The sequence below is a fragment of the Sander lucioperca genome, chromosome 16 (genome assembly GCF_008315115.2).
Source record: "Sander lucioperca isolate FBNREF2018 chromosome 16, SLUC_FBN_1.2, whole genome shotgun sequence".
NCBI classification, from domain to species: Eukaryota; Metazoa; Chordata; class Actinopteri; order Perciformes; family Percidae; genus Sander; species Sander lucioperca.
The window spans coordinates 2652844-2717588 of NC_050188.1; the positions used below are offsets into that span (position 1 = coordinate 2652844).

The following is a 64745-nucleotide window of genomic DNA, read 5'->3' on the forward strand; positions in this document are numbered from 1 at the left end:
ATTCTGCAGCTAACCCACAAAAAACTAACTCTCAGACAGAGCTACTGGGCAAGCTATTTCCCTCTGTTTCAAGTCTTTATACCAAGCTACGCTAACTATCTCCTGGCTGTAGCTTCATATTTAACAGATATGAAAGAGATTTCAATCTTCTACTCTAACTTTTCGCAAGAAAGCGAATAGGCCAGTTCCCAAAATGTAAAACTATTAATTTAAGGATACATCATAATGAATAAATTGGTTTTACAGAAGTCGTTTTGTACCTTCTTTCGCTGTCTCCCCATTGGGCTCAATTTTCGATGCACTTGATGTGCACCATCTGTTTCTTTACATACTGCTGAGGGACTGGGAGGTTATTTACAGTTTATCTGAAGCCCCAGCAATTGGACTTTTTTGTCAGCCATAACTGAACCACACATTCCACACTGTGCTTGAGGCATAGTCTGTCCAGTGTTATAAATTGATGCTGCTGCCAGAGTTACACAGCAGATGCAGGGAAAGAACTTCAAAGGACCTTGAATTGACAAGTGTTATCAGCATAAAGGGAGACACTGGTGCAACTGTGCAACAATGTGTTATCACTTCATTTTCAATCCATTGTTTGCGACTCTCAACAATCTCGTAGCAATAATTCAAAAGCGTATCAGCTAACAGACAATGCATGGGTTGCGATGCATATATTCCTTCCAATAGCAGCATTCTGACTGTAACTATGATATAAGTAAGGGATATAGGTGGGAGACAGGCTGATCTGTAAATACATTCGCTTAAATACACCCGCTACTGCCAGCCTGTTTAACTTTAGTTAAAGATACAGCAATAAAAGATGTGCCATAAAGAACTATAGGGATATGTGTAGTCACTTATTGGTTTATGATACAGTAAGTAACTCTTAAACCAGTTCCATAAGCTATAGGCAACTAATTGGAATGTAAGATTCATCTTATAAGCCTCCCCTAAGTTGCCAAGTGAAAGGAAAATGGAGGCTTTATCAATAATTGATGGTAAAAGCGAGACAGTTTACAAACAATTAACTTAATAATCCCCGCTGTGGCTTTTGTCCTTGATATTTTTCTGCAGCAAAAATAGCTCTGGGTCTCCACAAAAAAGGTACATTAGTAACCATTTCCCACCAGGTCATTTAGTAAATTGTGGCTTTCAAAAACAGTCAGGAGGCTAATGTTCCCTCAAAGCTTAGTTAGGTAACAACGTAGGCCTACATCTAAATGCGTCACACTGGTATAATAAAATGATACAACATTATTACATATAACAACTTTGTTTAGAGGACACTGGTATTATTAGGCCTAGTCCATATAGAAAGGCATTTGAGTTAGTTGACATAACTCTTCGAAACGAAATACCATGTTTAGCACCTTGAAACTCTAAAGTACACGCAAAAGAAAGAGCTTGTGAACGTAGCACGTTTGACACCAGTTGAAACTATCAGTATCCTAGCAACCACAAACGCCAGCCAGCGTTCTGCGTAGTCAAGCTTGGGTTTTCAGTTTTTGTGAGATTTTATCAAACTTTTAATGTAACTTAGCTTTTACCTTACCTTTACTGAGTGGTTTTAGCCAAGAAGATGGACGTATTACTCGAGGCACAAACCAAACCGCTTTCTATACTGTCTGCGTTTAGTTACGTCCCACCACGACGGAAGGAAGAAATGTCGTACTTTAACAAAGGCTCAAAGGTAAATAACGTGTTGCTATTTGATACTTTGTTGCCACTGCCAGCTGTGCTAAAATAATATCACTACTAAAGCTAGGCAGCTAGTTAGAAATACTTATTTAGATTAATCATACTGTGACAGTATCACAGCAGAAAATATGTTCAAATAGGAAATCCCACCGGCCACAGAGTCACATTAAAGTCATTGTCATATTTGTCCAACAATGATATTACAGTAATATCACGTGAGTGTTTCTAAATGATTACCTTAAATTCCACTGGTGACTGATCCACTGCTGTGTGTTTTCTTGTGACCACTTTTAAGAAGAGCTTGTTGTGATTATTGCCTTCTACCTCCTGCACCTTCCCCAAAGTGGCATACAATGACCCCCTTCTGTTTAAGGACAGGCTTTGAATGATAAACACTGGTTCGCTGTCTCTCCCTTGGTAGGCCCCAGAAGTGTTCACCTACGACCAAGTGTTCCAACAGGAAGAGGGTTATGACATGAGACTGCACCGAGATGACAGAAAACACTTTAAAGGAAGAGGACTAGACATCAACGAGGAGGTAGCGACCACTCTTTAGTTACTATTTTGGTTCTCATCTTTGGATGAGCTCAAACTTGAGTTGAATGATTCTGACAAGTGTGGCAAGACTAGCCTCAGCAAGATATTAGACTCCTTAGGAATTGTGGGAAATGGTCTCTAAATGTTAGGGCTGGGCGATATGGAGAAAATCAAATATCACGATATTTTTGACCAAATACCTCGATATCGATACCGCAACGATATTGTAGTGTTGACTATTGGTGCTTTCACAAAATATTTACACAATGAGATTTTTGATAAATAATCATCAGTAATGTGTAATGACTAAGTGTGTAAAGGCAAATAATAGAACAGTTACAACAGTCTGGTAAGTTCAGAAAATGACATCACTTTATTGTAATACAGCCTTTAAAACCAGGAAAAGACAACACTTATGTCATATAACAATATTACCATATCCAAAATCTAAGACGATATCTAGTCTCATATCACAATATCGATATAATATTGATATATTGCCCAGCTCTACTAAATATATACTTGTTTTGTAGGTTATGTTAAGAAGTCATGGATCTGACATCATTTACATCCTTTAGTAATCCAAACTCTGTCCTGGATTTTATTTTATTTTTTCTTTCTTTTTTCTTTCGATTATACTGTAGCACCTCAAATCCAAACTAAATGTAATCGTGATCAACATAAAACAAAAAAAAATCGCTGCGTGGCTTTACTCTAATTTTATATATTTGATAAATGTTATTACATCTACATCGCCAATTCACTAAACAAACCAGGTAATGTTATAGTAACAGAAACCATCCAGCCGTAGAGCTGCTACAAATGCTCAATCTGTCACTTACGTACAGACTGATTAATGCAAACTCACAAAAAAGAACTGTGTCCATCACCTTCAGAAATGATAGGCTTGTCATATTAAGTAATACTACTATTTATAATGATTCATCGTTCAAATCTGACACATTGAAATTCACGGACACAGACATGTAACCCACACACTTTGATTAAAAAACCTGCCTTCCTTTTGACTTGACCCACCATTGACTCAATGGTACCATGCTATCAGGGATAACTTGGAAATTGTGTTCCCCACTGGAGGTAAAATGTTGAAAATGGCTACATGATTTATTATATATTCTTATATATATATTTTTTGGCCATTTTAGCCTTTAATAGACAGGACAACTGTAGACAGGTAAGGGGGCGGGGGAGAGAGAGGGGGAAGAAATGCAGCAAATGGCTGCAGGTCGGACTCAAACCCTGAGCCACTGCGTCGAGGACTGAGACTCTGCATATGGGTGCCCGCTCTACCAGGTGAGCTACCCAGGCACCCATGATTTATTTTATTCTAAACTTATGAATTACATAAGTTACAGTTAGCATTCCTTCTTATCCAGTAATGACGTCAGTGGCCAGTGTGCCTATAAAACTGACCACCTACACACTTGGCACACAGACCAGTAGCCTACATTATAAGCATTTGCAACTTGCAAACAGAAGCTTTAGATGATGTTGGCAATATGGCCTTTGGAGTAGATGGAAATGTCAGGATATTATGGGAATTCGTTCTAAAAGAGCATACATTTAAAAATGTTCCATATTTATAAGTCTGTTCGGTTCTGTTTTTTTTAACCACGTGGTAACTGGCATATATTGACATCTTAGTTTTATGACATTGTTTTGTGGCTCCTTTTGAAGCCATTTCATCTCCATGGAGGAATTATTCATGTTGAGAAAACTAGCTCACTGAGTGAGTTTCTGGGTCGCTGAAAGCAGAGAGGGTGGTGAACAAGGCAGCTCCACACACTGCTGAGCTTGTAATTACAGCGAGTTGAGAGGTTGGCTGTCAGCATTTGTGACAGCTCTTGCTGAATTACAACGTTTCTGGGCCAAGATTCACATTCGAATGTGAATTAAAAACATTTTATTGTACAAACCATTCAGAGGATAATGGCAGTGGGGTTTTTTTGTGTGTGTGTGTGTGTTCCGGTTTTCACTAAGGCTTATGCAAATAGAAAAGCTACCAGTGAATCTGCCGCGGCCAGAAGCAGTTACTGTCTGCTCTGCAGATAGTTAGCCTGACCTCCCTAAAGTCAGAGGCTGCCAGAGTTTAAAAGTGGGTTGGAAATGCTCTCACTGAAACACACTGCTGCCCTGGGCCACATTGAGATACGTGTACTTTTCCTAATAAAATATTATGGTTTAAGCTATTCATTTAATTTGGTAATTTTCACACAGAAATCCATACCAAATCACAAATTACATGGCAGAGAGGGGGTAACAATCATCTTTTTACCTCAGTTCTGCATTGATGGTATGGTTCCATGTACAGTGGGGCAAAAAAGTATTTAGTCAGCCACCAATTGTGCAAGTTCTCCCACTTAAAAAGATGAGAGAGGCCTGTAATTTTCATCATAGGTACACTTCAACTATGAGAGACAAAATGAGAAAATAAATCCAGAAAAATCACATTGTAGGATTTTTTATGAATTTATTGGTAAATTATGGTGGAAAATAAGTATTTGGTCATTAACAAAAGTTCATCTCAATACTTTGTTATATACCCTTTGTTGACAATGACAGAGGTCAAATGTTTTCTGTAAGTCTTCACAAGGTTTTCACACACTGTTGCTGGTATTTTGGCCCATTCCTCCATGCAGATCTCCTCTAGAGCAGTGATGTTTTGGGGCTGTCGCTGGGCAACACGGACTTTCAACTCCCTCCAAAGATTTTCTATGGGGTTGAGATCTGGAGACTGGCTAGGCCACTCCAGGACCTTGAAATGCTTCTTATGAAGCCACTCCTTCATTGCCCGGGTGGTGTGTTTGGGATCATTGTCATGCTGAAAGACCCAGCCACGTTTCATCTTCAATGCCCTTGCTGATGGAAGGAGGTTTTCACTCAAAATCTCACGATACATGGCCCCATTCATTCTTTCCTTTACACGGATCAGTCGTCCTGGTCCCTTTGCAGAAAAACAGCCCCAAAGTATGATGTTTCCACCCCCATGCTTCACAGTAGGTATGGTGTTCTTGGGATGCAACTCAGCATTCTTTCTCCTCCAAACACGACAAGTTGAGTTTTTACCAAAAAGTTCTATTTTGGTTTCATCTGACCATATGACATTCTCCCAATCCTCTTCTGGATCATCCAAATGCTCTGTAGCAAACCTCAGACGGGCCTGGACATGTACTGGCTTAAGCAGGGGGACACGTCTGGCACTGCAGGATTTAAGTCCCTGGCGGCGTAGTGTGTTACTGATGGTAGCCTTTGTTACTTTGGTCCCAGCTCTCTGTAGGTCATTCACTAGGTCCCCCTGTGTGGTTCTGGGATTTTTGCTCACCGTTCTTGTGATCATTTTGACCCCACGGGGTGAGATCTTGCATGGAGCCCCGGATCGAGGGAGATTATCAGTGGTCTTGTATGTCTTCCATTTTCTTATAATTGCTCCCACAGTTGATTTCTTCACACCAAGCTGCTTATCTATTGCAGATTCAGTCTTCCCAGCCTGGTGCAGGTCTACAATTTTGTTTCTGGTGTCCTTTGACAGCTCTTTGGTCTTGGCCATAGTGGAGTGTGACTGTTTGAGGTTGTGGACAGGTGTCTTTTATACAAATTCAGGTGCCATTCATACAGGTAACGAGTGGAGGACAGAGGAGCCTCTTAAAGAAGAAGTTACAGGTCTGTGAGAGCCAGAAATCTTGCTTGTTTGTAGGTGACCAAATACTTATTTTACCGAGGAATTTACCAATAAATTCATTAAAAATCCTACAATGTGATTTTCTGGATTTTTTTTCTCATTTTGTCTCTCATAGTTGAAGTGTACCTATGATGAAAATTACAGGCCTCTCTCATCTTTTTAAGTGGGAGAACTTGCACAATTGGTGGCTGACTAAATACTTTTTTGCCCCACTGTAGGTGTTGTAAGTTACATGTAGTCAGCGATCGTGCACAATACCTTGACTCCAGAACTGACGCACCTACTGTAACAGGAATGCAACCATTATCAATGTTATTGAATTGTTATGCATGTCAAAATGTCTTCTGTGAAAAAAAATAATCTATTGGCTATTTCCCCCAAATCGTTCAACCCAAACACAGGATAATGGCTAGTCTTGATTTATTCATTTACTTATTCTGTATCTCTTTGCCTTTGTTGTCCTACTCAACCCCAGGAGAAGTCCAGAGCCATACCGGTTCGCACCTCTGCAGAATACGGCCGCCGTCCCGTTCCCCTCACCTACCAAACAAGCCAGCAGCACTCACGCGTGGCTTGCATAAAAGCAGAATTTTTCATGAAAAATGGAATCGTCTGGAATGTGGCAGAAGGATACGGATCAGTGGTCCCTGTTTGAGTGTTTGTTCTCACTGTGAAAAGAATAAACTAGTGTTGTAGTGTGTAGATTGTACTTGGGTCCAGAGTAAAAAAACAACATTTCAACCATCATCATTTAATCAGATGGCGTTTGATTATGGTATATTATTGTATTCTAGGTAGTCATTATTATCATGACAAATTGTTACTTTAAGTGAAATATTATCTGTCAAAAGACCTTAAAGAATACATCAAAATATGAAGACGGTGACATTTTCCAGGAAGCTCAGCTACATTTTCTATGGCTGAAATCACTCCATCAGTATGAGCGTTATTTAAAGGTGCAGGTGATACAGACAGTCCAACAATGTGTTCCAGTTATTACAGCTGGATATTGCACATTTTATCAAAGATCAGTCTTGGTGTTCATATTTCTGCCTTCAGTATAATGGTTGCTTTTATTAAGAGAATGCATGTTCTGGATGACAGGCCTAATGTGAAATCTTAAACTGACTTCCATACTGACTTCTCTATTGAGCCTACCACTTACTACTGAAAGCGGGACTAAGGTTAATTTACATAAACTGCAGAAGTTACAGTTGCTTCAACCAAACCCACAATCATTCATATACACGGTCTGTACTTGATCTCCCTTGGCAGTTGATTTTTGTTACCTGTGCTTCATGTAAATACACTTCTTTCTCTGCATCACTTACCTCTTTGATTTGCAAGTTCTTGGATTCTTTTTGTGTATAAATTCTGAACCCACGCAACTGAGACTCCTACATAATAGGATTTGTTTTTAGCACAGACATCTCTCATTTGCTTCTGCCTTTGTACTCTGGCAGAAATAGACCATTTATTCTTGGAAATTATACAGTATTTGAATGTGTTTTGGTGTTTAGACTGCAGTGTTTATTTAAGAGGATTAGGAGCTAATACAGAAGGTGAAAGGAAAAAAAAGAAAAATAGCTGAGTAAAATGCAAAAGTCTTATAAATTAGTATGTGGTCACAAAAGCCTGTCTAAAACAATGGTTTCACACCTCAAACAGCAGATTCATCCTCAGAGATTTCAGAAGTGTTAACAGTGACAATTGGTATTTGTAAGCCAGAGGGTATACCATCATGTTATATATTTAAGGGAATAGTTCGACATTTTGAGAAATATGCTTAGAGAAATTTGCTTTCTCACAAATGTTCTCTCTATTGCTTTAAAAAAGATCATATACTGTTAAATATGCTGTTATTAGAGCTACTGTAAAGAATAGTGACCAGTATTACTAATGTATTCTGGCATGTTTGCTACAATAAATACATATTCCAGATGAAAACCTGTATTGTCTCTAATCATTCAAACCAATGTCCTTACGATCTTTTGCCTGTATTGTGAGCACATCCGGTGAATGTTTGTACTGTGATGAGTCTTTCTTGCTGCACTTGTGTTTAAAGCATTAAAACAGACACTGGATGTCAATTTATGTACAAATGTTTAATGAATAACAAAAGGATTGCAGTAGACATTTACACACATTGCTGATGGTTTGGTTTCAGATGAAATTATAAAAAAAATCCTTGAGCCCCCCGAGTCCACCGACTCTTCAGTGAGATACAGACGCAGCTCTAAAGCTATAAATACAATTCACAGGTTTTGGCAAACTACCCATCATACTGGCGATTTGCTGGCACATAATGCTCTCTATATGACAGTAAACTATTGTGACATTCATGTGGAATAAAATGGAACAAATCGGTTCACAGTGCCAACCAGGCACATAAAAAAACAAAAAAACACAGCTTGGCAGGCAGCTCAGTTTGCTCATTTATAAGGCTCTGAAGCACTGCAACACCAGCACGGGTAATTAGCTCCACACCACTACTATTGTACAGATGGGTGACTGCGGTCCTCGAGAGGAGAGCTGCACTATTTTGGCAAACCTCTCTTTAGTCAGGCACTCCTTTAGACAGTGAAGAGACTCCTCGGAGCAGAGTCCTTGTTAGACTTGAGATGTGAAAACCACCCAAAGTGCAGCGTTGAAGGACTGTGGCGGTGCACCTCGATGTGTTGCTAAGGACAAAACTGCTTCTTAACAATTGTCTATCCATTGTGCTGCAGACTGCTGGTAATGGGTTTTAGTTATGGAGCATGAAAAATCACTTTGACGGCCACTTTGTGTGTGTGAGACTGTGTTCACAAGTCTTATTTGTTCCGTTAGCGTGGCATTCTCAAGGCATCACAGTCCCTTGTGACAGAGATCGGGTCATCTCTGTGTGAACAAAGTAGGTCTTCAGCTCTCCTTTGCCCTTCACGTTAATGATGCCACGACATGAACACATGTACCCTAGTGTTGATAAGATATGACGCGTCTCCTCTGTCACCTGTACAAGAGAAAGAAACACGACTAGAATAAGAAGTTCACTAGCACGCTGGAAGACATGCACCTGTATTTTGTAAGACATCCCACCTGTATTTTTCCCAGTACCCCAGTGGTCTCCATCCTACTGGCCACATTCACACTGTTTCCCCAGATGTCATACTGAGGTTTCTGGGCCCCGATAACCCCTGCAATCACTGGTCCATGGTTAATACCTATAGAAAAAAATACCAAATCACAAATTACATGGTTTCGATCTCCTCACACTCCCTCTTGAACTTGTCCCTCCACAGGAAGTCCAACCTACAGTAATATCCATTCTGTTACAGGAGGACACAGAGTAAAGAGAAACCTGTGTCATTCACACTTAGCACTCTGCTCCAAAGCTACAGGCCACAGAGAAGAAAACCTTCATCAAGTTTAAGGAACGAGACTGAAAAGTTGTCAGTTTTAACTGACAGTTAAATTCTGATATTTGTCTCTTATACAGTAGTCCTCCAGCTACACAAATGTGTCCATGATATCAGAGCACTTCTCACAGATAGGCCACCTGAATTCTGTTCTGATCATTTGCCACTAAGTGGAAAATGTACAGGATTTCAGGGCAAACCTAACCAACTGAAACTAAAGGGCTCGCTTGGTATTCATAGAAAATGAACATCCCAATAAAGACGATGATGAAAAAGAAAGCCATACCAAATCACAAATGGCATGGCTGATTATTCTGCATAATCACATCTCATTAGGTTTAACCTTTGCTCTCAAACAGGAGGAGAAAAAAACCCACATTCATGCTGTTCTCACCAATTCTGAGTCGGAAGTCGTTGAAGGAGTGTTTGTTGATGACATCTAGCTTCCCCACAAGAGCAAAGGCAAACTCCACCATGGTGCCAATGTGCATGTACTGTCTGTCATGTTCCTGAGGGAAATGCAGAGGGGAGAAAACAAGTGAAAGGTGCTATCTGAACCATGTGTCGTGATGGACTGGAAAGTATGACAGGCATAGCAACAGTAACTAAGGAGGGGTGGGGTTTCGCAGTCGTGGAGATTTTTATTTTTTCATTTTTTAAACAATATGTTGCTACATTTCCGTGTGATGATCTCATTTGCTTCCAGCGACTACAGAGATGTATTCAAATGAGTGTAGTAATGAATCACTGATGCTTGAATGTTATGTGTAGCATATTTTAAGGGGCAACCCACACAAAGCTTCCAAATGTATTTGGACAGCAATAAATACTTTGATGCTTACGCTTTATCCTGTTTGGTTGCCATAAATGAAAAAGGACAGGTTTATTGAATGTGAGCTCAGGCTGCCAAAATGGTTTTGGCACTCTGAAATGAGGTGACCATGTGCAAAAAGCTCCTCTTGTTCTTTGCCTGGTCTTATATTACAAATATGAGCTCAACTGAAAGCTGGACAGCAGGAGCATTAACCTCAAAGTCAGTGTGTCACATTGTGTCCATATGTGTCCACTCACTGCGTCGAGGCCATGCAATGTCAGTGTGTGCGTGTGACTATAAGTGCATGGGCCCTATTTTAATGATCTAAGCGCACGGCGTGAAGCGCCTGGTGCAGGTGCGTTTAGGTCGTGTACGAATCCACTTTTGCTAGTTTGACGGCGTAAAAAAGGGTCCGTGCGCCGGGCGCATGGTTCAGAAGGGCTGTACTTAGTGTCTTCATTAATTCATAGGTGTGTTTTGGGCGTAACATGTAATACACCAATCAGAGTGTCATCTCCCATTCCCTTTAAAAGCCAGGCATGTTTGTACCTTGGCGCACTGCTATTATGATGGCGGATTTGCACCGTAATATTTTTATTTGTAATCTTTTGCATGTTTGTGTGCTGCTGCGCTTCCCTGTGTGTGTGTAACAAGCATAGTGTGCGCACGCTGTGCATAAGCCTAGGCACATTTTACTAATGCGCTGTTACGTAGGAAAGCTTTTTTGCACACCTCTTTTGTCGGGCAGGTGCGTAGGATATGATCAAAAGTAACAGATCAGAAGCTTAGAGAAAGTCCCGCACACTGACCATTATAATATAATAATTTATTTAGAAAAATACAACGTTTCGGTCTTAGACCTTCTTCAGGTAAATGTTAAACTAACAATGAAATGCTGTGCTATTGACTTTAGATCAGGTTTTTGTTGGTCAATGGTGCCATCACTTCCCACTGCCTCAAGATAGCAATATGCCAAGAATGCACCTGAACACACCTCCCTGTAAGACCAGCACCTCCATGGGCGCAAAGATGGGCTCAGGTGCATTTGCTATTTAAATGACGTGGGCGCTGGACGGGAAACTGACAACTGCGTCGGTCTTAAGGCCCGGACACACAGAGCCGTTAATCGGCCGTTGGACAGTCTGGCGAGGTCAGTGACTCGAGTCTGTTCGGTGTGTTCTGTCGTCCGTCCGAGGGGCCGTTGGCCTTCAATTTGGCCAATTGGACATGTATGATTGGCGGGGCGGGCACTGCCGGCAGTCGGACTCAAATGACCCATCTGATTGGTAGAGTGCTAACCCAGAAACGGGGAGCGGAATGAGCGTGACTAGAGTCTCTCAAAATCTGACGAAAATCTTTTAAACTGACCTTTGTCGATCAAAAAATGTTTTCAGAAACACGTTTCGGTGAACTATTTTAGTACAATATGAGATCGTATTCTGAACAAGCCGCCATGACAGTCTTTGAATTTCCGGAGAAACAAGACCCACGTGACGTGTTCGTCCAATCAGCTGCCGGTTTTCATTTTTGGGCGACAATACAGATTAGCGCCGCCTGCTGTTATGGAGACGTATTACGTCTCGTCTCTTTGGTGTGTGTTCTGAGGCATTTTTTTTGACCAACTCAGGGAGACTGATCAGTCCAACTGCCTTTTCTGCCGACGGTTGGCCGTCTGGCTGGTGTGTAAGCAGCTTTTAACTAGCAAAGACACTTGTGTTGGGCTCTGCACCGCGCTGCACCGGGTGCAAGATAGGGCCCCATGTGTGTAATGCATGCCTGTGCACACTCTGGTCCTGGTGTCACATTGAGTCCCGTTGCAGCCATGTAGGTGCTACCAATGGTCTTTATCTTCTCCACCCCACTGAACTTAGGTTTGGACAGCAGCTGGAGACACAAAAAAGAATACAGTACATATCATGACATACACAGGAGTAGGAAATAACGCTAGCTTCCTGGTACACTGCTGGTACATTTGCCTGCTTCTTCTACTACTTTAGAGCGTAATCACCCAGTGTGGCTGCTTTTCTAAAAAGTAGGATGATCAGCGTGAGTGGAGTTTACCTCATCAAAGTCCGCTATGATCTCGTTGAGAAGACGGAGGCACTCCAGTCCTTCCTTATTGACATCAGACTCAGTATAAAACTCTTTGAAGTCTGGGATGGAGGCGAACATCACACACACCGACTCGTACGACTGATGATAAAGGTCCTGATAACAAGCAAGAAGAAGATAACAGCTGGATGTGTTGTATTGATCGAGCAACAGTGAAAGATAGTTAAAGACAAATAGTCCGTGGTTTCAATGAGTCCCAACCACAGAAAGAAGATTTATGAGCTGAATACCTAACACAGATCAATGACACGGACTCTTTGAATAAATAAAATGAAACTAATCATCTCTGTTGGGACACTGGGTCCCTGCAGCAGCACGATAGTAACAAGCATTCATCACAGGAAAGACAGAAGTAAGAACAGACTAAATGAGGGTACCAAGTGAACCAAAAATGTAAGAGTAAAGGAGAAATATAGGTATGGAAAGTATGTTATACATCAATTACAGTATGTATGCAGGGACAGCATGCAACAGCAGCAAAGCATGAAGAGGGAAACTAAGAAAATGAAAAGAAAATATGAAACTATACTGGGAAAGTGAATGACACATACAACGGGTAACAAAATAATATGCTGATAAAAAACATGTGACAGCACATTCAGATACTGTAAATCCAATCTCATATATTCAAAGGAATAGTTTGACAGTTTGGGAAATACACACACCCCTACACCTAAATACCAACATGAATATAGTAAGACTGTCATTTTTCTCGGAAATTCACCTCATTTTTCCAGTTGCGCCCCAGGAAGTGTTCGGCAACGTGGGCAGGTAAAACGTTCTCCAGCAGAACCCGGTTGAGGTTCTCCATGGTTTCGATCTCCTCACACTCCCTCTTGAACTTGTCCCTCCACAGGAAGTCCAACCTACAGTAATATTCATTCTGTTACAGGAGGACACAGAGTAAAGAGAAACCTGTGTCATTCACACTTAGCACTCTGCTCCAAAGCTACAGGCCACAGAGAAGAAAACCTTCATCAAGTTTAAGGAACGAGACTGAAAAGTTGTCAGTTTTAACTGACAGTTAAATTCTGATATTTGTCTCTTACACAGTAGTCCTCCAGCTACACAAATGTGTCCATGATATCAGAGCACTTCTCACAGATAGGCCACCTGAATTCTGTTCTGATCATTTGCCACTAAGTGGAAAATGTACAGGATTTCAGGGCAAACCTAACCAACTGAAACTAAAGGGCTCGCTTGGTATTCATAGAAAATGAACATCCCAATAAAGACGATGAAGATGATGAAACAGTGTGAGATGCTCTGCTCTCATTGCTCAAGGAAATAGGAAGCTGACAGAATTGATTTGCATAAAAGGTAGCCACCGCTTTTTATTTTTTATGTTTGGATTATTCATGCTTGAGGGAGTTTTCTTTCTATCAGGGTCAAAACATCCCAGGAGTGTGTGTTTGTGCTGATCAGATGGGGTCCCCTGAACACACCATCATTATGCTGGTGTATATCTGAAAGCTCCAGGCTACCTGTGGGCTGGCCCCTACAGCGTGTGTATGGATGTATGTGGGAGCGCTTTCTGTCTCCTGTGAGATATATTTCATAAGTGTAGTTAGCCGTTTGGATGCTGTATGTGTGCACTCAGTGTTTTTCCCTTGAGATAAAAGTGGTGCCAATTTAGTAGGCCCATACTGCTCTGTGCTGAGATCTTGTGCTAAAGTGTTGACAGCCTGAGGCTGAAATAGAAATACAGTATGATAGAAAGAATAGTTAGTCTGAAGCATTTGTGTATTTATAATTATGTGTATGCACAGTTTGAGCACTTGCTTCTGTCGTGGAGAGAGTACAACTTCAGTACAACCCGGATTCTAGAAAGTAGGCTGTTTAGAAACCAGCCAACAAGCCTGTAAATGAGCTTTGCTCCATCGTGCATCTGTTCTTCAGGGATGAATTACAGATGCATTCGTTCTCCTAACCTGCTTTCTCCTCCCTCTGACTAAATGGCTAGAAATGGGCTCATTAGATTTGACGATAAAAATTTTGCAAGGCAAATTTGTTAATAGCAGGATAAAAGCATGTAAAAATGGATGCCCCTTGGCCCTGTGCCCTCATATCTGGCACCGGCTTACGTACTTCTGCGTCGAGGGCTTTGGGTGACGCCACTTCTAACACCTCTTGACCTGTTATTTTGAGGATAATTGATGAAGCATTTTGCTGCAGCAATTTATCCTCAAAAAGCATCTGGAAAGACGAACCCAATTACCCCTAAAAGACCTTGATAAGAGCGCAGCCCGGAATAAGACATGACAGCAATAAAGAGTTTACCCCAGCAAAGTTATGTTTCCAAAACACTTCCTTCCCTTCTGGTGACAGTGACCCAGAATGAGAACAACATATGGAGCTGTTTGGACCAACTGTGGCTCTCAGGGGAGCCCCAGTTTTGGGTACAGAAGCTCTTGGGGGAGTCTTTCTGTACAGAACATCTGTTTTGGGGTCAGAGATGATAGATGGTACCCCAAGAAAAGATAAAACACACACACACCAAATCTGTGTCAGCTGAGTTAAGCTCTCATATGAAGGGACAGGCTGGCTACTCCACTGCTACAAAATGTCAGTCTGAACAAGTATTTTGATCTTTGAGCATTTTGAGCCAAATCCTTGTTCACTTGCTTCCAAATTTTGTTCAGGAAAGTAGTGCAGGTCATTTCAATTCCATTGGTATTAAGTGTCTTGATCAAAAGCCACTCCTCATGCAGAGAATTTCAGTAAAACAACATTCTGTGACAGCGCTGAATGGCTTAAACTTAAACTTACATAGACATGTCTAGTTATGTCACTGCGGTGGCCAGTTTAAGAAGACTACTGACCTGTCTGGCTAATACCAGTAGGGTGATGAAGAAGATGAACAGAGACACAGAGCCCATCGTCTTTAGATCTTTCAGCACTCCTGGTCTGGACACACACACACACACACAGAGAGAGAGAGAGAGAGAGAGAGAGAGAGATAGAGAGAGAGAGAGAGAGAGAGAGAGAGAGAGAGAGAGAGAGAGAGAGAGAGAGAGAGAGAGAGAGAGAGAGAGAGAGAGAGAGAGAGAGAGAGAGAGAGAGAGAGAGAGAGAGAGAGAGAGAGAGAGAGAGAGAGAGAGAGGAGAGAGAGCAGAGGAGAGAGAGAGAGGAGAGAGAGAGAGAGAGAGAGAGAGAGAGAGAGAGAGAGAGAGAGAGAGAGAGAGAGAGAGAATACAATTATCAATTATTACGTCAGCAAATCGCCTGAAAAAAAACTAAACTGACAATGACTTGATCCTACTAAAATGTATTGTCTGTGTAGCCAATGCCTGACTAAACATATTCCTCTGTGCTGTGCTCCATTGTTGTCCAAACTATTAAAACACATACAGTGCATTCAGAAAGTATTCAGACCTCTTCACTTTTTTTCACATGTTATGTTGCAGCCTCATACTAAAATCGCTTCAATTAATTTGTTTTGCTTTTACTTATGACAGAATATTTCTACACTGTATTATTGCTACTTGTACTGAAGTAAAAGGTCTGAATTCTTCTGCCACCACTGGTGAACCGCCTACTCATTTTGAAGGCAGAGCGTCATTAACCCTAACATTGAAGCAGACATTAATTTCACTAGGATAGATTGCTAAACTCTGCTACTCTGTACCGTATTTTAATGAACAGAAGGAAATGTCTCCCCAGATTTTTAGGAAAAACATGTTTAAAAATGATGAAAATTGATCACCAATAATGTGTAGTAATTATGATTTGTAAATCCCTGGTACAGTATGGCCTTTTAAATCTTTTCATAGTTACCTGTGTCTGTTTATTGATGTAGATGTGAAGTAAATGAAAAAAGCATGGTGAAAAGAAGTCTCCTTTAACACCTGTACGATTCTACTTACAAGATCATTTGTTTTCATTCATTTTGCTCAAGTAGAACATATGGTTGGCATGTATCAACTTGCTTTTACTGGTGTACATTAGAGGATGAATTTATATGACGTCAGTTCACCAAACTGTAGTGAGACACACAGCTTAATGCCATGCAAACCTATCTTTTAAGGTATTGCATTGTAAATTGATGCTTGTTAAGTTTTATTTGGCGCTGGCTTACAATTCTATTTATACTTCCCAGTGCTTTGGCAACAGCAGTACACTCTTCATGCTAATACAGCCACGGTGAGGAAGAGAAACAGAAGCGAGTTGGAAAAAAAGTATTTCTTCCCCAGTCTTTTTTCTTACTGCTCTGAAAACTTTTTGCATAATGGGATTTCTTCAGCAGTGAGACTCCAGCCGTCACTCAAATGTGCGAAATGAATTCAGCTCCATCAACACAAACTGCTGTATCTCATTCTGCCACTCATCATCCTCCTCTCCAGGGGTTACACTTGATCAACATTCATATGGGATATTGCTACCTCAGTGGACCTGTCCCTGGGTCCAGTCTCATTAGGCGTTTTAATAGGCTCTGCTCAACTGATGCGGGCAGGTTGCAGGGTCAGAGGGGGGGCTAGAGTGTGTGTGTGTGTGTGTGTGTGTGTGTGTGTGTGTGTGTGTGAGCGTGCATGCGTGCATGCATGCATGTACAGTTCGCAGGTACCTATCCAGTGTATTGGTGGGGTACGGCGCTTTGCTAAATCCATCCAGCAGGGAGGCGTGTGTCTGGAGGATGATGATGTTGTAGATCACCACGGCAACCAGCATCACCACCATCTTCAGCTCGTAGTTGATCCTCAGGAACACTGAGCACGACACCAGCCCCAGTATACAGCAGTAGATGAAGTACTGGAGACCGAGAAAGAAAGAACCATGGTGACCAAACAACTTTTCTGCAGAGGTGAAGCACTGTGTGCCCTCAGCAACACAAGAACAGAACTAGAGTTTGAATACTATCATGAAAATATGTCAATATTCTTATACAACCAGCACATTTATTTTGTGTGTCTAAATGTGTGTATAATCTGGCGCCACTCATGATTATAATAAACATCTAGGTTTGTCTGGGGTGATTTTTTCTTCTAGCTTGGTGTGAAATGATGTCATCAGCATTACAGTTTTGAAACGGTTATGCAGAAGTTTCCTCGTGCAACTGGAAAACATAGTCATGGCTGCCTCTTACTGTAATAATGCATATCGAAGTCCCGCCCATACACCCACCCGACCAATCGCGAGTCAATCACAGCTGTCAATCATGACTTTTCACCCCATTTTTGTTGGATCAAATAACTAAAAATAAAACACACATTAGCGTGGTAAGAACTACCTAAAATTACAGAGACCATCTTTGGGAAAAATGGATTTGACATTTATTTTTTTGTTTGGCCCATATCACATCTGCTAACGTAGAGGGGGCGGGACTTAAGACCTCTACTGCAGCCAGCCACCAGGGGGAGATTGTGTATGTCAGTATGAACTAGCAAGAATTGATTAATTAAGCGTTATTACTTAGGCTACACTTAGCCTACTGTATAGGCTTCTCACAAGTCAGTTTAACTCAGCATTTTATATATATATATATATATATATATATATATATATATATATATATATATATATATATATATATTATATATATATATATATATATATATATATATATATATATATATATATATATATATAAAATATATAAAGATGGACAGCTACACAGCTTCCCAAAAGTGAAGCTGAAATATATCAGTCTATGGTTCACACCAAAATGTGAGCACAAATATGTGTATTTAAAGTTAAAGAGGAAAGTTTTCCTGAATGTTACGGTGAATGCTGTAATGAAAGCTAGATTACTTTAAATACAAATTTCAAAGTTTGCATTTTAAGATATGATGTTTTAGATACCTATCAACTCATTTAAGATGTTTTTTTGGATACTGGAGGCCAGTAATTAGACTTTTACACTTTCCAGCCCATGCTAGTGACCTCTCCCTATTGTACTTACTGGCAGATAAAACTTGTTTTCTCCTGTGTTCTCTTCCTGGTAGTCCAGGAGGCTGTCATTAGTCAGATTCACAGGTGTAGTTATCAGGACTTCAGGTGAAGTAGTTGTCAGGACGTCCTCCGTGGATCCTCCAGGGTCCTCCACGAAGAACTAGGCAAGGCAAGGCAACTTTATTTGTATAGCATATTTCAATTTGCTTTACAGGGTAGTAAAAATGCAGCAAAGGTACGTAAATATATTTACAACTTATAAAGTGAAAACGTACAGGCTAGTGATATGAATACAACATTTAAAAAAGTAAGCAAGTGCAAATGAAAATAAAACATAAAAGTACAAATACTCCCACATTAAGATGCACAATTCAATTATATTAAAAACATAAAAAAAAAAAATTAAAATTAAGGCTAATTAAAAGCTAAGCTAATAAGATACATTTGAAGCCATTACTGGGTAGAGTAGGCAGTGTAAAATAGGACAGACAGAAGTGGTCAGAGTCAGGCTTGTCTAATAGCCAGTAGGCCAGCCCCAGATGTCCTGAACTAACACAATTGCTTAACTGTCGCAGCAGCCAGAACGGATTCACATTACGGTTGTGTTGTAAAGATTTGCCCTTAAGACAAGTTACCAGAGTTTACTGTTCTGACTAAAAATATTGTTAAATATTATATATATATATATAATGTGGGGAGATAAGCAGAGCTAGACGAAGCTGAGTGCAGTTTCACTTCATATAAAGCCTCTATCTTCCATATTAGGCAATATATTTCATTAAATTGATGGTCTATAATCATTTTATCCTTCCAATCTTCACAGGGTGGAGTTATAGAACGCAAATATTTAGAACACTACATTTAAATCTCTCTACTCAGTACATGTTACCATTTGAAACACTTTTCTTTATTTTTTTATGAGGCAATAATTAGCTATTTTCAAACAAGCATGCACACACATTTCCTGTGTGAATCACTAGCAACTTTTATAATTAATGCATCAGCACTGTATAATGCAGCTATGAACGCCATTGAAAGTGTTATATTTGGCGTCATACCGTAATTATTAAACAGCAATGAATTAAAGAGATGTTTAACCATGCAGTGGCCCAGACTGTTCCACATCAGTGGACCAAACACATCCACAACATCTTAACCTGTAACTGGCTTCTCACCATATTGAAGACGGCCATCACAAGTATGAGAGCAGTGGTCGTCATGGTGAGGACCAATCGTAACCAGGGATTATTGGTGACGATGATGCGGGAGGAAGTGGGGAACCAGGTTAGAGAGCAGAAGGACCCCTTCCTTCCCTGCTAAGGACGCAAAGAATCAGAGGGAATAATTACAACAGGAAGAAAGACGGAGAAGCAGTGGATAGACCCACTCCCCTCTGCTGAACAAACTGCCTCCACCAACCAGCCAAGTTGCAGTTTACATCCATGTCTGTCCAGACTCATATAATATATGAAGTAAAGACCTTGAAAGAATTTGATACAGGTATTAAGTGTAAGTTTTGGCAACAAACTTGGATGATTCACATACATCTTCAACCCGGCAGCACACAAGATCTGTACAATCACCTCAGTTTCAAGATTAGTGTCACCAATTCAGTATCCGACCAAATGTCTCCCCTTTTGATCCTGAGTTACGGAGTAGAATAATGGCCTGAAAAGCATTTTTTATTTTATTTATTATGATGTCACAAAGGTGACCTTTAGGGTATAAAATGTCATCACTTCATCATTCTATCCTATTAGACATTTGTGTGACATTTTGTCATAATTAGCATATGAATTCTTGAGTTATGGCCAAAAATATGTTATGTTATGTGAGGTCAAAGTGACTGTGTCTACCAAGTCCTAATCCTCATCCTTGAGTCCAGGTGGAAGTCTGTGCCAAATGTGAAGAAATTCCCTCCAGGGGTTCCTGAGATATCACGTTCACGAGAATGGGACGGACGGATTGGAAGGACAGCCCGAAAAAAGATAATGTCTCCAGGCGACGGCTATCCTGATAATATACCTATACAACTCATAGTGTAACCTCTTATTCTTCCTCTTCATACTTTACATGTAAAATGTGGACGAGCTTCATTTGCAATCAACTAGAGAAGTGACATATCTGTTTATCAGTGTTATCTAATGCACACAGCTGCATAGGGAAATGAATTCATGTGAAAGAAAAGGAGAGGCTGAATTCATGTCAACTGGAGAAGTGAAATTATGTTTAGTTGAAAAAACCTAAAACGTTGTTTTTACTGAAGAGTTTTGACTGAAACACATCTTTCTTTTATTAGAGTCTAATCCTTGATACCGTGTCCCTTCCTGTTTCTCTTTTAAATTATTAGCAACTATATATTAGTGTGACAGTTTTCTCTTCTTTCTTACCTTTCAGGACAGTATGTTCATACTTCAATATGAGCTCTAACAGGGCTCTCACACTTGGATTGAGTCTTTGGTTATGTGACACTAGAGTAGTCTCCTGAGAACAAAAATGAACACTGAACACGTGTTTGCCAAATTGAGCGATTATTCATGAGGACATAAAATGATGTTTCATTCCCTACTGTCGTTAAACAGTGACTGTGTGTTCTTTTTCTTTCTTTCTTTAGGTGTAACAGATTTGTCCAGTGGTTACGATTTTGCTTTCTTCTTAGCAACAGCTTAGCTCATTTTACTTAAAGAGACATTTCCCAAGAAACGTGTTTGATCACAATAACCGTGTAATGCTCTTTCACAAATGAACAGAGCATGTTGTTTAACTAATATGCCGCTTTAAAAAATAATGGATGGATGTTAGGCGCGCACACACACACAAGTTTGTGGCGCTACCTTTGAGGGGACCTGTCATTGACATAATGCATTCCCTAGCCCCTTACCCTAACCTTAACCATCACAACTAAATGCCTAACCTTAACCCTTACCCTCACCCTAACCATAACTTAATTCTAACCCTAATCCTAAAACCAAGTCTTAACCCTCAAACAGCCCTTTAAACTTGTGGGGTCCAACATTTTGGCCCCACAAAGCTGTCGGGACCCCACAAGTATACTGGACTCCCCGTTTTTGAACTCCACGAATATAGTTAAACAAGCACACACACACACACACACACACACACACACACACACACACACACACACACACACACATTATGTTAGACATGCCCTCTCATTAGTCAACTGTGGGCTCGTTCACCGATGAACCACAACAGCTTTTACTGAGAACACGTTGAGTGTTAAATTGATGGTCTGTTCTTGTTGAAGCAGTGTCTGGGTCAGGGCAGACCCAACGTTATTGATAACCCCCCCATTAATTATTATTTATATTATATTAATTAAGTGACCCACTTACTGCATGATCATACTCTCTTGAGAAGCAAGAGGAAGGGAAATAGATAAAATAGGCTCTTAGGGTTGACATCATTTATGGATTGTCCATAAAATACTTGTGACAGGTAGCTGCAGCAGCTTGTAAATAACACCCATTCCTGCACTTATGCTTGATAACAAACAACAGCAGAGACTTGATGAATTAACTATTGTATGAAGGAGAACAAAGGGTAGATCAGCTCATATACACCTTGTATAGAATGGCTGCATGCAACTGATACAAGTTCCAACAGTTGCAGCATAATGCTGTTGGAAACATCTGGTCAGCAAAACACAGGAGATAACTGGGCCCCTATAGGACATGTCACTGTTGAATTGTGTAGCTGTTATAGAAGAATCAGTTACATCTTTATATTTCAAATGGTTCTTGGATTAAAAAGTTTTGTTTTTAAAGAGTGTGTAGAAGGGAAGTACTGACTCTGACATGAAGAAACGTTTTTACGTCAAACAGCTTAAGCAATTACCACATCACTAATTGATTAAAATGAGACAAACAATATATGTGTAAATCCAGAGAATCCAAACAAAAAGAAAGAAATAAAAGATTAGATATGCAATGTAAAATTAGGGAATTCAACCGTTTCTTTGTTTTCACAGTAGCTTTAAAGTTGAAAGTAAAACTTTCATTAATGACTGAATCAGTTATGAATAGTCAATGTTGTACAACACCAGAGCTTATCTTGTGAGCTGCTTACTGGTGGTGATTGCCACATTCATTCTCGATGAAATAGACGAAATTGGGAGATTTGTAGAGAATGCATAAAATCATTTACTAGAAGATTGAAAGTCAGACATTTTGCATGGCAATTGTCTTCAGAAACAAATATTCTGGTGCATAAGTAATTAAGTTGCAGGCAATTCTACAAAAAACATTTTAAAGTGTTAAGGTTAATGATGTCAACCTGTAGGAAATTGATTAGCATATAGAAAACAACAGGACTTTGTGCAAATAGGATTTCCATACGAAAGAAAAAATGAAGGTACTTTCCAAATTGTTGTTTGTTTATGTATAGTGTGTGTGTGTATGTAGCGTATGTGTGCATATGTGTGTTTGTGTGTGTGTGTGTGTGTGTGTGTGTGTGTGTGTGTGTGTGTGTGTGTGTGTGTGTTAACTAATAAATCCATACAAACCCACCAGAATGTGACCAGCGAAGCATAGAAGCAGGATCAAAGCCAACAGCAGGAATGCCAGACCAAAGGAGATCCCCAGCACAGCAGTTCTGCAGCACACACACACACACACACACACACACACACACACACATTACTCTAAACCCTCTTGGCACCTCTCGGCCCTCTGCAGTGCTGTCCAGGGCAATAAATGTAGTGCAGGTTCTAATGTATTCTATGTCAGAGCTGCAATCCATTTACACTGAGTAAGCAGAACTGTGGATGGTACAGTAGCATACCGTATGTGCTTCGTAATGCAGTTATGCTTGTGTATCACATTTTCTCTGGAGGAACACAATATGGCTGATTTAGGGCTCCCTGCCATAAAACAGATGATGTCACGTATAAATGTGCGGAGCGATGCTGAGACACACGGAGCCAAGATAAAGAGAGTGAGGGAAAGGTGAATTGGACAACCAGTGGCCACTTAGATGCTGAATTACACCTTTGGCTCTCAGAGGCAGTAAATTAGCATGGCTGTGAATTTCTCTTCTCCCATTAAAAGATACAACAGACTTTGATTTCACCTGATCTATAATAACTACCAGACATGTTGCCCTCTCATTTGATCTTCTTTTTAGCATTCTGCCTCTTGGCCTACTGCCTCTTTTAATTTCAGTGTGGTCCTGTTGATGAGACAGCTGGTGCCAAATGGCTTTTTTCACATCAACCAGCTGCCACAGCTGGAGTTGGCTGATGCCAAGGGGACTGTGCATTGTAAAATCCTGTGAAGGGGTGCATACTTACTTGGGTAAGACGAGGACCTGCACTATAAATATACAGCAGAATATGAGGCAGGCGCAGGTGATGTAATACTTGAAGGCTGGCAGTGTTGTAGATCTGTACTGTTGAGACAAGGCAAAGAAATAAAAAAATAAAAAACTGGGTACAACGTTATGAGGATGTGCAACGTAGCAGCAGTAAAACATGCCAAGGCAAAGTCAAAATAAACATACTGTACAAGTACACAATATGAAAATATACCAGACTTCTATGTGGAATGAACCAAAAAACAATACATAAATGATGAAAAGAATATAGGAATGTGAGGACAAAGTTGTCGTGTGGACAATCTGTGTCCTATAAGGGTTGTACAGCCTCCTACAGACTTGTGTTTCACTGACAACTGAACACCACTGAACAATACTGGCAGGTGTTTTGTATGCACTTCGCCTACCTCTTTCTCCAGAGCTTTGTTGTGGAAAAACAATGAGATCCTCTGGATGTCCTCAGACTTCAGCCACTGTCTGGAGACACAAGCAAATCAGACGGATTCAGACAGTGCAGAGGGACCAGGCTCTGGGTGGCGTTATGTGCTATCTGAAAACTATTCTGTAACTCTTCATGGTGCTGCAATGAGCCAAATACTAAAGTATGAGTTGAACATGAGCAGTACCGTTTTTAGTCTTTATTACTTATATTTATTACAATTTTAAAATAGCTATGATTCTATGACACTTCCAAAGACATAATTTTTTTCAGTGAATAAAGCCAACCCAAACGCTTTTTCTTCTTTCATGAATAACAAAATAAAGGATAATACATATAAACATATGTTCTTAGACTGACTTTTTATATTTATTACAGTTCAGTATATAATAACTTCAGTACCATAATCAGATAACTCCTAAATATTCTTCTTCTCAGTGTAGATTCTGATTTAATGTTTCCACTACTTAGTACTGGGAGGACCTTTATCTGAAGTGACTGTGCATGACCTGCGATTGTGAAGAGCGATGTACACATGAGCTGTGCAGCAGACAGGATGCTTACTTCTGTGAGTTGATGCCATCGATGGTGCGTATCATTCGCTCATTGAGTTCCTCCTCAAACCTCCTCCTTTGAGATTTGGACCTGGGGTAGAAGGGAAGGAAGGACAGATTCAAACATGGAGACAGAATAAAGGTGCTCCCATATGTGTGATGAAATGTAAAGACAGAGCGTATTGCTCCTAGCTCACCTTTCTCGTCTCTGGAAGTGGTACTGCCCCATTGGAACGTCCTGAAACAGGAATCAGACCATTAATCTATTAATGACTGATATCTGCAGCTGTGTGGGAAGTTGTGTGTGTATGTATGAAAGACAGAGAGCACTGCGTTGTACTACTTACAGTTGTGTTGATCTTGCCATTGTCTGTGGTCATGCTGTCTCGATGGTGGAGGTTGGCGAAGGGCTTGGCAGCGCCCCAGGACTCCAGGTATCGGGTCATTCTGACAGACGCCCTCATCTTCCCACCGTCCAGAGAGGGACGAGAGCGCACAGCCAACAGGGGGCTGTGCCTCTCAGTCTGGGAAAACCAACAGGGAAGGACACAGATGATGACTGACATTAGTGACTTTGTTGTGAGTTGAATGACACGGAACCAACAGAGTCAGATTATGTAACGTTTGCTGAAACAGTGGCCCCTGTGGTCACATTTGACAATTATGTAATAAGGTAGCATAGGTAGCGGACTTGCTACATAAAGTCTGATTTACCTAAATCCAGAGATATGGACATGAGACTTGATGACGTCGACTCGAGGCGACTCGAGCCACCATTTTGATGACTTGCGACTTGACTTGACAAAAAATGAATGACTTGAGAGGCGGCTTGCGCTTGAGGCATGATGACTCGGACAGACTTGCATGTATTCATAAGTTTTAATGTTTTTTATGTTTTAAAAGTATTTTCAGTTCATTCAATGGTGGAGTGTGTTTAAGTATGTTAGATTTCCATGGATGGTTATTTGAAGGTGCTGTTAGGTGCAGTATCAAAAAAATAAAAAATTTCTTTCAAAATAAATGTTGAAAAGCTCTACCAAACACTATCAGTGATGAAAAAAAGTGACTTGAGTTGTGACTTGACTTGCCTTAACTAAGGACTGAACTTGACTTGACATAACCTGCGACTTGCCCAAAAATAAATAACTCGAGACTTGCTTGAGACTTAGACCAAATGACTTGAGACTTATTGGGACTCAAGCTAAGATGACTTGGTCACAACAAGAAGTTGGCTGAGTGTACTAAACTGAGCAAGGGTGTGTTTTGCTGCTTATAAATTCCAATTTAGACTTGTAAGTGGAAGACAATTTTATGTTCAAAAGTTGCATAACCTCGCTTTAACACTTGTGTAACCCATGGTGATACCTGAACAATTTAACACTGCGATCATTTCCTCTCATTGTGAACCCTTTTAAAACATGTTTGGTTAATTCATGTCATGCAAATAATGATCATTGTGATTAATGTACAGTAGGTAAACTGAGGTGCATTCAACTGAATTAAAGTTAACAATGCACAATGTCAATGTCATACAACTGGAATACCCTACCAAAAGCTACAAGACATGGCTCTGTTAACATTTTTTATTTTCAATTGCTTTGACATTCAATTGATGTCATTCTTTTTATTTTCTACTAATTCTTTCCTTTTTACTGTTATTCTTAATAGTCTCAGTTTTTACTTTTACTTAAATTTTTTTATCATCTACTAAATCTACTTTAGTGTCTAACTTTATTGTCTATCTGCCCTTGTTTTAATGTGTTGCATATTTTTTTTATTGCAAAGCACTTTGAGCTACATCTCTTGTATGAACAGTGCTTCATAAAGTGTATCATTATTATCGATATTATTATACAATCTGAGTTTGCATTTATCTTCAAAATACTATGTCCTGCAATGTACTCTACCAAAAAGTATAGTTTTCCAAAAAGTCAACCTCACAGAAGTTGAAAAACACTAGCTGTTAACATTTTTAAAATGATCTTTTGGAGTAAAACATACATTGTGTTTCTGGGACCACATGCACAAACCTTCATTTCTGACCAAGCTGATGTTCTAAGAGTAGAAATAAATAAATATTGCAACAGCAGTCCATGCTAAAGTAAAAAGCACTAGGTACTTTGGGAACAGTGTTACATTGGCAGCTCTTGACTTATGTGACCTGCCTGTCAATGTTTTGAGCTACTTCAAACAATTTTAGAGAATGATGCAGCTCTCCTCTTATTTTGGCACAAAGTGTGTGTCTCTCTTACCAACACCACACCATTTTACTGTTGACAGAATCATTGCCCAGCATAGAGCCATACAGCAGTGAAAGTACACGTGTTTTTGCCAAAATGGAATAGGTAAAATCTAGGAGGATTAGTCAGATGATGTTCCTTTATTCATTTTAAATTGCTCATAGAGACAGGCATTGTGACTGACCAAGCATGACACATCGGTCTATAAGAAATGAAAAAAAGACGCTGTCCATAATGGCAGTATTCATTTCCTGCGGGTGTACTGAACAGATCTGACAGTGACAATGACAATGACAGTGGGGATGACACCTCCTGTGATCCATACTCCATATTTGACTTTAATCCATTCAGGGCTTCTTGAAATTGTCACGGAGCACCCACAGCCTTTTTTTAATATCTGATATTGATATACTGATATTTGAAAGCTATCTCCATTACAGTAAAGGATAGAGAGTAGCATATTGTCTGCGTTGTAGAGGCATCCTGTAAGGTTAAACTGTTATGTTGTAAGAAGACAATTTAAATACCCAGAGACTCAGGTTAGGCCTAAAACTGCTGGTTTACTTGATTACTGTAGGGCTGCATGAAGCAAAAGTAAATTAGGTCCCTCTATTCCAGTGTTGCTACACTGCATTCTTTAATGTGATACCAGAAAAAAAGCTGAACACATGCAAACAGGGTGAGTGCCAATCTCCCATGAGATGCACTAATATACTGCATAGAACAGAGAGTACTTTTAAAAAGGCAGCTAACAACATGCAGCTTGTATGATTGCCAAAATAACCTCTTGTTAAAACGGAAACACAGCTGATGGAATTACAACAACTGTGTTAAAATATGTTTATGTTTGTTGGACACACAGAAAGATGACTTCTTCTTCATCCAACCTTGTTATAGATAATATTCACAACATCCATGAAGGCTATGGGAACAGTGAACATCTGATACTCCTGCGTGATAAAATAACACATTTCTTACACAGAAACTGCAATATTCTTCACTTTAAGAACTGGGAGGGTGTTTAAAGTGATGTGATGACTTTAAGGGAAAGCTACCAATGCTTGGTCAAGCTCTTTGTGAGAGGAATCAGAAGATGAAAAGAACAAGATTTGGAGGAATCAATGCTGAAAAGACACCAATGCTTTTTGTGTCACTGGTGGCATTTCCAAAAGATGCACTAGAAAGCATAAAGTCCTTAATTCTTCAGAAAAGAGCTGCCACTCAGAAGAACCTTGAGGTCTATGAAGCAAGCAGACAATGAACACCGGATGCCTGAAGGAGAAAAAAGGAAGGCCTTAGTGCACATATTTAAGGGGGTGGGTGCATCTTGGCCGAGTTATGGAGGGATTAGAAAGGCAGAGGACTGTTAAGCGCGGTTTTTTTTTTTTTGTTTTGTTTTCGTTTGCCAAGCCAAAAACATTGAGCACAGACTGGATGCCAACAACATATTCTATATAGAGATATTCTCAGCAGGAAGTTCACAGAAGAGGCAGATCTTAAATGTCCTTAGCCAGCCCTTTATGTCCTGGTTTGACAGGAGGAGCTGCACTATGTCTCAGCCCACCCACAATGCCTTAAGCAGCGAAAAGGGACTTCACTTCAAACATCATCTCCTCTCAGTAAAGCGACTGACTGAACACTTGCAGAGATGTTGTTCATTTGATAATAGTGTCTTTGGTTCACTGCACACTAGTATTATTTTCCTATATTGTCATATTGTTTAGCTGCTTGCTGTCCTCTTGGCTGGATGAGATGGTGGCGTGGGATTTTATGTGTAACCTGGCCTGCACTTCCAAATGTTTGTAAAGCAGTGTTGCAGTATTTTTGCATTCTAGCTCATTATATCTACTTTGTACTATAACTGACATGAAAACCCAAGTCATAACTCAAAACACACATACTATAAGTAGTATGCAAACTGACAACTACTGTATGTAAATATTCAAACTGGATCATAAATGATGACATATACAGGATACTGTATATGTCATAGTGATATGTCAGAGTGAATATATCTTCAAACCATGCATCTCCAAAACATCAACTTTTCATGAACTAAGATAAATATCTTGCTTTCAGCTTTGTGACCACACTTTTTTCAGCTAAGCCACTGGGTTTTTGAACAGTTTATTTAGCTCAAAAAGTTCACTTCAAGAACCTATAGTTAATCTGAAACATTCAAAAGCAGCAAATTTGGAGATACATGGTTTTCTATGGACAGCATTAAAGCAGCCATATTATGCTCATTTTCAGGTTCATAATTGTATTTTAAGGTTGTACCAGAATAGGTTTACATGGTTTAATTTTCAAAAAACACCATATTTTTGTTGTACTGCACCGCTCTCTCTCACTGCTGCAGCTCCTCTTTTCACCTGGTCTCTGTTTTAGCTACAGAGTGAGACCTCTTTTCTTCTTCTGTACTATCTTTGATTGCACTCATATGCCCAGTAGCTCAGATGTAGATCATGTAAGCTAGCTAGCTCCATAGACCGTAAAAGAAAGGCTGTTTCTATAACTTTGGTCAGTTACAAGGCAGGATTAGCTGGGAGACTTCTAAATGAGGGCGCACATGTAAGTAGTTCTTTTGTAGATTATGGTGACCTTGTGTGTGTTGTAGCAGTGCTTTGCTATTGAGAACGAGGTAGCATGCTAGCGTTAGCATGCTAGCGTTAGCATGCTAGCATTAGCATTAGCGTTAGCATGCTAACGCTACGAGCTAATGGTTGCAGATAGCCTGCTCGTTTAGGCTTGTGACGTCACAAGCCGTGCCGATTTTGAACAGCTCACCCAGAGACTGAAGGCAGGACACATTCAGAAACTGTATCTCACTCTAAACAGCATGGATGGATTTTTTTCAAAGTTTGTATATGTGTGGAAGCACCAGAGACACAACATAACACCCCAAATCCCAGAAAAAGTGATTTTTTCATAATATGGGCACTTTAATATGTAGTATATTGTCTGTAAAGTAATTGCTTTTTGCCAGGGTTAGGGACAGTGGTTGGGCATTTTAACAGGAAGACTTTATCACCATCAATCACCAGAATCCCCACAGAGTTGAATAAACAGCTTTTCAACAATGCTGGAACAAAAACTGAACGTCATATAAAGTTAGGACTTATTGTAGCGCTATTACGCTAATGTGTATGAATATAATAATAGCAATAACATTTTACAGTATACAGTACATTAAACTGGAAACTTTAAAATGGAAAGAATAAAATAAAAACACAAAATGAATAAAACAGTGATGTAATACATGCTAACAATAGAGTCTACAGACATGCTAGCAGCTCTCTTTCCTGCAACAACAAAGCACAGTCCCTCTGTCTCTTTTTTCTTTCTCTCTTTCTCTGTAAAATGAAGCTGCTCTCAAGTGGGGTCGGAAATGTCGGGATTTATAAAAGATCGTACGAAAAACTGTAATTGTGAAATATAAAGTGCTACATTGGGGGGTTAAAAAACACAATAGGGCCATCTGAGTGACACTCCCACCACCGCACAACCCTGCAGAAAATCGCCGGATCCCCATTTGCTGGTGTGAACGCACCCTGAGTAAATAGCATTGCCATTCATAGAGCAACACCGCTAACATGGCTGAAAAACGGAGTCACCTTAGGTATACAGTAGGATTTATATTTACTCTCCAAGTAATAATTGGCTACATCCTCTGCTCTTTCTTGTGTTAGAGTAAACTCTTTGACGGTGCTTTCTGACTTTGTGTGAATGTTTAAAACAATGTTGGTGATAGTATCTAACCTTGGGGTTGATGACCAGGTAGGTGACCACTCCATGTTCTTTCAGGTAGGAGTCTCGGCTCTGTCCGTCTCCAGGCTCCACCTTATATGAGCCCTTTAAATGCTCCAACGTCACTGACGAGATGTGGACCCTTCTGGAGATGAGACAGGAAGGGATAAAAGGATAGATGATGAGAGGTTAAGAGCTTGCGTCATTGTGCCATTAACAGCTTTCTCAAACATATGATTAACTTTCCAGCTTTATAAGTACACTAACCTGCAATACCCCCTTTTCAGCTATGTTTGTTACCCTTGCAAACCGAGAGGGATGGAGAGATGGGAATATGTTTTTCATCTTTCAGCAGGCATAACAGCGGATAAAACCATTAGCAGTCCAGTGAGACAACGTGGTGGCACTGGAGAGCTGATTTTCTGTGTAGCATACACATAACCGCCAGCCAATTTACCCATGCTTGTTACAGTGCTAGGATGGCAGAGTTAATGCCCACATAATAAATGAAGAGCTGATTGGTCAAATGAGGTGGCTATAATTGACTAAAATGTTTATAACAGGGTAGTTAGAACAGACATATATCCAATGTTCCATGTCAGTCTGTAAACATGTGCATTTCCTGATGTAAAACAACTTAGCAATGGGGTAAGAAGGAACATAATTCATACAGTAGAATTAAATAGAAATGCTTTCAGCTGGGTGTTGATTGTGCTTGTTCTTGGTGCTGCTGCAACACATCAATATGTTGTTCCCTCAGGTGTATCTTCATATTTGGATTTGAGGGGGTGGTTTTCTGTGGCTCAGCCAACACTGATTTTAGAACGCTAATAATGATATGAATATTTTTTAGGCTGGCCTGGCCGATCAATGATATTTCATGCTGACGAAAAGAAAAGAGCAAAAAAGCAAGCATTGAGTGTTATTCTTTCCAGAGTGAAAAGCCTCTAAAACAGCCTCTTTGAAACACTAGCTCTGCTCTGAAACTCAAGATAATAGTACCTGTGCACTGGTGGCCTCTGGGACTAGCTCACTTTAGGCCACATGGAATGCTAAGTGCAACTCAACGTTAATCACTGAGAGAGCAGGAAGTGTTAGTCAAATCCCAAGGCATAGCTCCCTGTCTGCTTTACAAACTGAAACGGGCAACTTTGCAGGTACATGCCTATAGTAGTAATATATATTCCAATCACACTCTAATTTGTGGTTGTGGATTTGCAAAGCAGCACAGCAGAACCAGCGAGTGAAACATATATCGCTCAAGTGAAACATTATTTGAAGTATTGGTTATATCTTACCCTGGCACACCTCCTGCCTCCATATGATTGGCTAGCGTTACGTCATGTGACCACACATCATACTGCCACTTGCGGAGGCCAATCACACCACACAGGACATTCCCAGAATGAACACCAACACGCATGTTGATATCGACTCTAGTGGCATCTCGGACCTTCCTGTGGAGAGTGCAGAGCAGAATTAATCTTTAAAGAAGTAGTTCACTAAAGTGTCAAATGTGCGTATTCGCTTTTTTGAGATGAGGACGTGGTTAGCATAGCATAGCATAAAGACTGGATGCAGGAGGGAACTGCTAGTCTGGATCTGTCCAGAGTTCATAAATACACCTCTGAAGCTCAAACGTATAAAGTGTGAAGTGCTGGGATAAAGCCTGACATCTGGACTGTTTTGCAAGGGCACCGGCGCTGCCTCCGGGGATTAGCACCGCCCAAGCCGATTGTGATTGGTTTAAAGTAGTTGTTAGACTACACCAACAAAAGACACATTTTAGACCAAACATACTCCAGCGCTGACACAGCAATGTGGAGACTAGTCATTTATAGACTACCACTATTACCGCCAATGCTGCCAGTAACCAATATTGTATTTTGTGACATATGTCAACATGAGTCAGTGTTTCCTCTGGAATTTAATTCTAGTCAGGGTAGAAAATCCAGCACTGAAATACAGACTCTGCTTCATCATGTCAGAGGTGGACGACATGGCATCTTTAATATGATTGTGAATAAAGGTCAGTGCTGGCAAGCAAACATATTGCTAATGTATGTGAGTTCAGGCATGAAGGAAAGACATATAGACAGAGAGCAGAAGGGAGGGTGGGGGAGATATTTTTTCATTTGTTTGAAATTTTTATTTTTCCAGTCGTGAGGCTTATCATATTGAATTCATAATGTGTTTACTATATAGTTCAAACAGAGCTGAAATCAAGTCTGGCATTCCTTCTGCTCAATCTGTTTGACAGGCATGTTTGTTTGTGTTTCTGTTTGTGTGCGTGCGAGAGAGAGAGAGAGAGAGAGAGAGAGAGAGAGAGAGAGAGAGAGAGAGAGAGAGAGAGAGAGAGAGAGAGAGAGAGAGAGAGAGAGAGAGAGAGAGAGAGAGAGAGAGAGAGAGAGAGAGAGAGAGAGAGAGAGAGAGAGAGAGAGAGAGAGAGAGAGAGCGATCTGGAAGAGATCTGGTATTTTACTTGATGGCCTCACACATATCCAAGCCCATCTTCACGCAGTTCCTGGCGTGGTGGGGCAGCGACTCAGGCAGACCGGACACACAGTAGTAACAATCTCCCAGGATCTTGATTCGCATACACTCGTTTTCCTTAAAGAGAGGTAAAGAGGGGGTTAAAGTGGTACAGGAAGCAGTGTACATTTATCATCACGCTCCATAATCTGTCCAAAAGTATCAATATCTTTAGTCACAATTAACTATTTCATTTATAAAATTACGCTTGTCGTGCTCTCTCACCTCCACACAACCCTCACACACACACGGTTACATCCATCATGCCCAAAATCATACACCCACACACAACACATTAGCTCTCACTCCACATGTGGGATGTGTAACAGCTCATCGTTGGATCGGGTTTATATAACGGCGAGGACAGAAAGTTGAGAGTGCGTGACTCAACTGTTTAGACCCATATAACAGAGTACCCATGAGACCGCCAGATACACTTTGACCAGCCCACACTGCTGCAACCTACAGCTGTTAACATGCACAGTGCTCTTGGAAGGTACGGTACGGAAGCCGACACTGGCTGCAGGACAGAGAAAACATTAATTTCAAGGCCGTGCTTCTTCGGATTGACAGCACAAGACAAATCCCGCTCTCTCTTCTTGGTTGTTGCGTAATTCACCAATTTGTGCACACTATTCAATTTAGGTCAACTGTTATAGGCAGGTAACCTTAGCAATTTGTGAACCAAAAGCACATTATTTTATGTCTTAAACATCCAAAATAAAATCCAATTAAATCCCAAATTAATTCTTGATCAAAAAAGCCATACTGCAATTTAAGATAGTGTGGGTTGATTGCTATTGGGTTGAGTCATTGAGGCTTTACAAATTAAGGAATTTGTGACGCATGCTTTTCATGGCAATTAGTTGTTTACTTATCATAGTTTAAATGGCATCTTGTCTCCCTCTCTAACACAAATAATTTTTTACAGGATCCTCTTACAGTGTATGCATATGTGTGTTTTAAGAGATATGATACTGTTCTTTTCTACCGTTTCATCCATTTCTGCTATGATTTTTTTTTTCATCTGAAGCACACAGTGTCACTGTGTATGACATGTGACACATAAATGAAGATGGGCTTGTCTTGAATTACCTTTGCAATCTGGTCAAACTTGCCAAAAAGTTCATTCAGCATATGCACAAGTTCACCTGGGGAGCAGTCACTGGCCAGCCTGGTGAAGCCCACAATGTCGGCATACAGTATGCTGCACAAAACCAGAACAACAACAACAAATAACAGGGTTAATATTGCAATACTGAATAACACAACCATCAAATAGCACACAATTCACTGCATACCAAGTTTTTTGTTGTACTGTATGAGGAAAGGGATACCATTTTTCATCTGTGGGGGCCATTTTATTAATAGAGTAACATGGATATAGAGCACTTCAGTATTTGTTGCCCCACAAACCCACTGAGTTTGTGAGCACTTTTATCGTGCTAATCTAACAGGTTTAAATGAAGAAACACATTTGTTTCTGCTCAGGTTTCCAATGCAATAAAAAGAAATAATGCAAGACACATACTGTATTGTGCTGGTTTCTATATCCAGAGTGCAGCTAACTTCTCTGGATTATGCAGCTAAGCTGTTTTTTCCATCATGCTAATATTGTGCACTTCCTTACCTATTAATATTTTACATGTACATTAGATTTTTTTTTTTTTTTTTTTTTTTTAAATATACAAAACAAACAGCACTTACTATACATTATGCCTCCAGCTCCTTGGAAAATATGACAAGTCTGCAAAAGTATTGACGATTTCCCAAAGAGACTGAATGATCTTTCAATAAGCATAAAACACACAATGTAACCAACAAGCAATTATTAAAGCTGTGGACAGGATAGTGGATGCATTGGTTCTCCACTAACTGCCTAGTGTAGGAGGATCCCAGCAGAATCACACGGCCACATGTCCTTGGGTGTCAGTTCTTTGTTCTGGAAGATTGCCCTCTTCACTGAGCCTTACAATGTGAAAATCTGTTATTATTGGAAGGATGATAGGCAGATCAACATGAGCGCACACATGCACCTACACACATACACCCACACACCCTCATGCACGCACACAAGCACGCAGACACGCACACATCCATCTGAGGCCCTCTTGATATTGTTTAATTTACTATTAAGGCTCCAGCATGACGGAAAACTACATTTTATGGAGAGGCTCTTATGGCCAGCCTGGATTTGTTTCTATGAACCTCCACAGTATGGAGGATGGCATCATCAAGAACGGCGTGACCTTAGAGTACAATGGAAGCAGATTAACTCTCAATTGAATTTGGCCATAAGAAGATGGGATGTAGAGAAGATGGCGAAAAAGAAGAGAAGAGAGAAGAATTAAAGGGAGATGATAAAGGATGAGAGAAGCCCATATAGAAGCAATCCAAATGTGAGAGCACGTAGAGCGGGGAGGACAAAAGAAGACGAGGGATGAGCAGTGATGAAGGGGCGGACAGAATGGTATAGGGGAGCAGAAAATAATAACATTTATTATGTGGAGGCACAGATAATGGAGAAGGAATCTTACCTGACATTGGTGTGCCGCTGCACATAGAGGTTATGGAAGTTGTTGGTGCTCTCAGTTCGACCAAAGTTGGGTCCCTGCAGCCTCTGGATGATCTCGGCTTTCATCACTCTGGCTATATGAGCTGGCAGTAGGGATAACAGTAAACGCTCCTGAGGACAGAGAGAGGGGAAGGTAGGGATGGAAGGGTAGGGATGAAAGCCACTTGAGTACATATGTACATATAAATCTAGCGGTTGTCGTCCACAGATAATATTTAACCTCCTAAATAGATTTATACATTTCCTTAATTATGGTTCATTGGGGCTAATTGGTCAGCAATAAGCACAGGAAGCTTAAGTCAAGTACAAAAGTGAGATTGAGGCAGAGACCTTGCGATGAGATGCAAGATCCATCACTCATAGCTCAGCTGTTGTGTAACCATGGCAGTTGTGTGTTTTTGCTTTAATTTAGCACCATCCACATCAGATGGAGGATTGTTTGAGGGTGATTTTGAGCGTGTGAGTGTTTAGGCATGTGTGTGTGTGTGTGTGTGTGTTTATAGCTGCCTGAGGGGGTGTGACTCATAAATGCGGCTCACAGCAGAGAGGGTCATTACATTGTTCACACACCACAGGCTCATTTCCTAAAACACAGCAGCAAATTAAGTAGAGAGAGGGGCTTGGGGGAATGCACTAAAAATAGAAATCCACACCACTTGCACTTATTTATTTATTCAGTACTGAAGCAATATGAACACTTTACTGTGAGCATGCAGAGGGGTTATAATAGCCTGAAGAGATTGTAGCTTCATTAATCATGTGTTTGATTAATAAATTAAGGTGATCTGTATTTAGCTATTGAATAAGATTTGGCATTGTTTAATTTTACACTAGCATTTCACACACACACGTGCAAGCGCACAGAAAGTCTGCTCGGTATTTTCTACTGCATTGATCCAGGTGACGTACTTTACACACACACACACACACACACACACACACACACACACACACGGTTTGAGCTGAGCTCCATTCTTTTGGCCATCAGCGGGGCTAGCTGGTGAATTAGGCTTTTACCAAAGCCGGTCGGTAGTAAGGCAAACACATCCTTCTTTTGTAGGAATTGTTCCAAGTTTGTGTTCCGTTCCGTCAGTCTACACAGAAACATTATGCCAGTGAACATATCCAACACAAAGATTATTGCTAAAGGTATATATTTCCTGTTCAAATACCATCTACAAGCACACATAAATATTCATAAAGTGTGTAACTGACATGTGGTAATACATCTTTTACAACTGAACTCAGATGAAAAATAAAAATGAACTATTTTTTTGTCTGTTTGTACTGCTCACCTGTAGAATAAATTACATATTTAACATGTACATATACATAAATTACTTAAATGATTTTTGATATTTGTAATATTTCTACATAAACATACATTTAAAAATAATATATTAATGATAAATTAACCCTTGTGTTGTCTTCCTTTCAACCTTGAAAAAAACACTTTTTTTCCCAACGTTTTTGACGCTTTTTTTTCACAGTTTGTTTTTGCTTTTTCCAACGCTTATTTCTACGTCCCATATTTTCTGATATAAAACAAAAATGGGTCAATGTGACCCGAAGTCAACACAAGGGTTAAGTATTTTACCATTAGCAAGGAAATACACCAAATGATTCAATTCTAAAAAAAGAAAATCCTAGCTAGTCCCTAATGAGTGGACCACCACTTATTAATGTGTCATTTTATATGTAATTTCCCTGGTCGGAGAAAATGGCTAATGTCAGGGAAAAAACGCTAATGTCAAGCATATGTCACACTGCATAATGCCTCTTTAGACATGACCGACTTATCACAATTAGTTCTGAATGGAACGTGAATGTCTGTACCAAATTTCAAAGCAACACAATATTTGTTGGGACATTTCACTCTCGACCAAAGTGGTGAACCAACGGACCAACACACATTGCCATTCCTAGATCTAAAAAAAAGAAGTAGTTCTACTGAGTATATAGAGATACAGTAATGAGTTGATGTCAAGAATAGTTGTAACTAAACTAAAGTATCAGATAGATTGTTATTTATTAAAATGTTGTAGTCTTGTATTGAAACATTTTAGCACCAGGAGCACCATCTTTAATGTGTCACATGCATTCCCAGAAACCAGAGTTTCATCACACATCCATCTCAAATCTATCTTTGTGTGTGTATGTGTGTGTGTGTGTGTGTGTGTGTGTGTGTGTGTGTGTGTGTGTGTGTGTGTGTGTGTGTGTGTGTACCTGTTGGTGCTTCTCAAACTCTAGCTTAATGGGGGACTTGATGCAGTTGCAGGTGTCTTGGTAGGTCTGTTTGAGAGCCAGGTCCATCAGGTGTTTGTGGTATGCCCCGGCTAGGTTGCCACAGCTGAAGATGATCACATTGGCTAAGATCTGCCACATAAACCACATACACACATACACACACAAAGAATAAAGCATTAAAATAATGTCAGGAGGTGACGCATGTTCCAGATATACCTGTATGTGTAATTTCCCCACTGCCCACCTTCTTCCACTTCAGCCTACATTATTAGCTCGTAAAAACCAGGCCAGAGCCTACACTTTGACAGCGCTTTTCCACCACTATGTCAACCTTAAGCTCTTTAAAATCTGGCCTTGCATGTCAATTGGTTGGTCTTCAGTGCTGTATCCAAGGGCAATGAGCATCTCCGAGCATGTTTTATTGTTGTGCTTTTCCACTGCGTATGTGTGTTTGAGTGAGTGAGTGAGTGAGTGAGTGAGTGAGTGAGTGAGTGAGTGAGTGAGTGAGAGAGAGAGAGAGAGAGAGAGAGAGAGAGACTATCCTGATCGTGTGTTATCAGTGTGTTTACTTTGATGGTTGATTAGAAAGAGTCACAGCCTCATGCATGTAATGTGATCCAAAATCAATTCTATGTTATCTGGCACGTTTCTGAGAGAGATCTTAATTTAAATGTACAGATGTTATACTTGTCTTATTGGTCTGTGATGTTTGGTGTGTTATTAAAAAGCATTATGAGGTTTCTGTTTTGTGGTGAGACTTTTTTTGTGCTACTGTATCAACAGAAGGTTCATTTGGAACCAGTGTTTGAAGAGCTGCTCCCTGAGTTCATTAAAAGGCAGGTCATTTGACTCTGGAGGCTTTGCTGAATGTGCTGTGTCACGATGATACAGGACAGGTTCACACAGGCCTTAATAAAATGTTGTACCCTCACATTTTTAAGCGTGCATAAAACATCTTTACCAATTTCGTTTTCAAAAAACTAACCAGTGTTGCAGCTAATAGTGCAGTGAAGCACTAATTTAGGCCTTCAGAAAACCAAAATAGGAAGCTCACAGAAAAGTTGTCTCGGCCACATCTGCCATAGAAGCTGGAAGTTGTGTAAATTGTAGATTTCAACAGTTACATTTTACATGAACAATTATCTGTCTTACCTGCCAGACTAGAGGCTCCAGTTCTGTGACGGTGGAGGACAGACAGATGCTGAGGGTGACAGTGTGCGAGAAGCAGGTGATGGCGCTGGCGATAATGGCCCCTCTCATGGAGAAGGGCAGCATGGTGTAGACGACAAACACGATGAACAGGAAGAAGGACACCTGGAAACAGGGAAACAGTAGGGAAAGGGGCACATTTGTCTAAACATTCTTTTCTCCAACTGTGTAGCTTTTCCTCGCTCTATAAATATAAGTAAACAGAGTGCATTAAATTATTCAGCTGCTGCTTGAGAGAAATATGTAAGCAAAAAAAAACGTTCAACACCATCATGCCTCAGCTATGATGATCATTGTCTAATTTACAGAACTACTAGCATAGTGGACAGCATTCCCTGAAATTACCGTTAACGTCACAGGTCAACCAATCTTGTGCTGATATGCATGATTATCCAAGTACTGCAGTAATGACCACAGCAATGCTCAAATATAGATCACAAAAAATCCTGAATCCCACCAGAGATTTCTGTTCAGCATCTTCCCTCTTTGTCTGCTTTTTGCCTAAATACAGAATAAACTTATCAGAGTTGAGTGGGCTGCCCAGCCTTCACAAAATTATTAAACGTTAAACTGCTGAACTTATGATAAATTATTTAGAGATGAGTGGGCTGCTCACTCATCGTTACAAATAACAACTGGATACTGAAGTGTAATACAATGACATCTCAAATATTTTCTTTAATATGGGAATGAATGTAAGACTGCAGTACTGCACTGTGGGAAATGTTTAGATGGAGCTTTCTGCTTGTTTACAGTATTTAGTCTTCTCTCTTTCCAGGTTTCCATCAAAGCCTATTACTCTGACCTCCGGAGTGTGTGTGTGTGTGTATATGCATTTTCCTGTGTGATGTGCACACCTACTGTGTTGCTCATCGATACCTCGTGCCATAACCTTCGCCTCGTCCCTGCCCACTTCCCCTGCTGTCAGTCCGTCCCTTCCTGTTATGCTTTGGTGGCAAACCAGCGCAAACGGGTCACAGTTTCAACTGGGACACCAGATGAACTTTGACCTTCCTGCCTGTCTGTTTATTTCCTGTGTCTTTCAGCTTCAGAGAGTCGGTCTACAAACACAAATCCACTAAGAGTGACAGCTTGGAGCTAATCACATTTGCTAAAAAAAAACCTTAAGGAAAGTGCTAGCCGGGAAGAGCTCTTCACATGCTACTCACATTGTTTATGACATCAACATTATGAACATTATTTGCAGTGACAGGTTACCTGGTGAAGCGTTACAAGCAAATTATTACTCCCACCACTGACGTGCGTTTTATCAAGCAAAGACATGACTAGAACATTGGATATAAGTGAATGTTTGGATGACCGAGTTCCTTCTAAAAGAAGACCTGAACACAGAGAGCAGAGAGGTGTTTTGTGTGACTTTCAGTTGCTAGGGGAACCAACAGGGAAGGATGATGACGTCTGAGCAGATGCAGCGTTTTGAAGGTCCTGTATATAACATTGAACTTCCACCTCTACAAAAACCGTAGGACAGAGGGCAGTTGGAGTGCGTGACACACAGTCTGTTTGGGTTGCTGTGGGAATTGATACAAATTGGTCCAAATTCAGGTGCGTCACCTGCTTCTGTCGGCCACACAGACAGCCGACACACATCACCTCCACGGCACACCGGCCTGAATCCTAATAAACCCTTAAACACCTCGATATTGGAGCTGCAACCATCACCTCACTTCAGCTTCTTCAATTACTTTCTTGCACTCTCTTGTTCCGAGTACCCAACCCTCCTCTGTGTTTCAGACAAAAGCAGCACACGCTCACTTGCCTCCGTACAAACACACAGGCGCACAGATATGCATCCTTGAATACCCACATCAAAAATGTTTGCTCTTTGTTCACTTTAGCATTTATGAGTGCAAGCATTTCTGGATGCAAGCACCCTCGTCTTTTGCAAGAATATGTGCCAACATATACTCTTTTACACACACAGCATCATAATTCTGAGGAACCAGGTGTGGCCAGCTATGATCAATCTGCCTTCTGAAAAGAGCCGTTTTTGTTGTGTGGCTCCCCTCCGAGATTTGTGTACTGAACTTACCGCCTCAGCCTGTGGTCTGAGTGGTGGCACGACCGGCGCTGGCTGTCTGTGGCGGGCGCCCCGACTCTCTTTGTGAGTCGGAGCTCTGTCAGGGAGAAGGAGATGCAGGGATGAGACTGAGGACGACAGCAGTAGAGCAGGATGCGAGACGCGTTGCTGAGTAGGAGACGAAGAGAGATGCAGCAGAGATGCGAGCCGCGCGAGGACATCGGCGAGCAGTAGAGCAAGCGGGAGCGTGACGCGAGATGAGAGAGCGTGAGCTAAGCTGCGCGCGAGCCGACGAGCGAGAGCAGATGCGAGCGAGAGGAGAGAAGCGAGAGACGAGAGAGAGGATCGAGCGCGAGTGCATGAGCGAGACGAGATAGTGCGCACGCAGAGATGCGAGATGCGCAGCGCGCCAGCTAGCGCGTCTGCAGAGAGTAAGAGGCGCGCGATGAGCGCGTCTATCGGCGCGTCTCTCTCTCTCTCATCGCATCTCGCTCTCTATCTCTTCTAGCGCTCTCTCTCTCTCTCTCTCTCTCTCTCTCTCTCTCTCTCTCTCTCTCTCTCTAGACATGCTGTTCCCTCAGTAATCACAATCAATCCAACCCACTAAGGGGGCTGCAAATCCAGCTGTTCTCTTTTCACTGGATTTTTGCTCTCCTACAAGTGCATTTTGTTCTTTCTTTTCTTTTTAAAGTCTTTATTTATTTCCTTTTTTTCTTTTCCTGTCTCTTTCTTTCCTTTCCTTTCCTGTCATTCCGTCTTTCCATAGATAGATAGATAGATAGATAGACATTACTTTTACTCCTTACAATTTTAACACAAATATCGGTACTTTCTACTCCTTACATTTTACAAAATTGGCTCGTTACTTTAGTTTCAAATAATTTCAGTGAAGTTACCGTTATTATTTTTCGCGTCTTCAATACCAAATTCAATCTAATTGGATGGGAATATACGTTGCACTTGACGCACCACTACAAGATGACGCGACAGATTCGGCGGCATTGATTCGAGCCAAATCATTGCGGCTTGATGGCGCTAACGTTAGCACATAGTAGTACGGACGGCGACATGATTGAAAATGAAGAAAACAGAGATCCCAGGGATTCGGCAGACAAGCAGCAAGACATTCTAGGCTCCTTTTACTTTTATACTTTAAGTCAATTTCCAAGCCTGTACTTTGTTACTTTTACTTGAGTAAAGAATTTAAATCAGTACTTCTACTTTTACCAGAGTATTTTTTAACACAAGTATCTGTACTTCTACTTGAGTACGGGAAGTGAGTACTTTTGCCATCTCTGTAGAGGGGTATACGTTGGAGAGTCATGGGAGCAGAATAGAGTGATTAATAATGCAGAATGATTATGCTCTCACAGGTGGCTGATGATAAAAATATCTCCCAGAGGAGTGTGGGAAGGAGTGAAGGGAAAGAAAGAGGGGAGAGAGGAAATTTGGGCATGGTGGGTTGGGGGAAGGGGGGTCTTAACAGCAGAGGAGAAGGCAGGTGGAGAAGCAGGGGAGAGAAAATGGGATGTGATGAATAAGGGGGGACAGGGCGCTAGACTGAGAAAATAGGATTCCTGAGACAGAGAAAGAAGGAGTCTGGCACTGAAAACTAATGTGTCTGTCTGCTGATCTGTTCACCTCCAGCTCTCATCAGGCCTCATTAACACCTGTCACATGTGAAATTAATTCTTCACTCTCGAGCACACACACACACACACACACACACACACACACAAGCTGGATATGCCTTTAAGTTAGTACTGCTGTGATTTCTTTTATGCATTGTCTTTGCCGGTACAGTAATTTGGTTAGTTTGTTATTTTTTGACCTTTTCTATTTAAACCCCTATCCTGAACAATGATTGTTCACAGGTTACATTTAAAAAGTTCAGTGCTGCTACAGTCAGGGGCGTTTCCAGGACTTGAGGAGGTTCGGGGCTTAGCGTGGATCCATTTAAATAAACTGAATGCAATGCAAAACAGCAATTGGCTTGCCCAGCTTGTTAATAGCCAGTGTATGTTCATTTTAGCTGCTCAGTTTGAAGATGTTAGTTAGATGGCACCAACATTTGGCCTAATCATAACTGTCCTGGCAACCCAAAGGCCAAGGTTTTGTTTCCAGATCTGTGTGGCGACCTCTGATGCGGGGGATCTGGGGGTCCTCCCCCAGAAAATTTTGAACATTAAACACTTCATTTCCTGCATTCAGGTGAATTTTTATGCACCTATTTCTACCTTTTTCTGAATCAATTTATGCTGGAAATATGTAAAGGGAAACAGGGGACAATTCAAAATATAAAAACATAAGGGAATATATTGCAATAAGGCTCTCAGGCATTCTGTATTGCTTTCAACTATTTATTCTCCTTTGGATCGACTTTTCTAATCATATCTGAGTCAGCACACATGTAGCCTATAATTTACTCTTCCCTCCTCTTTTGCGTCTTTTGTTGAGGAAGTAACCTCCTTAAATGTGCACATGACAATTATTCACCTCAATGATACATTAATTAATTTTAATGAATTAATAAACCCCTGGACTGTAATATTTCAGATGTGTTTGAGCAAGATTTTTGCTCAGGTTCAAAACTTTATGCACATTCAAAATATAACTCATCCCATCTGTGTTCTCTGAGATTTGGAGGAGTCGTGGAGGAGTAGCCTAGTTAAACTTATGTTGTCCTTTTTCTTTCACCTCAATATAATATATATAATATAATATAACGTATTCACTCCCTTATGGAGTTAGATTCCCCTTTACACCTTATAGCATGTAACAACCAGAAACACCAGCACATTAGATCCATCCCCAAAACAGTCCTTATAGTGGCAATTTCCAAGTTGAACCACTTCTCACACCACTTTAACTTGAATGTAACCTAATGGTAGAGCGCTTCTTGGCTTCAGCTTGAAAAGTTGCGCTTTCAACACAGTCTGTCAATCACCGTTGCTTGCAGTCGCTATGGCAACAACACGTCATAGGCTTTGCTTATCTGATCTTCTGTCTTTTCGAGTCGGTAACCTACCGCGGCGGCGGTTTTGTAGCCTAGTCTCTCCTACCCGTGCTGAGTGGGTGAGGTCTCACTGTAGGTTCATAGTCTTGACTTCTCACAGCGAGACACGCGATCAGGCACACGGAGAGACCGACGGATGGACAGACACACACACACACACACACACACACACACACACACACACACACACACACACACACAGCCACATATAGGCTACAATTAGGCTACCACAGTTTTCCCCACTCATACTGTCTCTTTCTATCGGAGAGAGAGAAAGCGAGAGATGGAGAGAACGAGAGCAGCAGAGAGAGGAGGGATCGCTTTGTGACAGGCACGGAGAAATAAGCGTCAGGTATGAATGGCCAGGTGATCAGGCACGTCTACATAGGCTATTGTCCGGTTTCATATTTGTCAGTCAACTTTTCAACATACATTCGGGGCTACACTCAAAACATTCGGGGCTGAAGCCCCGGCAAAATCGGCTGACGCCGCCTCTGGCTACAGTGCTGTTTTTTTCCCATGTCTTCTACATGGATCATCAACTGATGAGGGGACTTTTCACCTGGGACATGCAGCTTCAGCCTTATGGCATCATTTTTGATGTAGGGTAGGATTAGGTTTAGGCAACAAAACTAGCCTACTTGATTGGGTTTAAGAAAAGATCGTGGTTTGGGTAAATGTATGAGACATTAGTTAAGGATTTCATGTAAGGTAACTTAACTTACGTAGGTTGAAAAAAGTTAACATGATCAGACGCTGAGGGCCACTGACCAAGCTGCTGTATTTGATGAGTTTTGAGTGAGAACGGGTACACTCATAAAACACATAGATTTATCTACCTGGTCCCAGGGGCTGAGTATCCCTCCTGAGAACATGAACAGGTAGCCCATGGTGACCAGACAGGCCCATATAAGGAGGGAGAAGAGGCGGAGCATCCGCTTGAAGACCGACTCAATGCAGACAAGGATGAAGATGGACAGGAAGAGGAAGAGAGCAGCGGGAACCGTGATCAAGAACGTCAAGTGGTCCTCTGTATTCTGTGGATAGAGAGAGAGAGAGAGAGAGAGAGAGAGAGAGAGAGAGAGAGAGAGAGAGAGAGAGAGAGAGAGAGAGAGAGAGAGAGAGAGAGAGAGAGAGAGAGAGAGAGAGCGAGAGAGAGCGAGAGAGAATTGTTGATTTATACAGTTTTAGGTTAAACACATTCACAATCTGGACACACTGGTTTGCAGTATTTCCCTGTTTGCATATTCAGTAGGCCACTCACACGAACATATACAATTTGTAATACAAATATACTAGTGAAAACTGTCCACTGGGTAAATTTGTAACCATGTGGATTTGTAACAACTCTGAATCATGCTCGACCTCAGCACATTGTATGCTACAATGTTAGCACGGAGGACCAGACTTATTACAGATAATGTTAACCCCAAACTTTTTAAACCCAACAAACAAGTTTAAAATAACACAAAACGGTGCTTACTTAAGGAGAATTCTCCCTATTTTTGTGTTCTAGTGAGGACATTCAGTCCTTGACACACACACACACACACACACAATCAGATGAACAGACGGCACACAGTTCGGCAGACAGTCTGAGCCCAGAGAATGTGCCACAGCATCACTTCTGCGCTCACACTGTCAAAGTCAGCATTTAGAAGCTGTCAACACACTATCGCTCTCTCTTTGACTAAAACTTTTTTTTACAGTTGAAAGTGTATTTCCACTATCAATCACTACACTAATATGTTTACCAAACTTTCACGGTTTGTGGGTCAATGAAATGTTCTTACATGGAGACACTGCAAAATGATAAACCAACATTTGTGCAGTTATCTGGTAAGATTCAGGTGAAGTTTGAATGTGTCCCGATAAATTATTAGTGTTAACAGCAGGAGACTGCAGCACCTTTCAGCCCCTTTAATGTCTTCATCCTTAGCACTTTTAGCCTTTTGGCCTGTCCCTATACCTGCGTGTGTGTGAGTGCGTGTGTGTGTGCGCTAAACATAATTGTACATTCTGTGGCGAAAGTACCTCTTCTGATTTTTAATAAAAGACATTTAGCAAAAATCCCATCGACGAGAGGACTTAGGGCTTCCAAACACTGAGCACAGAGCCTACCTTCACAGACTTGATCCTACCCGACACCCACGCAACCCATTTTAAGTTATTCTAAAGTCATGATTGCACTGACAGGTCCAGCAGCTGTATATGCTAAATTAGCAAGTCACTGAGATTAGATGTCACCGATTTTACAGTAACATGAACATTAGTGTGAGCACAGAAAATGAGAACGTGCAGTTCACTGGAGCAACATTTACGTAACAGAATGAAAAGATGTTAGGGACTCAACCTTGAATTTGAGGCTGTTTTGACAGTTTATTGACTGGAGCTGCTTGCTGAGAATAGCAGAAGCTATTTTGTCCAGAGCAAAAACAGGAAGAGAGCAGAGTGCTGTGTATCAGTGTATCAGCGTGATGTAACACAGGTAGTATTAGTTAGAGTCTGGCGAAGGGATCCCATGGGTTCTAACTGCTGACGCCACACCAGCTATACAGTCAGCCTGGAGCGCAGACTGAATCCCAATGAGGATGTGAGCATGTCGGCAAATTTAAACACCGCAGGGATACCTGAGTGGATGTTGGTGCGTCAAAGACCCACATTTTTCCCAAATTACATGCTCACACACAAACATGCAACTGCAGGTTAGGTAGGGAGCCGCTCTCTCACCACTTCTGTATTTTTTCACTTAGTTTAGTTTAGCTTATTAGCTTTCCCATTAACTACAGCATTGCAGCAGCTATTCTTCCTGGGGTCCATGAAACAGACTTTACATAATGACAATGCAACCATCGCAGTTTACATCATAACCAAAACATTACAGAATAAACAGAGGCCTGTTGCACAAAACCAGGATAAGGGATTAAGCCGGGATATTCAAGTTATCCTGGATGAATTTAGCTTTGATTTGGTTGCACAAAAGCAGGTTGAATTAAACCCAGCCAAGTAACCATGGAGATTTATTCTTTGCAGCTAGCCTGCTCCAGAGCAGGCTAACAGCCAGGCTAAGATTAATCCTGGAGTCTGATGTGTTAAATCAGCTGCTGCTCTGATCCGAAATAAACGTGTTTAACAGTTATTCCGTTGTCTTCTGAATGTGTTCTACTTTATTTTTATTAACATGCATTACTTGTCACTATTGCGGTCAAAAGTTTGATTTAAATTCTACTATTGCAGTTGTTTGGATGGTAAGAAATGGTTGCACATGCACCGGAGATAAAGTGGGACAATACGGAGGAAATGGGCTTTTCCTCCGCTGCTCTCCCCGTGAATTTGCCCCGTGCAACGTGGAGAGGCGGGGGAGGCAGGGGGATCCTCCCACACCGTGCAGCAGACTCTAGCGTCAATAACGACGACAATGGCACCTGACCAAACGTCCGTATTTTACGAGATGGGAGTGAGAATGTGTTGGAATGCCACAAAGCTTCTTAATGTTTTTATTTTGGTGCTGTCACGCATCTTGGAGCTTGGGAGTGAGAAAAAAACATGAATAATAGGCTATATTGTTTTACAGATATGCTTACAGTGTGTATTGAAGTCACTTACTTCTTTTTCTAGTTTTTGTCCAGTCATGTTTGTTCTGTATGGACATTAATTGTAGAAAGATAATATTATAGCTTATAGAGATTTGTGGATATGGTTGTAAAACATATTCTCTCATTATGAATAAGGGTTTGAAATTAAGCCTAGTCCTTAGGGTAAATTGCCCGAGGAACATGAATTCCCTCTGCTCACTTTTAAGGCAAAGTAGGCTAAATAATAAAACATTTTATTTATATAGTGCTTTACAGGCTACTCAGACACTTTACAGTAAAACCAGCACATTTAGCACATAAAAACAGATACAGCAATAATACCAACACAAAACAAGCATATTAAAAGCAATTAAAACTTTGTAAAAATGTGGAGTGACTAGTAGGCCCTAAGTAGATCTTTTAGTAGGCTTTTTCTCTCTGTGATAACAGCCATATTTCCCTTTTTGCATATATGTTTCACCTCCTCGTAATTTTCCATTAACAGCTGCTACTCAGCGGGTTAAAGATATGCCGCACGCGTCTTCTCCATTTCTGCATCAGTAAATCTGTGATCGATACCGTGGTCTATTTAAGAAAGCCGTGGACGTGCACTTATCCCAGCTATCTACACCTGGCTTGACATAGCTTCACCTTCTCATCCTGGCTCGGCAAACGTGCAACCGATTAAGCCGCGATGACCGGATCACACTAAGTCAAGCTGCGCTTTTTCAGTTATCCTGGATTTCTTCATTCTACTTTTGTGCAACAGGCCCCTGGACTAGACTAAAACACACACACACACACACACACACACACACACACACACACAGTGGCGGGTCTAGAGGGGGGCCCCGTGGTGGCACCCGCCCCCCTGAAATATGATTGGCCTCCCCTGGTGCCCCCCCCCAATGCATTGGGCTAGAGTGCTTTCAATCTGACAATTGTGATTTCCATTGGATCAAAGTACACTTGGCTGCCTGTTCGGCCAATTGCTGCCTTTCCATTTGGTTAATGGATATATACTTTTTAAAACACATTGTATCGCAACTGTGTACTTTGTTGAAATGTTGGTCAGTTTAGAAGTAGAAACATATTGAACTCTCTGTAGAGCACTTGTTGCTGTAAGAAAGAAATTGTGTATTGCACTTTATTACCGTTCTGTTTCCTATTACAGTTTTTTACAATCACTTTGCTACTAATTTCAGAACCTTGATGTCATTTTTCAAAACTCTAGACACAAAACTCAAAACGATCATCACTTGTAACACAGGCTGTCAAATGTTCAAAACATTGCATTGTGCATTCATATCTTTAAATAAATCTTGCACTTGCACAATCATTGGTTAAAAAACTAATTTATTGTGAAATACCATTGAAACGTTACTTTAGATCACCCACACACAAGCTACCCATAGTTTCACTGGGTCATCGTTCGTACAATCATTAAATATTGTAGTACAAAACAGGTGATACATGTTTCATTATGGTACTACATATAAATACACCCCTGTAAAAGTACTGTAGTAGTACAGAGAATACTACAGACCAATGTGGTATGAGTATATAATATATATATATATATATATATATATATATATATATATATATATATATATATATATATATATATATATATATATATATATATATATATATATATATATATATATATTTATTTAACCTTTATTTATCCAGGTAAGTCGATTGAGAACAAATGATCATTTGCAACGGCAATTCCAAGGGCCTGCATGCATACAGTGCAGTACTGTCAATACTGTAAATAGTCTGAAAGGTGGTACATGGGACGATAGAAACAGTGTCTGGTAAACAGTAATACATTACAGTAAAGAAGGATGATGAAATATTACATCCAAAGATAATGTAGTTCATGTTCTAATTGGTTCATGCTCCACACTAATTGGTGATAATGAATCTCGTTATCTTGAAACTTTCATGGTCTAAACATGGAATATTGTTTGTCTCCATACAACTATGCATTAAGAGTAATGCAACAGTTACTTATCATTTTGAGCAGTTGTATCGATTGATAGTTAGATCACTGTAATGAAATGCACTTTATTTTTTATACGGTTCTGTGAAATGAAATCATCTAGTGAAAACTCACTAGAAAAATCATCCCAGCCCTTGTCATATGACCAATAAATGTTTCCTTGATGACTATCCAAATTTTTGCCCATAGAAAATTGTATTTGTATAACAATTTGTTGAAAATAAAAACTTACATTGTGTTGTTCTATCCTATCTAGGGTTGGGTACCGAAACGCGGTGCCAATAGGGCACTGGTTCCGACCTAAACGGTAGTAACGAGACCGAATAAGAACGAAAATTTCGGTGCCTGACTTTACACTACACTCAACAGTAGGTAACGTTAGCCTACCTTTCGCTAGCAGCTGGATTAAGCACGGTTAAAATGCTGACAGCTAACGTTAAACAGTGTAAAGTGTGACTGCATTTCAACACCGGGACGCAACAGTCTGCTCTGCAGCGCAGCAGATGCCGACGTCGGAAAAACACAGACTGTGCGTTCACTGAAACTGGTAACCTACAGCCTCGCGGTGCATTCAAAGTTATTGTAAAATACCCTTTTCCCATCTGGTGGTTGTTTTTGTCATTCAACAGCAATTTACTGGTGATATAAGTTATTGTGATATATTAAGGGAGTAAATTTCATTCCTACATAGCTCGGTACATGACCGTTCATTTGATGGCGTTGGTGTTCCTATTATAGCATGTCTGGAAGAGTGTAACCTATGTCTAGCTAAACTGAATGATATATTATCAAAAGAAAAATAAACAGAGCCTTTGTATTTTTGATACAAGTGATGAATAGAGTAATTATTTAAAAAAAATAATTGACAATGCATGCCAAACAACATTCATTCTGTATTCACAGCAGAGCCACATGTACCAATTGTAATTCATTTATGTATCCATTGTAGCATTAGACCATATTGCTGGGCAAAAGTCAAGATTGGACAATATTAAAGCCTGAAGAACCTGTAGTTGAGCTTTGTGTCAAAAATGTATTTGAGGTAAGACAAAAAAGAAGCATTTGCTCTTTGCACATTTCTGATTGTAGGCCATCTAATCCTGTTAAAACCCTTTTGAAACCATTTAAAGCCATTTCCCTTGACATGGCACAGAGGGAGGGAGTTGCGCCTGCCTGCCATAATATACTGCATTGTCATCCAGAACAATTATTTCCTTTTTTAGCCCAGTCTGGCTTATCCAGCTATTATACTGGGAGGAAAAAAAGGGGGGAAGAGGGAGGTATAGCAGTAGCAGCATCAGCCAAAAGAGATTATTCAGCATAGAAATGACACAAACACACCAAATACATTATCAGAAAGAGAGAAGTGAAGAGGTGGCACAGAAGCCTGTGTTGAAATCATGATAGTATGCACTTCCCATGCATTGGTGCCTGTTCTATATTTATACTGCATGATGAAGCAGCATTCACTGCAGATTTCTTCAATCTGCTCTCCAAAAGATGTTGATAGAAATTATTAAAACTAGTTTGAAGCATAATATGTACCCTATCTGATGTCATGAAATCTGGTGGATTTACACACAAACACATTTCAATATACGGTATAATGTATTTTTTGTACTTAAGAGATCTTGAGAGGTTTTGTTACTTCAACTGTGTGACCGTACATCCATTCATCACAGCACCCCAGGGGAGGACTTCATCAGTACAGTGTGAAGAAATGGTAATTTCATAATCCATGCAAGAGGGCACAGCAGTGGGATAGCGTTGCTGAGTGGATCGAACCACTTTGAAACACATTCATACAAGCAAAGATTCCCACCAGCCAAATGATAAATAACATACATGTAAAGATAGGCCATGGGAAAATGGTAATGACAGAAATTGTAACTCAAAGTATGAGTTTCACGGAGTGTTACCTAAACAGAGAGAGAAGAGTTCAAGGGATCAACAGAATGGTCTTGGTTTGTTTATACTGATGGTTGGCTTGTTCATGGCACATACTGAGGTAAGGTATAAAATATCTGTTATCCAGTCAAAATGGGCAAAAAGTCAGAATTTTTCCATATTTAAGTCCACATCTTTTGTATGAAGTCCTGTATCTGCGTGCAGAACATCAGTGCTTTGTGGTGTTGCAGCTCTGACCACACCTCAGTCAGTCACGTCACAGCATCTATTTCACCTCATTCATTCACCTTCCTGCCCCCAAGTAATGGATTGGTGATCCATCATTACGAAAAATACTCTGCTCTCACTGCCCTGCATCTATCAATCTGTCATTGAGATGGCACAAAATCAGTGTTTACAGATGTTATTAATATAACATCAAGAATATGTGTTGCAATGAGCATAAACTGAAAAACACAAGACACACACACACACACACACACACACACACACACACAATAGTAGGAATACAACACAGACACCAAAAACTTCAGATTAAGACCTCATCACACATTTGTCCAATGTCTGTTACTTCCAGGGAGATTTGACGTGACAAAGATTCACATCAATACAATTTTAAGGCAAGAAGAAAGAAGAAGAATTATTATTTTCTAAAAAACAATGCTGATAAGTCTGAGAAGGAAATGAGAGACTCTCAGAAACACACCCAAACAACACACATACACAGTCACAACCAGGAAAATGGATGCAAGCGTACATATACGTACAGCACACGCACAGTACAGTATGGGTGGAGAGGGGGTCTATGTCCTCAAAATACCGCTTTCACTCACTACAGCCCTGATCTGTGAAGAAAGATAAAAGTGTGCAGTAATTTTGGGAGCATTAGTGCTGCTTTGGTTGAGTTTCTGCTGGCTCACTGATAAAGCCCGAGCACTTACAACAACATCCTCCCCTCCCACCGCCATCTGGCCCCCAGCTCCAAAACTACCCTCTATTTATTCCTGCCATTCTTCTTCGTCCAGCAGTAATAAATACACATGCCTCACTGAGCAACCACTCCATAACTACAGACAGGACTGTCTGTTAATTAATAGGAACAAACTGGAAAAATTATTTTGATTGACATTGTGTGAATGATGGGAAATAGAAGCAGAGATTGTAATTGTTAACCTGAGAACACACAAGGCTACACCCCCAGAAGAAGACAAAGAATTAAATCGACCGGCTGGGGCAATAAGCTCTATTGATTTGTCTTAAATAGAAGTAGAGGAATCGATTAAGGTGGAGGTTCTCCCGGGAACGACCCTGTTATGGGGTTCAATTGAATGTAATAGGACTTTAGTGACAGCCCCGAGCGAGCGCTTAATCGCTGTGGGGGGAGGGAGTCATGCTTCCCAATATTAGTAATGACACGTCATCAAATAACTCCCTTCATAATTCAGTGTCACTAAACAGACTCCAAAACACACTGGATTGTAACTGAACTCATCCATTTTCATGTTGTATGCATGTCAGTGAACACACTAGCTGTGCATGCGGCTTGTGAGCACGTGCAAACGTTTTTGGGCGTTCTGTCACTTCAATCAGACACTGGTCCCCCCCCCCCACCCCCACCCCAGGGTCTGATTAAAGAGAGCACATGACGCACACACAGAGAAAGGCATAAGGCTACACATAGTCCGGAACATAGTAGCAGCAAAACAATCATTTTGAAACAACAATCACAGAAATGAGTGGGATTCCTTTTGTACGGCTTTTTCATTAAAACACAAAGGCAGGACTTGAGAAACAATAGCTTGTGTTCGTGGTTGAGTGTTTGTGTCCAAAACACCACTTTTCACTTGACAAAAGCACCAACACCTACACAGCTGCAAACTAAACTCTCATCCCGCTCTTGATCCACTCTGCAAACCCGGCATTGTAATTTAAAGTGCCGCTTCACAGCCTCTCATGTTGTCACACATAATCACACACATGCACACAGGCCTCCCTGTCTAATTAAGTCTCGTGCGACCCAAAACTCTTCTTTTATTCCAACACTCTTTAGTGATCTTAACAAGAGGGCTTCTATCTGTTACATGATAATGGCATATGCTTGTAGCCATGCAGAATCTGCTATGGTACTATAAATGAAATGTGCAGCATTCCACAGCATAAAAACACTACAGTATATTAACTAAATTCAACACACAGAACGGACAACTATCGGACTGTGAGGAGATATTTGCTGAATTTGACAAAAGGTGTATTGGATTAGAATCTCCGGCTGCACCTTTACCAAGTTCTTCTCCTATTAATAAAAAAAAAAGTGATTTTATGATGACGAGAGAGCAAAACATGTAAATGTGACCAAATGTGACAGATTATTCACTTTAATGACAGATATCTTTTTTTCATTTTCTATTGTAAATTTACTTATTGAATTGTATATCATGTCTTTATACTTCTGCAATGTGTTTATTGTTATGCACCAAATCATCACCAACTGAAATTTCTTGTATGTGCAAACATACTTGGCAATAAACCATTTCTGATTCTGATTATATTGTTTGTTACTATTGTGAAAATGTTGTGACATTCACAACAGTAATAACATTTCCTGTTTATTGGCACTGATGTGCTGTGTGACAGACTACCTCTGCACACACACACACACACACACACACACACACACACACTTACTCACCAGTCCTGAGGCAAAGAACACAGCCAGCAGTGCGAGGCAGGTTCCCATGATGATCAGCAGCAGGAACACGATCAGCGGATGCTGCTGGCTCATTCTGTAGTAGGACTCGTACAGCCAGTCCTGGGGCTTCTCACCGTCCACACGCACCTCACCCTGGAACCCCGGGCACCCGTCTCCCAGGCTCTCGGGCCCCTCGGCACCCTCAGCGCCATCGCTCTTCTCCAGCAGGTAGCGTCCGCGGGTCCACAGAGCCTCCTGCCACATGGGTAGCTGCCTCTGGAAGGATGGTCCTGCTTTCTTTCTGACCAAAACCTGTGCACACAAAAGTAACTGGGGTGAGGGATGCTTCTTCACCCTCAAAAGTCCACCTTCTCTTCCTCTTTGGCAAAAAAAAGTTTGGTCAGCTGTGAGTGATGGCTGGACAGCTGAGTGAAAGAGAGCCAACTTTTCAGCTCCTCCTCTTTCCCTTGCATCCTCTGCCGCTCCTTCTGCTTGAGATGACAAACTGAGTCAGGACAGTGTGAAAACCGATCTCCTCTACCTCCTCCTCTTCCTTCCAGCGAAAGTGGTCGTACACGAGAGGCGAGAGATGAGACTTCAGTTTCCTTCCTCTTGCTTCTCCTTCTTATTTGCTCTTTATGTTTGGTCAGTCAGAGAGAGAGCCGGCAGCATCTGCTTACTGCACGGCGCTGTAGCTCAGACGAGGCAACATGTTACTCTGCTGAGGTGCAGATGAGAAATGAGAGAGAGAGAGCTGAGGGAGAGAGAGAATGTGTATAAATGAGAGGGAGGGAAAGAGAGCGAAAGGGTGTGTACCAATGTGTGTGGTGGGGAGAGCTGGTGGGCAAATTGTGTGTGTGTGTGTGTGCTAGGTGTGGAGAAAAGAAGAGCCTTTCACAATTTACATGAGAGAGAGAGAGAGAGAGAGAGAGAGAGAGAGAGAGAGAGAGAGAGAGAGAGAGAGAGAGAGAGAGAGAGAGAGAGAGAGAGAGAGAGAGAGAGAGTGTGTGTGTGTGTGTGTGTGAAAAGCAGAGCAAAAGTGAGTGAGCGAAATTGCGAGAAGGGTTGTAACAGCTGTGCTAAACTAAGAAGAGCAACAGAGTGTGGAGGGAAAGAATAAAATGCCATCCAGCAGCCGGCAACGAGATAAAAAGATGGGCAAGAAACAAAACACAGAAGGGGGAAGGACGGGGAGGAAGGGGAAGAAGAAACAAAGTGAGGAAGGGAAAAACCTCAGGAGACAGAGAGTGTGGGAGGAAGAGAGATCAGTGCTTCTAACGTGGGGGAAGGAGAGGGAAGATAAAGCTCGTAATGAGTGAAAGTTTGAGCGCGACTGTGTATGTCGGCGGTGGGAGTAAAATAAGATCTGACAAACTCCCAATATTCCTCTCCTCCTCCAAGCTTTCATTTCTCTCGATTTCTCTTCAACTCCTGTTCTGCAACAAAGGGCACCCTCTCTCCCCTCTTGCCATGCTACATGTGATGCTCTGTGAAGTGTGAAAATGGCTGTGCCACATCCATGTGTCAAATGCACAAGCTAACCAGACAGAAAGAGTGTGTATGCTGAGGCCAAGCATACAGCTTGTCTAATAATGCTAATTACATACTGTACATAGAACCGGAAGTCATTTTCAGATAAATGATGAGTGTGGACTTTATCCAAACAGACTGAGCTTCTGTCCCAGAGCACTAAATCTTACAGGCAGCCATACGCAAAGCAACAAACATATCATCCATAGTGAATAATACACCCGCCCTGTGGGCAAACTGGTAACAACCTATACAAACTGAACAGACTGTACAGCCATGCTGCTTGTGGCGTTGTGAGGCTATACCTATGGTGCATTAAAATGCTTCCCGAGTTGGGGAAGTCGTTCTTCCAACTTCGGTGTGTTTATTAACCGTAGGTTGTAAAGTCGAAAACAACATGGACGCTACAAGGATGTCCTGTATTTTATTGCTCATAGCATTGAAACAACACATTGATAGCTGTTTCCAGTATCAGGTTAATGCTAATAAATAACTTTTTTTTTTTAACTAATCTGGGTCACTACAACTAATGGTTACAACCTAACATCATATGTGAATTAATAAAAAGTTTATTTTATATTTTATATTTTTTTATTTACCATAAACCCAACATTTATTTTCGCCCGATTCTGCGTAATATGACTTCAAATCAGCAAGTTGTGTGTCAAGTTTTTGCCCACTTTCTGAGATGTTATCCAGCTTTGAGTGTGGCGTTCACATGAATTTGCCAGTTGGGAACAAATTTTTCCAAATATGCTGACACCCCATGAATGCAGGGTTAGACACAGCGGGGCTTTGTGCAAAATTCTAACATCAGAATGCCAAAATGCTCAGTGCACCGTGTTCAAATGCTCTAAGTTTAGTGTGTTAACATGCTAATGTTTGCCAATAAGCACACAAAAAGTACAGCTAAGGCTGATGGGAATTTCATTAGTTTTGCCAGGCATTTGGTCATTAACCACAAATTGGAAATTGGTTGTTGATTCTGACACATTTTTAAAAACTAATCAATTTAATAACTGACATTTAATCAAAGCTGCAATCAGCAAGGTATTTGGTCATAAACCACAAATTGGAAATTGGTCGTTGATTCTAATCTGACACGTTTAAAAACTAATCAATTTAATAACTGACATATAATCAAAGCTGCAAACAGCAATTTTACGACCACTGGGTTTCAGAGACATACTGTATAGTTTCCCCCAGTTCAATACTGAATGTATGGACCTTTTTCACAGCAGACATTTTGACTTGTCATAGTAGGAAAAGCACAGCTGAAATTGATAACCTTAACGATGGCTCATTTCCATCAAGTGTCCCAGTGAGCTATTTCAGTGAGTCAGCATTCACAATACCAGGGACTCTCCTAAGTGGAATGCAGCCATCATTAATGGTTTTGAATATACCTGTGCTTTTCCTACTATGACATGAAAAAGGTCAATTACATTATATTTATTTAGGAAATGCTAAACTTGATGACAAGTGTAAATGTAATGTATTTAGCTAGGAAAAATGGCAATATCAATCATACTCAAAAATGTCAGTATTTCCAGTGTGCTATTGATAGATGCTATAGTTTATTTTTTCAGGGCAGACATTTTGACATACCACAGCAGGAACAGCACAGCTGGGTCTAACAACATTATTTATTTCCATTTAGGTAGCCTGATTCAGAGTTATTAATTACACCTTTGCTTTTCCTGCTATGTATGACCAGTGAAAAGTCTGCTATGAAAAAGTGTGTTGTCCCACAAAGCCATGTAGCTAGGCCTACATCGAAATGTAAGGAGCTACTCACAGGTGTAAGAGCTTAAAACGAATTGTTGACAATGGTGAGAAGGCTCCAGATAAGAAACTAATAAAGTAAAATAGAAGACAAAACAAAGTAATAGATATATGGGCAAACATTTTGCTTTGAGTTTGCAATTTTTACTTTGGCAGTAACGTTAGCATGCTAATGTCACAGTATTATTTACATCCCTCTGTGCGTGTTTTGTATTTGTATGCTATATATTTGTATGCTATATATATATATATATATATATATATATATATATATATATATATATATATATATATATATATATATATATATATATATACACACAAACATCTAGCTATAGTAGTAAGTGTAAACTTTATAGTATTAGTAGGCTGCATCAATACTTTTTGCCAACATGTTTGCTAACATGCAATCTTAGCATATTTAGCATTAGCATTTATCTGGAGTTTATAGTCACCTGGTAAAAGTTACACTCACCTTTCATCTTTGTTTTTGGTGTCAACCCATTCCTAAGAAGAAATATCAGTTTTTAGTTTGTACTAAAGGTGTACGACTTTCTTCACCTGCTAACAGCCAGCCACGTCTTTTTCTTTTTGCTGCTAGGCAGCTTGTTTGGGGAAAATGGCTGCCGACTGTTTTATAAAAGGATGTAATGAGAGTCATGACACTCAGCTGTGCAACTAGAGTTACACAGAAGGGTGTTATTTCTCAGTGGGTTTAATTCAATTAAAAAAGAAACCGTAATGTTGTTTAAAAAAAAAATATATTATTCTTAACAAAAAGTGATTTATTTGTTTGTTTCTTTTTAGTCACTCTGGTACGTAGGTAGCCTAATAAGTGGCCTATATTTCACTTTGAATAACCTTCCTTTTTTAATCAATGACAAAACAGTTAAACACACCCAATTTCACTCTCTTGGGATTAACACACTCCCTGTTACACTCCCAATCCCGTAAAACGGCAACAAGGTTGAAACTAAAAATACTCTGAGGCAAGGGCATGAATGGCCAACTTAAGTGTACAGCTACTAAAATATTAATAGTGGTAGTAATTATTGTTACTGGAGTAATTATTAAAACACAAACTCTGCTAAAGTTCAAATTGGCTTAGAATTATTCCGTATAAAAGTATATATTTACCACAGTGTGACATTCAGTTTAAGCACATAACATAAACATAATTAATTAGGTAACTGTCCAAAAGGAACAGTAGCCTAACTATATATCATGCTCTCCATTTCAACAACACCACTACAGTCTTAGAAAATGATAAACACAGTCTTCTTAAGGCCAAATGCTCCAGTTGGTCAGAAGAGGATCAAGTTCTCAGTGTCAGTAACCTAAATGTTAAGCAGGGCGCTGCTGTAATAGATGAGGCATTCTGGAACAGCAGAAGCCCAAATATTTATGTTAGTAACAGGAAAGACGGCAGAGAGATAGGAGGGATGACTGATGCCAGGAGTCACACATCGCAATAACCAAGATTCTCCCTGACAAGCTGATAGCTGTATGACATGAAGTGTGATATATTTACAGCCATTTAGTATTGCTCATTCTGCCTCCAGCGAGCCTGCGCTGTCCCGGCAGCTTTTTCACCCCGTGGAAATTGGTGTGAATCTTTGTTTCATTGTCACATCAAATCTCCCTGGTAGTAACAGAGACATTTGACAAACGTGTGATGAGGTCTTAATCTGCAGTATTTGGTGACTGTGTGTGTGTGTGTGTGTGTGTGTGTGTGTGTGTGTGTGTGTGTGTGTGTGTGCTCATACCATGCTCATACCATATGCAACATAGCATATGCTTCCTGCTTGGTTGCCTTGAATAAGCATGTGTATTGTTATCTAAATAGGTCTGCCTTGAAACAACGAAGACAAGATTAATGAACTGAGCTGAGCTCTTTGCACGCAAACACGTGACAGTTTAAGAGTGCACAAATGTGTGCTTGTAATTGTGCAAGTGAGAGACAGCTTGAACTGTGAACTGGCTTCTTTTATTCAACTTGTCCTTCGCTCAGTGTGATAAATGTGTTTTTTTGTGAGCCCTAGAGCAATGTAACTCAAATCAGGGGAATCCTATTCTTGACCACCATAATACACACACACACACACACACACACACACACACACACATGAGAAAGTTTGTGCGAGACACATACACAGCTAGTACAGACAATATACGGTACTATAACACCTATTTGTAACATGTCAGACAACATCCCATTCATCATCTACAGTATCTGTGTATCCATTCTGCTATACTGTAAATGGGGCACTCTGTATAAGCTATTATACTCCATCACATTAACAACAGGTGTGGGTGTGCTGACCCTCTGCTAACCATTGCACACACACACACACACACAGCTAAAGGGGATGAAAGAATGAGAGCACATTGAGAAAGAGTGGCCTTAACACACTAATTCTGCATCAACACCCTCCCACTTGACAGAGGCACTGTGTGTCAGGATAGAAGACGAGGAACACAAGCAGATGGAGAGAGGATGACGGCGCTATGCTGCCTCTGTGTGCTGTGGGAAATACTGCAATGAGGATGCACAATTAACCTCTAATTAATTGCTAAATGCTATTGTGAAGGTTAAAACTGATGTATGTTACTACTTTCACTATTACTACTATTTCTGAGGATTTCTCACCTTGACAAAAACTGCATTCATATTTTTTGGGACGTTTGGGGCCAGGTGAACCAACTGAAAACATAATCTAACCTTACACAGTTTAATTGGCAATAATCAGTTTCCTTTTAGCTTTGTTTTGGTCTCCACCAACTCCTGAGGGAAATATCTGGACAGGTAGTGTATAGTGGGTTTATCTGAGCAGAGCAGAGCTTTTCAGTGAAAACACCTATCTGCTACGAGTAACAGCAAAAACACACATACACCCACACACCCACCAGGATTGTCAGAAATCAGCACCTTCACACATATGGGAAATCAACAGTGAGGGACATCAATCCTATCTTATGGATTCACTGAAGCGCACACATATTAAAAGGTCAAAACAGAATGTGCTCTTCTATATGCTATATATAATAAGTGTTTGAAGATATTGAGGGTTGATTGATACAATTGGATTGGAAACAATGATAATTACAGTACGACTGGCGATGTGCTAGAAATTAAGCTGATTTCCCACCTTGATGAGAAAAAAGAGGGCTTCATCACCTAACGGGGTCTCTCTTAACCCAATGGTGATTAAAACACACTACGATGACCCAGATAAGTAGCAATCAAGGTGGTAAGGTGGGAAACAGAGAGAGGGAGTAATGGAGAGAGAGAGAGAGAGATACCACCCACACTGAAAACTCCTGATTTATCATTAAGATGAACATTGTGGGATTAAGTAAGTTGAAAGCACAATGTTTTTTTCTTAATCAAACGTAGTAAACCATGCCGTGTACTCAGCCTGTTTTGCATTTAATCCCTTGACAAAAAGGCCTTATTTGAGAGACTAGTACAGTGCCTGTTCAAAATGTGCCTGTTTGGAACGGGCTAATTGCTTGACCTGTAGTATTGCTGCTTGAAGTTCTCTCCAGAACCACTGTACCCCAAAATTACTTACAGAAGGACCCCAAAGCACTTAGCAACCACACTGTAGGCCCTATAGCCTACTACTGACTTACTGTGTACTCCTACTTCAGAGAAAAACATTGTACTCCCACATTACCTGACAGGCGTGGCAGATTCAGAATTTACTCACAAAATATCACAATTAAAATGTGGAGTAATCACAGACATTTGCCTTACAGACTGATGTCGGCGCCATGTGCCACCCAATCCGGCCCGTAATGAGAGCAATCAGCACATATCTGCGTTAATCAACCACCAGAACCGGACTGAGTAGCTACAGAGACAGACTCGTAATGTGAGAGTGTGTGTGTGTGCAGAGAGAGAGAGAGAGAGAGAGAGACAGAGAGGGCGGTGGAAAAGGTGGAAGGCAATTCAATTGCTTTTTTTCCACAGTCTTTTCATTTTATTCACAGTTTAATATCCAACGCCGTCCAAACTGCTCCAAATTCCAAAACCTAAATTCATTGGGTACCTATGAAACCAAGTGTGAAGTAGATTGGATGAAGGGTTCATGAGATATTTCAAAGACAGAGCACACACACACACACACACACACACACACACAGCTAAAGGGGATGAAAGAATGAGAGCACGTTGAGGAAGAGCGGCCTTAACACACTAATTCTGCATCAACACCCTCCCACTTGACAGAGGCACTGTGTGTCAGGATAGAAGACGAGGAACACAAGCAGATGGAGAGAGGATGACGGCGCTATGCTGCCTCTGTGTGCTGTGGGAAATACTGCAATGAGGATGCACAATTAACCTCTAATTAATTGCTAAATGCTATTGTGAAGGTTAAAACTGATGTATGTTACTACTTTCACTATTACTACTATTTCTGAGGATTTCTCACCTTGACAAAAACTGCATTCATATTTTTTGGGATGTTTGGGGCCAGGTGAACCAACTGAAAACATAATCTAACCTTACACAGTTTAATTGGCAATAATCAGTTTCCTTTTAGCTTTGTTTTGGTCTCCACCAACTCCTGAGGGAAATATCTGGACAGGTAGTGTATAGTGGGTTTATCTGAGCAGAGCAGAGCTTTTCAGTGAAAACACCTATCTGCTACGAGTAACAGCAAAAACACACATACACCCACACACCCACCAGGATTGTCAGAAATCAGCACCTTCACACATATGGGAAATCAACAGTGAGGGACATCAATCCTATCTTATGGATTCACTGACGCGCACACATATTAAAAGGTCAAAACAGAATGTGCAGTGCGCACACACACACACACACACACACACACACACACACACACACACACACACACACACACACACACACACACACACACACACACACACACACACTAATAAGGCTTTTAAAGCAACACCAAAGCAGTTTCCTCTTCGGTCCCCCTACAGGTTGGAAGCGGAATTATCCATTAATGTTCTCATTGGAACTACAGATCCGCTACCCGATCTGGCAAACTTGCATAGTGCGGTTTTAGCAGATAGAGGGCTGCAAAGCGAATGCAGAAGTGCCGTTCACCCTGTTACGAGTTGATGAACCACTGAAACGATTTTGGAAACCTTATTTTAAGGTACAAAATAACCTTTGGTGTTGCTTTAATTGCCATTGATTGCTATTGTTCAGGGGATCTTTACAAGGCTTGTTAAAATGCTGTTAGGCTTTGTTTCCTGCAGTACAAAATCTTGAGAAGTGGATGATTGTTGAGGTTGAAGACTCCCTGCGGCTGTACAACATCATTAAATACCCACAGGATAAATCTGAGGGATGTCAGATAATTAATAGTAAAGTAAAGCAGAAAAAAAAACATCCCCTCTAATCTCTCCTTAATCCTGTTCAACCAAATAAAAATGCTTAAATGAAACAACCTAGGAAGGGAGAATCATCTAGACTGGGTAAACCCAGCCTGATCTGCCGGCGATTTGATTTCGCCCTGCAGCTCAGGCTGGAAACCTGTACATTCTTCTATCCTGCTTCTGTTACAAATCTGCGGGGACCAATCACAAACTGGCATATCCACTTGGCACGCTATTGGCGGGTTCAACACGATGACGATAGAGAAGCGATGGCAAGCAGTTTTTTGTTTACATTCAACATAACGGCCACTGAAGCGCAGCGACCCGTTGATGCCGCTGTCGCTGCTGTTTTAAAAGATTTCAAAGGTAAGTTTTCTCTGAAAACAGAACAGAAACTTGGAACAATTCCTACAAAAGAAGGATGTGTTTGCCTTACTACCAACCGGCTTTGGTAAAAGCCTAATTTACCAGCTAGCCCCGCTGGCCAAAAGAATGGAGCTCAGCTCAAACCCCGTTGCTGTGGTCTGATTGGTTGAAGGACTATCCAATTGCGTACAGAGTCATTTGAATATGCCCGTTGATCACACCAATTGTGCAGTAGAAAATAAAGAGCAGACTCCCCAGACTAATGTTTAATCTTAAAAGATTGAGCTTGGTCTGGTGATAGCCAGGCTAAGAATCATCCACACTAGCTTTTTTTGGCCACTTGGAGGCAGCAGAAACAAACTGGAAACACAATGTTAACATTTGATCAGTTTTAACTTTTAAATTATGAACTTGTTAAGCCAAAATTATACTGTCCGCGTCCGTGAGTACGCCAATGGTGTCGGAGTATCATAAAGCCTTTAGCAAACAGTGTTTTTTTCACACACTGGGCAGACATGAAGCAACATTAGCATTTGGAGTCAAGTTTCTCATCCTCCAGCAAATTTAAGTCCAATATTTACCTTCCTTTTAGTTTGCCTATCTGTCTTACCCAGCTGGTTGCTAACTTTGCCTGTCTGTTGTCTGGTGCCGGACAGGTAGCGTACACTGGGTTTTTAAAGCTTTTTTAGTCAGAATGAAGATGATGCGGATGAGAACAGTGACAGTGAAACAAAAAAGAAAAGCTGCGGGCCCTAAAACTAAAGCAATGAGTTAAAAGATACTGAAATGCTCCGTAGAGCTGAAGAGAGCTGCACAATCCATAATAATTCTCTGTGGGTTTGTTATAAGTGACACCTTTCACATTACAAATAGTCATTGAATCCATTGTTAAAATAAAAATATAGATTATAGCAGCTTTAAACGTTTTCAACTTTCAACTCTAATGCAAACTGTGAAGATGGGGGTCAATTGTAAGTAGAAAATGTACAAAAAAAATGTTTATATGTCAAAAGCCAAAAGGGTTGTGGTTTATAAGATCATTAACAAAACAAAACATAAAAAAATTTATTTTTTAAAATTGTGCAATTTTGTACAACAGTATGAGGCCATTTAGGCTGTGGGGCATAACAGTGTCTTTATGAGATTGTTATAGTGTGTACATGAAAGTATGAATTACGGCGTAAATGGCATCTCATACGTAATAGTGTGGCATTCTTGCTATAATTCAATACAAATATGCTCCATTTCAAACTTTTTAAATTAAATTTCAAGCACTAAATGCATTACGGTCAGACAGGAGAAGTCTCGTTTGCCTGGAATCTACTCTGCTCTGCCTTTTCTGTGCAAAAATCAAACCAAGTGTGGATGCAGCTAATCACAGACCTGTTCATTCAGCGCTGAATTGCCTTTCAACTTATTTAATTCAGCT

At 40.6% G+C, this 64745-nt stretch overlaps 2 protein-coding genes across 4 annotated transcripts; one reads left to right on the forward strand and one right to left on the reverse strand.

Annotated features, from left to right (window-relative positions):
• The first annotated feature begins 1438 nt into the window (after nucleotides 1-1438).
• Nucleotides 1439-6748, forward strand: c16h5orf49 (chromosome 16 C5orf49 homolog). Its single transcript, XM_031287211.2, has 3 exons — nucleotides 1439-1693; nucleotides 2123-2239; nucleotides 6414-6748. Exons 1-3 carry the CDS (start codon nucleotides 1583-1585, stop codon nucleotides 6591-6593), a joined length of 408 nt encoding a protein of 135 aa, XP_031143071.2. The 5' UTR covers nucleotides 1439-1582; the 3' UTR covers nucleotides 6594-6748.
• A 1276-nt stretch (nucleotides 6749-8024) lies between these two features.
• On the reverse strand, nucleotides 8025-58221 carry adcy2b (adenylate cyclase 2b (brain)). 3 transcript variants are annotated; one of them, XM_031287085.2, is made up of 26 exons: nucleotides 58059-58221; nucleotides 54269-54580; nucleotides 44925-45122; nucleotides 38972-39133; nucleotides 37799-37948; nucleotides 35535-35683; nucleotides 34093-34204; nucleotides 32948-33075; nucleotides 31764-31922; nucleotides 30478-30610; nucleotides 24826-25002; nucleotides 24676-24716; nucleotides 24489-24569; nucleotides 23893-23962; nucleotides 23463-23560; nucleotides 22681-22765; nucleotides 19327-19467; nucleotides 18162-18311; nucleotides 16827-17011; nucleotides 15085-15169; nucleotides 12987-13145; nucleotides 12212-12358; nucleotides 11927-12034; nucleotides 9731-9845; nucleotides 9017-9141; nucleotides 8025-8930 (listed from the first exon to the last, which is right to left on the reverse strand). In XM_031287085.2, the coding sequence occupies exons 2-26, from the start codon at nucleotides 54530-54532 to the stop codon at nucleotides 8778-8780; spliced, it is 3375 nt and encodes a 1124-aa protein (XP_031142945.1). In that variant the 5' UTR covers nucleotides 54533-54580; nucleotides 58059-58221; the 3' UTR covers nucleotides 8025-8777. The 3 variants fall into 3 exon arrangements, with proteins under 3 accessions (XP_031142945.1, XP_031142947.1, XP_031142946.1); XM_031287087.2 differs by lacking the exon at nucleotides 58059-58221 and having other exon boundaries at nucleotides 19327-19464; nucleotides 54269-55010; XM_031287086.2 differs by lacking the exon at nucleotides 58059-58221 and having other exon boundaries at nucleotides 54269-55010.
• Nucleotides 58222-64745: the final 6524 nt, after the last annotated feature.

Coding starts and splice junctions, on each gene's coding strand:
- adcy2b (XM_031287085.2), bottom strand. CDS start 54,532: ATGTGGCAGGAGGCTCTGTGGACCCGCGGACGCTACCTGCTGGAGAAG. Junction 24,570..24,675: donor CACTTCCAGAGACGAGAAAG/GTGAGCTAGGAG, acceptor CTTCTACCCCAG/GTCCAAATCTCAAAGGAGGA. Junction 17,012..18,161: donor AAAACAAGTTTTATCTGCCA/GTAAGTACAATA, acceptor CTCGGTCTCCAG/TACTTCATCTACTGCTGTAT.
- c16h5orf49 (XM_031287211.2), top strand. CDS start 1,583: ATGGACGTATTACTCGAGGCACAAACCAAACCGCTTTCTATACTGTCT. Junction 1,694..2,122: donor ACTTTAACAAAGGCTCAAAG/GTAAATAACGTG, acceptor CTCCCTTGGTAG/GCCCCAGAAGTGTTCACCTA. Junction 2,240..6,413: donor GACTAGACATCAACGAGGAG/GTAGCGACCACT, acceptor ACTCAACCCCAG/GAGAAGTCCAGAGCCATACC.